We start from the raw sequence: 72,089 nt of genomic DNA, 5'->3' as shown, positions 1-72,089 counted from the left end.
GAGCGACCACAACCCACCTATATGTCATCGTAAAGCAAAACATTCTAGATAACAAAACAACACCATATCTGAACATAATAATATATGTAACATACAACATCCTGCAACACAGCAAGTTGTGAGTTACATAACATGTTGTAACTGTTACGTGCCAGCCTTTTACCCGCATAACAAACTCACTTTAACATAATAAAATCAAACCATACTACAACCTAACCGGGTGTCAAGTCTCAATTTTCCCAAATAAATATATGCGTAACTAGTTTTCACATTCCTGTTATATTCTTGGTAGGATGGTAACCAAATGATTAAACATTTTCGGCTAGAAGTACCAGATGTCAGCAGGGGCGTAACAAATGCCCCCGCAGCCCCCGCAGTGCGGGGGGGCCTCACTCTCTACAGTTAATGAAGGGGCCCCCAGCCCCCTCAGCTCTTCTGAGAGCTGTGAGAGAGGTCTGTGCTGAAGCAAGCCTCTCTCCCTCTGCATCTGAAGCAGGTGCAGCCTGCTCGGAGCCCTTCGCCCCCTCCCTCTGACTGAAGAGAAACAAAGTATCAATATACATTGTTTCTCTTCAGTCAGAGCCAGAGGCAGTTCCGGAAAGAGGATGGGGGCACCAGAGACAGCAGTCTCTCCACTGCTCCTCTGAGGCAGCACAGAGCCCGGCCCCCACTCTCTCCTCTCCATAAACAAAGCCCACCCCACAAGAAAAGAGAAGAGACAGGGACAAGGATGGGGGGCCCACCCCACAGGAGAAGAGAAGAGACGGGGACAAGGATGGGGTGGGGGCTTCACCCCACAAGAGAAGAGAAGAGACAGGGACAAGGATGGGGTGGGGGGCCCACCCCACAAGAGAAGAGAAGAGACAGGGACAGGCCCCCATCCGAGAAGAGACAGGGACAAGGATGGGGTGGGGGCCCCACCCCACAAGAGAAGAGAAGAGAAGAGACAGGGACAGGCCCCATCCGAGAAGAGACAGACAAGGATGGGGTGGGGGGCCCACCCCACAAGAGAAGAGAAGAGACAGGGACAAGGATGGGGTGGGGGCTTCACCCCACAAGAGAAGAGAAGAGAAGAGACAGGGACAGGCCCTCATCCGAGAAGAGACAGGGACAAGGATGGGGTGGGGGGCCCACCCACAAGAGAACAGAAGAGACAGGGACAAGGATGGGGTGGGGGGCCCACCCCAGAAGAGAAGAGAGGGTGGGGGCCCCACCCCACAAGAGAAGAGAAGAGACAGGGACAAGGATGGGGTGGGGGCTTCACCCCACAAGAGAAGAGAAGAGACAGGGACAAGGATGGGGTGGGGGGCCCCACCCACAAGAGAAGAGAAGAGACAGGGACAGGCCCCCATCCGAGAAGAGACAGGGACAAGGATGGGGTGGGGGGCCCACCCCACAAGAGAAGAGAAGAGAAGAGACAGGGACAGGCCCCCATCCGAGAAGAGACAGACAAGGATGGGGTGGGGGGCCCACCCCACAAGAGAAGAGAAGAGACAGGGACAAGGATGGGGTGAGGGCCCCACCCCACAAGAAAAGAGAAGAGAAGAGACAGGGACAGGCCCCCATCCGAGAAGAGACAGGGACAAGGATGGGGTGGGGGGCCCACCCACAAGAGAACAGAAGAGACAGGGACAAGGATGGGGTGGGGGCCCACCCCACAAGAGAAGAGAAGAGAGGGTGGGTGGCCCACCCCACAAGAGAAGAGAAGAGACAGGGACAAGGTTGGGGTGGGGGCTCCACCCCACAAGAGAAGAGAAGAGACAGGGACAAGAAGAGACAGGGACAAGGATGGGGTGGGGGGCCCACCCCACAAGAGAAGAGAAGAGACAGGGACAAGGATGTGGTGGGGGCCTCAGAGAGCAAGAGCAAGAGACAGCACAGAGCAGTGCTCGGGACCCTGACAAGGGTGGGAGTGGGGGCCCCCAGACAGAGTATTCTCCAGGGCAAAGCTCACATGAGAAGGGACGAGGCAGCAAAATGGTGCCCTCAGGTAAGCACGCTTGTTAGAACACACCATGGGCGTCCGCAGGGAGAGGGAAATGGGGGGCCGAGAAGGGTGCAAGGCAGAGGGGGAGTAGGGTGCAAGGCAGAGGGGGAGAAGGATGCATGGTAGAGAAGGGTGCAAGGCAGAGGGGAGAAGGGTGCAAGGCAGAGGGGAGAAGGGTGCAAGGCAGAGAGGAGAAGGGTGCAAGGCAGAGAGGAGAAGGGTGCAAGGCAGAGGGGAGAAGGGTGCAAGGCAGAGAGGAGAAGGGTGCAAGGCAAAGAGGAGAAGGGTGCAAGGCAGAGAAGAGAAGGGTGCAAGGTAAAGAGAAGAAGGGTGCAAAGCAAAGAGGAGAAGGGTGCAAGGAAGAGAGGAGAAGGGTGCAAGGTAGAGAAGGGTGCAAGGCGGAGGGGGAGAAGGGTGCAGGGTAGAGAGGAGAAGGGTGCAAGCCGGAGGGGAGAAGGGTGCAAGGCGGAGGGGAGAAGGGTGCAAGGCACATAGGAGAAGGGTGCAAGGCGGAGGGGAGAAGGGTGCAAGGCAGATAGGAGAAGGGTGCAAGGCAAAGAGGAGAAGGGTGCAAGGCAAAGAGGAGAAGGGTGCAAGGCAGAGAAGAGAAGGGTGCAAGGCAAAGAGGAGAAGGGTGCAAGGCAAAGAGGAGAAGGGTGCAAGGAAGAGAGGAGAAGGGTGCAAGGTAGAGAAGGGTGCAAGGCGGAGGGGGAGAAGGGTGCAAGGTAGAGAGGAGAAGGGTGCAAGGCGGAGGGGAGAAGGGTGCAAGGCAGATAGGAGAAGGGTGCAAGGCGGAGGGGAGAAGGGTGCAAGGCGGAGGGGAGAAGGGTGCAAGGTGAAGGGGAGAAGGGTGCAAGGCAGAGGGGAGAATGGTGCAAGGCAGAGGGGAGAAGGGTGCAAGGCAAAGAGGAGAAGGGTGCAAGGCAAAGAGGAGAAGGGTGCAAGGCAGAGAAGAGAAGGGTGCAAGGCAAAGAGGAGAAGGGTGCAAGGCAAAGAGGAGAAGGGTGCAAGGAAGAGAGGAGAAGGGTGCAAGGTAGAGAAGGGTGCAAGGCGGAGGGGGAGAAGGGTGCAAGGTAGAGAGGAGAAGGGTGCAAGGCGGAGGGGAGAAGTGTGCAAGGCAGATAGGAGAAGGGTGCAAGGCGGAGGGGAGAAGGGTGCAAGGCGGAGGGGAGAAGGGTGCAAGGTGAAGGGGAGAAGGGTGCAAGGCAGAGGGGAGAAGGGTGCAAGGCAGAGGGGAGAAGGGTGCAAGGGAGAGAGGAGAAGGGTGCAAGGTAGAGAAGGGTGCAAGGCAGAGGGGGAGAAGGGTGCATGGCAGATGGGATAAGGGTGAAAGGCAGAGGGGAGAAGGGTGAAAGGCAGAGGGGAGAAGGGTGCAAGGCAGAGGGGAGAAGTGTGCAAGGCAGAGAAGAGAAGGGTGCAAGGCAAAGAGGAGAAGGGTGCAAGGCAAAGAGGAGAAGGGTGCAAGGAAGAGAGGAGAAGGGTGGAAGGTAGAGAAGGGTGCAAGGCGGAGGGGGAGAAGGGTGCAAGGTAGAGGAGAGAAGGGTGCAAGGCAGAGTGGAGAAGGGTGCAAGGCGGAGGGGAGAAGGGTGCAAGGCGGAGGGGAGAAGGGTGCAAGGTGGAGGGGAGAAGGGTGCAAGGCAGAGGGGAGGGGTGCAAGGCGGAGGGGAGAAGGGTGCAAGGCACATAGGAGAAGGGTGCAAGGCGGAGGGGAGAAGGGTGCAAGGCAGATAGGAGAAGGGTGCAAGGCAAAGAGGAGAAGGGTGCAAGGCAAAGAGGAGAAGGGTGCAAGGCAAAGAGGAGAAGGGTGCAAGGCAGAGAAGAGAAGGGTGCAAGGCAAAGAGGAGAAGGGTGCAAGGCAAAGAGGAGAAGGGTGCAAGGAAGAGAGAGAGGAGAAGGGTGCAAGGTAGAGAAGGGTGCAAGGCGGAGGGGGAGAAGGGTGCAAGGTAGAGAGGAGAAGGGTGCAAGGCGGAGGGGAGAAGGGTGCAAGGCAGATAGGAGAAGGGTGCAAGGCAAAGGGGAGAAGGGTACAAGGCAAAGGGGAGATTTGTGCAAGGCAGAGGGGAAAAGGGTGCAAGGCAGAGGGGAGAAGGATGCAGGGTAGAGAAGGGTGCAAGGCGGAGGGGGAGAAGGGTGCAAGGCGGAGGGGGAGAAGGGTGCAAGGCAGAGAGGAGAAGGATGCAAGGTAAGTGTTACTTATAACGGCTGTATTGGTGACAGTGGCATAACAATCGCCCAGCATCCCCTGCAGTATGGCGGGTCGCTGGCCTGAGAGTTCTAGACTGGCACGGAGAATGGGAAGGGGGCCCCCTCCATGTAGTTTGCAGGGGGGCCCCCTCATGTTTTGTTACGCCACTGGATGTCAGTACACGCTCCACAGAAGGCAGTATCCGAGAGGCTACAAGTCCCTGGAGACAAATAGACAGACACACACGTACACTCCCCAACACCCAGTGCCCTAAGCTCCACATACAAGCTACCCCAGTCCCCTGCGAGGTACCTGACTCTGTCCCACTCTTTCCTCCTCAGCTGATCATCTTTCTCCAACACGTGCAGAACCTTGTTCGCTTCTTCTTCATTCAGGAAGCTCAGGTCTAGCCCGCTCGTGTCTTTTGTCATGTTGGCCTTGCACGATTTGAAAAGGCAGCAACACGGGCTCGGTGTAATTACACTGGCATGGTACAGATATTACAGAGTGTCAGCGTCAAATAATTGCACCCAATCTGATTTGTGGCTCAGATTTTCCCAAACAATTTCAGAACTCATAATCTCAAAATCAAAAAACTCAATATCTGCTCTAACAGATCAGAATATTAAGACTCCATCCACTACCAGCTAGGCCCTCTTACCAAGCCAAAATGTCACCAAGTATGCTGAATATAGCACATGACAAACGCGCGTGTCCAGCAGAGACTAAACACTATCATCTGTACATCTGTGGCCCTATGTTATGTTATGTTAATAAAATGTATACCCAGCAAAGGGGCGTCCCGGCGCAAGACAGCCAAAAAGCCAGCTACCAGATGGAGTAGAGGGTAGCAGCGGCAGGTACAGAGTAGAGATTATTAGACAAATATGAGGTCCTAGGTGGAAAAAGATGCGTCTTCAGAGTCCTTCTGAACAGAAGTAGGTCATCGATAGCGCGGATATGGACTGGTAAAGAGTTCCAGAGCTTCACCGCCAAGTAGCGGAAGGAACGCCCTCCAGCTCTGCAGCGTTTAAAGTGTCGGACCGTGACCAGACCTTGACCTTTGGACCTCAAGGACCGAGAAGGGACATAAGGGGTCAGTAGATTCTCCAGGAGTTTGGAAGTGGACTGATTAAGGATTTTAAAAGATAGGCACAAAGTCTTGAATTGTATCCTTTGGGCCATGGGGAGCCAGTGAAGCTTCCGTATGGTTTCCTTCGCTGAGCAGAACCTAGGTAGGCCAACCAAGGCTCTGGCTGCAGCATTCTGTATGCGCTGCAGCCGGGTGATTTCCGCCTGATTTGCCCCCAATAGTAGGGAGCTGGCGTAATCCAGCAGGGACCCAATGGAAGCCTGAATTATGAGTTGCCTGGTAGGTGCATCGAAGAACTTCAGAATAGGTCTGATGGCACGTAAAATGCCAAAACACATGGCTGCCACTTTTTTGGTGTGGCTAGAGAAGCTGAAGGTGGAATCTAGCCATACCCTTAAATTTTTTACCTCTGTCACCGGTATGGGTGTCTTACCCAGAACCGTAGGCCACCACTGATCGCCCCACAGCTCGTCATTCTTACCGACGATCAGGACCTCCGTTTTACTGGCATTCAGCTGGAGGCAGTTAGCTGTCAGCCACTGCGGCAAACCCCTCCCTGAACCTGGAGGCCTCAAAGACTGAGTCCCTGGAGAGTGCAACCGCCAGCTGCGTATCGTCGGCATATGATACCATAGCCATGCCCCACTGCTTAGCGATAGCAGCTAGCGGCTGCACGTACAGATTGAATACGTGCAGCACTCTGAGGCACTCCCTGCTCAATAGGATGGACTTGGGATTGGAATGGAGGGGTGGCTACCCAGAATGATCGACCAGAGAGGAATGATCTAAACCATTCAAGGGCCAGGCCGGTGATCCCTGCCTCTTCCAAGCGATGAAGCAGGACCGTGTGCGAGACCGTGTCAAATGCGGCACTGAGATCAAGGAGAACCAGTGCCGCCGTTTGACCGGAGTCGAGCACGGAACGCAGATGTTCTGTAATCGCAAGGAGGGCGGTCTCTGTACTATGGCCTGCCCGAAACCCATTCTGGGAGACATCCAGGATGTTGTTAGTCTGGAGGTGTTCGGTAAGTATGTTGTTAGCATGAGCTTCGGCCACTTTAGCCGCCCAAGGAAGAAGGGAGATTGGGCGGTAGTTCTCGGGCTTACTTGGATCCAGCGAGGGTTTCTTAAGAATCGGGGTGATGGAGGCTTGCTTCCATCTAATGGGCACTATACCTGAGGCGAATGAGGCATTGATAAGCTGCCGAAGAGGAGGCAAGCACAGCACGGCGGAGTCTCTAAACTGTGCAGGCCTAAGCGGATCAGCGGGGGTGCCGGATTTGACTTTAGCCGCTAGTTTGTCAAATTCGACTTCTGACATCTCGGGAAGAATGGTAAGATCGGGGTTGGTACTGGGGCTGGGCATCGGCCGTGCATTTGAAGGACCAGTGTTCGGGAATGAGCAGTAGATGTAGCGGACCTTTTCTAAGAAGAAGGTAGCAAGGTCCTCGCAGTGTGACTCTGACGAGACCTCAGACACTGGGACTCTTTTGGCAGTTAGATCTTTAAGAATTTTAAAAACTAGCTTGGTCGGATTGGAGCTGCGTTTGATCTCACTGGAGTAATATGCCGCACGGGCCCTGCAAATGGCTCTGTGGTAAGTTTTTACAGTAGCTAGATATAATGTTTTCTTCTCAGGGTCATAGTTTTTTCCCCAGTCTCTTTCCGCCTTTTTACAGGATTTTTTCTGAAACAACAAGGCATCATCATACCAAGGACAAGGTCTACGGTGCGTCATTTGCTCTGGGTGACTGGAATCAAGGCATCAAGGGCCCTAGTGATATAGTCACAAAAGAGGTCATAGCCAGACTCTACTTCGCGGAATGGGCCAAGAGGGTGTTCCCTAAGGAAACAGTGGAAATCCACTAGTTTCAGCTTTCTCCAGGGGCGTTTAAGGATGGTTCTGTCAATATTTGTAAATGGAGGGTTGGAGACTGGAAGGGATAACTCCACAAGAGAATGATCAGACCATGCCACTGGAGTAGGCAGCTGGACATTTGCCATTGTTAAGTTGGTAAATATAGGATCCAGAATATGCCCGCCCACATGAGTAGGATTAGTGACCAGCTGATGGAGCTGGAATGCCGCAAGGTCGGTGAGCAGGCCGCTGATGATGGGAGTCTGGGCTAGATTAAAATGCAGATTGAGGTCGCCAACAATATTGAAATTGGCCGCTCCCAAAGTGAGAGAACTGATGGTCTCTGGAAGGGCTTTCCTAAATGAAGCATCATTCCCTAGGGGCCTGTAAATCAGGAGGCCTGAGAGGGTGAAATGATGATTGATCGAGATGCGAAAGTGCGCACTTTCACAGCCTTCTATCACTATATTCTTCCACGAACACGGATAGCAGGATTTAGCAGCTGCCGCAATCCCATCACCCCTGGTGTTTTGATTACTCGTGTAGATGGAGTATTCTGGTGGGATAGCTAAGTTAAGCTCAGCTGTCGTCTCATCGTGAAGCCAGGTTTCTGTCATGAAAAAGATGTCAGGTGTTTCCTCTGAAATCAGGTCATGAACCTCGGCATGATGTTTAACGAGTGATCTGACGTTAAGTTGTAGGATCTTAAGATGTTGTACAACTGGAGGCTCAGGTAGAGTATTGATAGGGGAGGATTGGCCAAGTGAGAAATCCCCGCAAGGGCATTTGAACGGGCCGCATAGCGGATGGAGGGGGGGGCAGTTACATTGATGGACTTGCTGGCGTACATTCAGCAGGGCATCTTTAGTATGGATGAGTCCATACAGGTTAGTGGGAGCAGCGTTCCTGGCGAGGGGCGATGGACTGGCGCAGACGGGAGCAGACGGGCTTACCATTGGCACACCTTCGGCGTGCCATCGGCACCCCCGCTGCTCCCGTCCGCTGCGCCTCGTGGCAAGCTCCATTTTAAGTAGCCCCATCTGCTCGGCCAGCTGGAGCGCCAACCAAGTTTCTGGTGAAACCGGAAGTGTGTTTTCTGCCCGGAGCTGCCCCTGATCGCAATCTGTCAGATCTGTCTCTCTTCACCCAACGAGCAAGCCCGCAGTGGAACGAAGAGGAGATCTTGGAAGGCGGCGTGGGGTAAGTGTCTTAAAGAGATATTTAGATAGGTAATGAAGGAAAAAGTGCAAGTAAATCTGCACAAAATGCTTCCAGGTAGCGTTACGATAAAATAGAAGTGCAAGCAAATCTGCACGGAGTGGGTCTAAAATAGATTCAATTAATGTAAAACTAACCAAATGCTTGAAAATTATTCAGTCCTGAATACCTGACACTCGGAGCATCCACCGCGCCCCTGCCGAACTCCAGTTTAAGTAGCACCATCTGCTCGGCCAGCTAGAGCACCTACCAAGTTTCCGGTGAAACCAGAAGTGTGTTTTCCGCCCGGAGCTGCCCCTGATCGCAATCCGTCAGATCTGTCTCTCTCCACGCAACGAGCAAGCCCGCGGTGGAACGAAGAGGAGATCTTGGAAGGCGGCTTGGGGTAAGTGTCTTAAAGAGATATTTAGATAGGTATTGAAGCAAAAAGTGCAAGTAAATCTGCACAGAATGCTTCCAGGTAGGGTTACGATAAAATAGAAGTGCAATCAAATCTGCACGGAGTGCGTCTAAAGTAGATTCAATTAATGTAAAACTAACCAAATGCCTAAAAATTATTCAGTTCTGAGTACCTGACACCACACACCTAGAGGCTGTTCAAGTGTCTAGATCTAGAGAGAGCACTGAGATGGAACAGCTACATGCTCCGATGAAACGCACGGAATGACTGAATACACCTGAAATATTGAAAAGGAATACATTACAGCGACAGACTGTTAACAGCACAATAAGGAGGCTGGAGAGCAGAGGCATAAGTAATTAAATGGGAAGAGAGTTGGAGATAAAGTAGGTAAAGTTGTTATTTAGATTTCGTAAACACCCCAGAGGAAATTAAATGGCAAAGTAGGTGCAAGACGTGGACCCAAATGGTATTTGCATTTTTGAGTGTGAACTTGTGAACTTGCGAAATTGGGCAGACTCGCTGGGTCAAGCAGGAACCTGCGCAAGGGGAGCCCATGAAAGTACTACCTTCTTTTTCCAATGATTACCGCCTCTCTTTTGCCCAGGGAATCATTAATTTTAACTGGCTCAAGGAATGATTTTGCCGCTTCCTTATACTTAAGATCTACTTGCAATTATTTTGATTGTGAACCCTTGTAAAATATGAATTTGATTCGAAGATACAAATAATAAGTTTATTTGAAATTTAATTCCTGTGTTGCTTCTTATTATTCTTCTACCTTTTGAATTTAATTTGGTGAACAGAATTGTCATTTCTAAATTGTTTGATTTCCTCTGGGCTAGTGTGGTAGCTTTTCTGAGGTTTTAAACTGTACCAATAATTACAACAGTAACTGATTTTTTCAGTTTAGGAGTCTTAGTAATATAGACCCTATCACGCGGAAAGTTTTGATTTTCAAAATAAAACCCTTGCCGGTACCTTCTCTTAAATACATTGGAAGTGGAGCGGCAGCACCACTTAGAAGCCTTTGTAGAGTGTTAGTAGCAAGCGATTAGCGGCCCGTTAACAGGCATTCTCTAGTAAAGATAAACGCGTGTATACCGCGATAAGAATCCCTGGGAGCGAACTGGGTGGAGTAGCCCACATTATTATTATCTAGTACGCAGCGGAGTACGCGCAGCGAGCAGTGGAGCCTGAACCTGGGAACCCCAGAGCTTAATTAGCAGCTAACAAACAAGCGATAAGCAACAGCGCGTCACACACTGATAGTAGCATTTCACTGGGACTGACATTAAACACATTTCTAAGAATGTTTATTTGTATATTCCAGATTTTCCCTGATGAAGGTGCTTTTTGTACCGAAATGCATTGGAATTCTAAAAAATGCAAGATATGAAAACGCTTTTTTGGAACATGTGATTAAAACATGCCAAGATGGAATGAATAAGCCAAAAAATTGAAATTTGATGAAATGATACACGAAGCTTACGGTGAAATTATTCAAACTAAACCTTCATGCTGAATATCATTCAGCCACAATACCAGTGCCTAGGGTGAGAGACCTATGGCTTAACAGGTCTGCTACACTACGAATCATTAATTTTAAACCAGTTTATTATACTGCCCTATTATAGTGCAATTCTGAGGCACCAGTTCGCCCCGGCTCGATAATCCCTGCTCGGCCAGCCAGGTGAGTGGGTGCATCTATCTACTGATAAAAGCAATAAGTCGTCACGCAGAGATGAGTGAAGAAAACCCTCTGTGCTGCGGGGAGAAAGGCAACGGGATTCCTGCACGCTGGATTCGGATTTTACACTGGGCAACCAGTGGCACACGTTCCTAATGTTATCGCGGCAGGGAGACTGTATACGATTGTAGATAAAACAATCTAATAATGGCGCACCACGTTATCAAACTGAACATGTTTCCATGTGGCATGTTCTTGGTGCCCTTTGACAATAATGCTTTCCAGGACTAACTAAGCCCCATCAAAGGCAGTTGCCGCCAACATGACGGGTGGGTGGGAGGAAATGGGGTTGTCACGGGGATAGGGGGGGAGGCGTTTAATTAAAGACAATAGACAAATATTAAATAAAACTTACCATGCCGACTCCCGAATCCGACTCTTCAATCTTCAAAATTCCGACCTGCAGGCCACGTCATCTAAGAAAGGCAGCCTCCCTCCCTCCCCTCCGCCAATCAGAACGTTGTGAGGCGCAGCAGAGCGTGCCCCACCTGGGCCATTTTTTTCAGCCTCCATAGAGAAGAAGGGAGCGTGGGCGGTCCTGCTCGAGGACAGGGGGAGTGGCTTGCTCACTGTTGTTCATACTGACTGTTTGGGCGGCCTCAGGATGCCCAAACAGTCAGTATGAACAACAGTAAGCAAGCCACTCCCCCCTGCCCTCGAGCAGGACTGCCCACACCAACCAGTCACTTGCACTTCTGCTTTCTTGCCATGTGAGAAGACAGAAACATAAAATGGTAGTTATTACCATTTATGTTTCTGCCTTCTCGCAGGTCCAGAAAGCAGTGGGACGACGCCCACACGCTCCAATAGGGAGCCACCACTGGATTGACGTTTTTTATTATTTGCTTGTTTTCTTGATTTTGCTTTATCAAATCCCAGTGTGATTTAAAGCTCATTTTTACAGAAACACTCTATTGTAAAATGGTCATGAAGCGATGTAAGCTCAGCAATTTCGATTTCTTCCATTTCCATGATGGTTAGGTGATGCGCCACAGAGAACTTACATTTCAGGGGCTTAATTTTAAGTTGTGCTAGCACAGGGCAATGGGGGGCAGCCACATCACTGCAACTTCTGACAGGGTTTGGTCCAGCATTTTTTAATTCCTTAGATCCTGCATCCACACTTGAGTCACAGTACCTACTGTTCCCTCGCAGACACTCACCAATGGAAACAGAAAAAAAGTACTTGTGGCAAAGTGATTCTGTTCTCTATTGCTTCATGAACTAAAATGGCTTTTTGTCAGGTATATGCACTTGGATAGCAGTTGACCTTGTGCCCATAACTGAAGAAACTAGCACAGGCAAAGCCCATATGTCTCGCCTATGCAGGAGCCATTGGCTTCGCCAATTCGTTTAAGTCATTTTGCACACCACTGTGGCTGCTGTTCAGCATGGCTAAACATTAGTTGCACAGAGGAGAGTGGTGTGGTATTTTGTACAGTGGAGTGGTGCAAAGTGGAGTTGAGTGTTGTGGAGTGGCATCGAGTGGAAGGTGATGTACTGGTATGGAGTGGAGTGTTGGGGAGTGTTTAAAGTAGAAAGTCATAAAGTGAAGTATCATAGAGTGGAGTGTTGTGGAGTACAGTGGAATGTCGTAGAGTGGAGTGCCATGGAGTAGAGTGGAGTGCTGTGGAGTAGAGTCAAATGTCAGAGGAAGAGGTGTGGCGCCGCGGCCAGGGCGACTGACTCCGGAATCTGGGGATCACGGTTCGATCCCCAGCACCGGCAGCAGATTAGCCCAGCACCATGTGACTCTGGGCAATAGCTTGCTTAATCTTCCCAATGGCCCCCAGTGCCTAGACATAGAGACCCTTACGGGTGATTGTTCGCGCTTTACAAATGTGAATTATAGAGAGAAGAATTGTAGACTGGAGTAGAATGGAGCATAGTGGAGTAGATTGGAATTTTGTGGAGTAGAGTGGAGTGTTATAGAGTGGGTAGAGTTGAGTAGAGTGGAGTGTTGTAGAGTAGAATTGAGTCTCATTGATTGGAATAGAGTGGTGTGTCATGGAGTGTTGTGGACTAGAGTGGAGTGTAGTGGCATAGATTGGAGTGGCGTAGACTGGAGTAGAGAGACATGCAGTGGATTAGTGTAGGGTGAAGTGGAGTGGCATAGAGTAGAGTGCCCTTTTTAAACAGTCCCTACAAATTTAGTAGGACTGTGCATTTAGATGAATAAAACTTTATAATACATAGACTGAATCTTCTTATATAATCAGTAAATGTTAGCTCACAGCACCACATTTAAACTCCTAGCCTTACAGAGTTATAGATGCTGTCTGTAACCTTGAACATGACCACTTGAATTATCAAGGAAATTGTAAAAACAGATCTAACCCTTTCGCTTGTCACTTTTGCATGTCCAATGTGTCACAAAGAAAAGATACAAAAATGCATTTTCAAATGTTTATTTGAATTTCTAATCTTTGTAATTAAAACATGAACTGCAATTACTAGACAGATAAGACACATCATCGTTATAACCATTATTATAATGGTGAATAACACAAAAAAATCACCCACATTAATTGTTCCTAATGTTGCAAAGGTTACTCCGATTAAACACTGACACCTCTACGCTAAAGGGAGCATATTGAGGGTACCGTTCTGCTAGACCTGTTGGATTGATCTAACCCGATACCTGGTACAGTGTGTCAGGAAGTAGGTCTCAGTGCTTTAACAAATGCACCCCATTTGAGTGTGCAGGTTATCTTCCTTCTCAGGATGAAGGTTGGGGACTGCAGAGCTGCACCACAGTCACAGGTCACTGCAGCTTCCATGATGACTCTGGGATGAAGTGAAACCCCTCTCACCAACTTTAGAACAGATGCTGTTTAAATAATAAAATACTGGCGCTTATCACACTGTGCCAGAGGTGCTGAGCAATATTGTTAGTTAGCCTGAAGCAGAAGAGTCCTCTCCTACTAAAAGAGAAAAAAAAAAGGATTGTGTTCGAAATGTGTGACCCTGGAACTAAATGCAGACAACAGGGCGACAATGCCTACCAGAAACAAATATTTGCAGGAAACATTCTCAAGTTAGTGATATCATCTGCAAACTACCAGTGGAAAAAGATGCTAAGTTAAAAATAAAAGCTCAAAGGAGCCTAAGTATAAGCCTTACAACACGCGCCTCTTGGTCAGATGAGACCACTTATATAAAAACAAGCAATAGCAATTGATATGTCTGATAAGCCTTGCATTTCATATAAAACTTTAATAACATATGCAGATGCTGATAGCCATAAATATTCAAAAAGACAAATAAAAAAAAACACTGAAAACTTCAAATCAATTAAAAAAATATGTTTCTTAAAAAACCAAAAACCGTACTAAAGAGTAGAAGGAATCCAAATTGAAATGCATTAACTCCAACATGTCCACCATATTCAGATCAAGTGTTGATGGGGTCCAGGATGGAACCCGCATCCACAGAAAGCACATCATAAGAGGCCTCAAGAGCAGGATCTAACGGGCAGGGAGAATCATCTCTAGCGCATTCAGAAGAAGCCAAAGGCAATAGTGGCAGAAGTGCAGCCTCCGAAGAGGAACTAGATGCCAGACCTGAATCCGAAAAGGCATCTGGCATTGATGGAGGTAGTCACCGTGGCCACACGTAGTGTATGTGTTAGTGAAGGTAGCTGACAGCATAAATACAACTTCAACAGCAATTGTTAAGCAAAAACTTAAAACAATTAGAAACAATTCCCATCAGACCACCCTTTTTGGTGGATTTCACGTCATGTGGGAATTGCTGAACACTCCGTCCGACCTTGTAGTGCCGGAGATAGAATGGATACCAGTAATGTAGTCATAATAAACATCCTAGTGTAATACTGGTGAGAACGTGCAGTGCTAAAGTGATAATGACGGATAAAAATGACTACACAGACTCTGAAGGAGGTTTGAACAGAAGTCCATGTGTCACAGTTAAAAATTGTGCCAAGTAGTAAGACTACCTACTGGCATAGTGCAGAAAGGTCGACATGTTTCAGCCAAAGGGGTAATTACCCCGGCTTTCTTCAGGACCTATAAACATTTAATGGCTACTGCACTTATATTAAAGTGTAAGATATGAAAAAATGTACTACAAAACAATATAATAATTAATTATCCACAATGAACTTCAATACTTAAGTGTCCACTGGAGGAGGAGCAATATGTCTTCTTCCTATCAAAAAACATGGAAGCATTAAGTCAGGCCACGCCAACCTATACACAGACATCCACATATGTAAACAGAGACCGAATAGCCACATCTGCATGAATGATTTTCATTCTGCAATTTTAAACAAGCATACTAGCTTCATCACCCTAAGGCATTTCCTTACAGTGATACTCACCCAGCTTTGTGTGGGTGAAGACCTCACCTCACCCGGCGACCGCTCGGGAGTATGATGCCCCGCTCTGCAGTGTAGAAAAAGGGGTACAGTGAGCACACTTCTTCACGGCACCTAGTCTAATGACTCTACACTTATAACCCAACAGAAGTGTGAGAGCAGTCCATCCGTCTAACAGGAGAACCGACACCCAAGAAACACCATCAAGCACATAAAGGCCATGCAACTTGCAGCATTTGTCCTATCCCAGGGCAAGATACAAGCACTCGTGTGCGTATCTGGATAGCTAATCCTTCAGTGACATAGAAAGACTGTGTACTTCTTAAAGACCACAGTGCTTTTACATATGTGGTAGATACTATAGAATACCACTGAGTAGCCAATTATGCCACCCATAGTCTCATTATTCGTTCATTACTGAGTGGGGGGTACTGTCAAATACCAATGAGTGGCCAACTCTGCCACCCAAAAGTCCCATTGTTACTTCCCCTCTGGGGAGCAAAATCGACAGAGAAACACTAGAGACAAAGTATGGTAGGAGCATACTAACTCTTTCCCAACCTTTAAACCTGCCAGAGAGTGTATGAGCCCGTTCTCTACTCCACGTCATATTCCCTTGTAGTGCAAGTGCTAGCGCTCCCTCCTTGATGCAAAATGATCAGTAGATCACAGAGAGATAGACACTGGACCCCAGCTGAACAACGGTAAAGAACGGTGCACAACGTGACGGCGAACGGCTCACCTCTCCGTCGGTACCTCGCATGTTGCAGCGAGCGGAAGTGGAGGTGACGGTGATGCCGCCCTATCTCCTTAAATAGCAACCGGTAATTGAATAATCCGCATTGCACGTTGTTTATGAGGAGATTCAACGGACGAAAGTGCAGGGCAAAACACTACTTCGGCGCGCATGCGCGATGGAGTCACTCCTTCGTCGCGCATGCGCATAAGAACGCAGACGCACGATATTAGCGTCAATGCAAAACGTTTATTTAAATCGGGGAGGTACACTGGTATACTGCATCCTTACAAACCAGTGTATAACAATCTCGCTCCCAGTGGATGCAAGTGTGAGAATATTGGATTATATATAAATCGTGTATTATAGATATGTATTAACACGTGTAATAGAAAGCACATTCACTGGAAAGGTGATGCGTCCTAAATGGTCTCTAGATATATGATGTACAAAGATCTACATCAAGCAGGGTCCAACGCGGAAAAAAGATCATGGCTATTTCCAGCATTAATGGTAAGACAGAATGAATACCATCATAATTCGCACACACAATATGGGGCACTCAATTAAGACCCTTTACTGATATTTTCTATTGTTCTTTATGGGCATGGTTATCTTTGAGCGTCAGGAGATGTAGACAGAGGGACAACAAACACACCTGAGTTGGGGGAGCTAAGAGTGCAAACAGAACTGCGTTTGCATCTATATCTAATTGACCCGCAACTGAACAGTTGCTCTAAACATTACAATACAAAACATGTGTGTGGAGGGTCGAGGGGAATCTTTTACGACCTGTCTGTTCATACCCCTACTGTCAATATATAATACACAAAAGAACAGACCAGGTCTGGGGACAATGTGTGGCTATACCAGTCACCGTGGCCACACGTAGTGTATGTGTTAGTGAAGGTAGCTGACAGCATAAATACAACTTCAACAGCAATTGTTAAGCAAAAACTTAAAACAATTAGAAACAATTCCCATCAGACCACCCTTTTTGGTGGATTTCACGTCATGTGGGAATTGCTGAACACTCCGTCCGACCTTGTAGTGCCGGAGATAGAATGGATAACAGTAATGTAGTCATAATAAACATCCTAGTGTAATACTGGTGAGAACGTGCAGTGCTAAAGTGATAATGACGGATAAAAATGACTACACAGACTCTGAAGGAGGTTTGAACAGAAGTCCATGTGTCACAGTTAAAAATTGTGCCAAGTAGTAAGACTACCTACTGGCATAGTGCAGAACGGTCGACATGTTTCAGCCAAAGGGGTAATTACCCCGGCTTTCTTCAGGACCTATAAACATTTAATGGCTACTGCACTTATATTAAAGTGTAAGATATGAAAAAATGTACTACAAAACAATATAATAATTAATTATCCACAATGAACTTCAATACTTAAGTGTCCACTGGAGGAGGAGCAATATGTCTTCTTCCTATCAAAAAACATGGAAGCATTAAGTCAGGCCACGCCAACCTATACACAGACATCCACATATGTAAACAGAGACCGAATAGCCACATCTGCATGAATGATTTTCATTCTGCAATTTTAAACAAGCATACTAGCTTCATCACCCTAAGGCATTTCCTTACAGTGATACTCACCCAGCTTTGTGTGGGTGAAGACCTCACCTCACCCGGCCAGTCCATCCGTCTAACAGGAGAACCGACACCCAAGAAACACCATCAAGCACATAAAGGCCATTCCTGTTAGACGGATGGACTGCTCTCACACTTCTGTTGGGTTATAAGTGTAGAGTCATTAGACTAGGTGCCGTGAAGAAGTGTGCTCACTGTACCCCTTTTTCTACACTGCAGAGCGGGGCCTCATACTCCCGAGCGGTCGCCGGGTGAGGTGAGGTCTTCACCCACACAAAGCTGGGTGAGTATCACTGTAAGGAAATGCCTTAGGGTGATGAAGCTAGTATGCTTGTTTAAAATTGCAGAATGAAAATCATTCATGCAGATGTGGCTATTCGGTCTCTGTTTACATATGTGGATGTCTGTGTATAGGTTGGCGTGGCCTGACTTAATGCTTCCATGTTTTTTGATAGGAAGAAGACATATTGCTCCTCCTCCAGTGGACACTTAAGTATTGAAGTTCATTGTGGATAATTAATTATTATATTGTTTTGTAGTACATTTTTTCATATCTTACACTTTAATATAAGTGCAGTAGCCATTAAATGTTTATAGGTCCTGAAGAAAGCCGGGGTAATTACCCCTTTGGCTGAAACATGTCGACCGTTCTGCACTATGCCAGTAGGTAGTCTTACTACTTGGCACAATTTTTAACTGTGACACATGGACTTCTGTTCAAACCTCCTTCAGAGTTTGTGTAGTCATTTTTATCCGTCATTATCACTTTAGCACTGCACGTTCTCACCAGTATTACACTAGGATGTTTATTATGACTACATTACTGTTATCCATTCTATCTCCGGCACTACAAGGTCGGACGGAGTGTTCAGCAATTCCCACATGACGTGAAATCCACCAAAAAGGGTGGTCTGATGGGAATTGTTTCTATTTGTTTTAAGTTTTTGCTTAACAATTGCTGTTGAAGTTGTATTTATGCTGTCAGCTACCTTCACTAACACATACACTACGTGTGGCCACGGTGACTGGTATAGCCACACATTGTCCCCAGACCTGGTCTGTTCTTTTGTGTATTATATATTGACAGTAGGGGTATGAACAGACAGGTCGTAAAAGATTCCCCTCGACCCTCCACACACATGTTTTGTATTGTAATTGATGGAGGTAGCTCATATTAGGAATCTAGCAGCAAAGGAAGTATCATCACAGGACAACATAGCCGAGCTGGTGTGACCGCAAAGGATTTACAAGTTGATCCATATCCATAGAATGCGACAATTGCGTAGCAAGGCATATTTTGAATGCACACTCAAAAAAGAACCACAGGCAGTGAAACACAAGCGACACTTAATGAAACCACACAGGCCAGAATGACAGAGATGGGTTCTCGTTTAGTTCCAATAACAGACTCTCCAAAGTACTGTATTATGTGTTCACAACAAAAGTATGTGTGGCAGTTCCAACACCATGAGACCTCTTTATGGGACATCCATTGCAGAGCAAAAAATAGAACCAAAATAGTTAAGCAAATGTATGTGGCTGGGCACCTTGTTGAAACCACATAGGTCTTCCCTAAGTAATCAAACGTATTTGTAATCTTGTGGTGCTCAAAGTGAGAGAGTGGCCACCAGCCTTCTCACAATGGCTGGGAAACACAGTCTAAACAATGGACCTATAGTCCCAAGCAAAACACTCCAATAATATTCAAATACTACAAATTAAATCCATTCAATTCTTCTTCATTTCAGCCAGATTTATTCTTTTGATCCTCGTTCTTCAGTAGTCCACTTTAGCCAACACGTGTTTCGTCAGATCGATGCGTTAACATCACCGACTTCATCAGGGCTACAAATTAACAAATACATCATTAGTAGGCCCGGGCGGTAAATTCCGTTCCACTCATGGAGAATGCGGAATTGCCAAAAATTCCGCGATCCGCTGCTTTGAAGTATTTTTCGTTTGTTCACGCTTTCAAAATGTGTGGTCTCGAGATATTTCTCCCGAGCACGCAAACAGCATTCGCGAACAGGAAAAAAGAATCGCGAACGGGCGAAACAATCAATTATGCTTGTTCGCAAAAACTCTGCTTGCGGAGATTTTTTACTGTTTCGCAGAGTTTTGCATAGCACAACTACGCAAATTCCACACACCCCTAATCATTAGAACATCATATTGTACAGTGATACCCATCACCCAAAATACCTTGGTGCTCAGGTTCTGGAGAAATAGTGCCAATCGTTAAAAACTTTTTCTCTAATATCTTTGTTCATTTCACAGAAGAGAGTGAGGAAATAGAAGTTTTTAGGTAGCTAATGTGTCCCCCACTCGCACCCCATCCAAACACAAGTGTCCCATGTATGTCATGTAATTCCTTTTCCGTGCCTGCTAGAAAGACGCATATGCATTTGCGTCCAACGTTAACATGTCAGTTATACAGTTCACCAAGAAAATCTTGTTAATTAGGCTTCTAGGCCTATGGTGCCAACGTCTTTACATGGTACACTTTTGAATCTCGCACACGTTTTCTCCATGTTTTCTGGCCCAGCCGAGCCAGACCCTTAATCGAGGCTCCGAGTTCTTTTCTGCCTCTGAAAGCTGCAGTTTAGGTATGCATCCCTGACCTCTGCCTTACTTCCTGCTCGGCGAAGCGGTGCCCGGCTCGGCCTGGCCTGCCTGCCAAAATAGTATTTTGCCTACAAGTTATCTGCTCAGCCTCCTCGAAAACACATTCCAGTCTAGTGAAATGGGTAAACATATTCTCGGCTGCAGAGCAAAGGGCCCTGCCTTCCTGTCTCCATACAAGTAATTTACTGCTCCTGTTACCATGGTAGGCCCATGGCCCCCGCACTCTACATGAAGATCCATATGCACGCACTAGTATTCAATGATGAACGGCCTCTGCCCGAGAGACCTTTTACTTCAGACACTACATCCTACAAACATAAGATACCAGATATGCTATGAGTACAGGTCGTTCTGACATCCCAGACATTAGTCTCCTCTACTAGTGCTAAAGTCAAAGCCCCCAGCTCTCCTCAGTTACACGTCATGCTCAGTTGCGCGCGCATATGTAACAAAAGTTTCTGCTGATTCTGAAAACTTTCTCTAAGCATCCACCCACATGTGACGTTTCCTGTGACGTTTCTCTGACATGTTCAGTGCACGCCCATGTGTACGCCTTTTACACACCTCCTGTTACGCACATGTGTTCTTATCTCTCTTTTTCACCTGTTACGCCTACTGTATTCATTTCAATTATACTGTTTCACCATATATATTGTGTGATGTTAATAAAATGTTGAATGTCCCTTCCTGAACCTTAGTGGTGATGGAACCCGATGTCCCATGCCTCGAGGCATTTCATTAAAGCCCGTATAACTCAGATACCACGGACTCTGCCTCTCATTTGATTGAGCTATCCTTATTAATGTATTCAAAAATTGTACGGTAAAATTATTTACCATATAATCTGGCGCCCGAACAGGGACCCCCCCCTTCCCCACTCGCCGGCGATGTAACACAGGCCCCTGACCCCTTCTACAGCTGCGACGGATCCAGTGCACACCTGCGGGTCTTCCTGCTATCTCCCTCGGGCCCACGGAGGAGACGGAGACTGCGGTCCGGCATCCAGACGAGGCGGTGAGGAATGCGGAGGATCCCGACCAGAGCCCCTAGTCGAGAGAGCAAGGTCCGAGGTATCCGGAGGCCCACCTGTTCCGAGGCGCATGCGTAGGAGAAACCGTAGTTCAGTCCAGTCCAGTCCAGTCTCCGAGGCCTTCAGTTTCTGCTTCCCGGTGAGTACCGTTGTTGGGAACGCATCTAGACGGGTTCATTAATTTGTGCCCGGTCAAGACGGGTCTGGGTACACAGATCCGGTCCAGTCCAGACGTGTTTACTTAGGTGAATACGGTAATGACGTGTCTCTTTATGGGACCGGTATTGTCTGTACTGTTTAGCAGTGCACCTACTAATTCAGTATTCTAGTATTGTATCTCGAGATTTCAGTATTCATGTTTTTCTATGTACCAGGTAAATATCAGTCTGAAATGTTTTAATGTGTTTTAATGTTGTGGTATGAATGATTGTTTGCTATTCATTACTGTGTTTATTGTGTTCACGTTTAAATCAGTCCGAAAATGCCACTGTTCTCAAAATTACGTCAGATAGGAACTAGGAAATGGATACTCGAAGAAGCAGTTCCCGTCCCACCTAGGGACACTCCAGGACATTTTATGTACCATAAACATGGCTTAGATGCCATATTGTACCTAGATTTGTGGGTGGATTATACTAAAGATCTGGAAGAGAAGTATAGATGGCCTGTCTCAGGGACATGGGATGCTGATTGCATCATGAGAGTAGAAGAAGCATTATGGAAAAAGAAAGCCAGACAATCCCAGAAAGATGCCATAGAATTATGGCGTAAAGAAGCGCATAGAAGAACAGAGAAAGAACTCAGGAAAGCAGAGAGAAGTAGAGAAGAATCCGAAAAAGCTAGAGAAAGAGAGTTACTAGAAGAAGGAGAACGAGTCAGAATAGAACAACAAGACAGACAAAGAAATGCCCTTATTACAGGCATGTATCCTGTTCTTGCCGAGGGCCTGCCCAAGGCGACCCCGGAAGTACCCTGTAACTTGCCACCACCATTGGTTCCGACTAAACTCCGTCATAAACAGACCGCAGCAGACATTTTCCTTTCCTCCTATTTAGATGATGTTGCTCCAGCATATACTAATGTACACATACCACCTGCTAATAATGTACAGCAGCCTATTCAGTCTGCTCAAGACAGGACCCCTCCACGTCTCCAAGACTCGACTACTGCACCTATTGTCACTTCCCCTACTGCTACTGCTACTGTTCCTCCTGCTATTGGTCCTACCAATCCTTTTGCGACAGATGCAACCCAGAGTCCGCCTCCATTACATATACCTCCTTTACCCGCTATGAAACCAGTAGTTACAACACAGCCAGTTCATGTTTTCGCTTCCGCTTCAGGAGGCGCAACAGGAGGTCAGCCTGTCTCTGGACTTGTCACCCCACCTCAAGTAAAACGACTGACGCTTAGAGTAATAGCATTACAACGTACACCAAAAGCGGCGTCATTCGCAACCCTTAGACAGTACCTTACATATTGCAGATTTGATCCTGTACCAGGCGAAGATGAGATGATGCTATTCTCAATACGTTTACGACGAGTCACAAACTATCCGTCTCTTCTACCAGATATGAAACAACATTTGGATAACATATATAATTTCATTAGAACAGGGGAGAGACCTGAATGCATTCACGAGGCCATGGCACACAATAAGGTTGAGACACAAAGAATGATCTTACAGTTTTTGATAAATTGTTTGATAAGGGAACGAGATCGACCAGGTACAAGCCAGGAAGAGATGGACATCCTGATTCAATGGAGTAACAATATAGCTGATGGTAAACATAATAAACAAAGTTGTGTAGAATCCATGTACAGAAAGATCCGTAAAGAAATTGTAGTATTTCACAAAAAAGAAAAAGCAGCTAGAGAAACGGAGAAAGAGGATGAAATCACAGAGGATGAAGATATAGATGATACAGAAAAAGGCCCAGATAGAATAGCGTATGTAGGTAGAGCGAGACCTTTTGATAGACCCATACGTCTAGAAAGCAAGAAACGTTTTCTCTCTCCTATACCAGAACAATGTTCTCTTGAAAATTTATTTCAAAGCACTGATAAAGTACTGAAACAACGAATAGGTTACAGTGAGCTTAGTACCATGCGTGAACAAGAACTAGCCCGATCAGCAGTACAGTGGGCTGGAAATAACAGCGCATATAAAGATGATTCAGTAGCGCAAACATTTTTGACTCTTTCCCCAGACGAACAGCGACTAGCTGGTATGTACATGATCCAGCACCTCATTTCACTATATGAGAGTCAGCATTCTGATCCAGGTCCCCTATATAATATATTGGAAGAATTACTCCTAAAAAGATGGAGAGGCCTAGGTACCGATTTAATTAACATTATTCTAGAACAACGCCATAAATACAGAACTTTCCTGACTCCACATTTCGTTCCTGTTCCACCCCCAGTAAGACAACCTTTTTACATAGACAGACAGAATCCCTTACGAGAAGTTCATCCCGTCCAGACAGCAGGCGGTGAGCTTCAACGAGTATTCGTATACACACCCTTGACTAAAATGGAACTATTGGAAATGAAGAAATTAGTGCCCTGTCATGATAAAGATCCAGCAGGGTTTCACCGTGAATTAAAAGACATGCTACTCATGGGGGATTATACGTATTCCGATATTCTTAAAATGTTAAAAGTACTGTTGCCAGCCGGTATTTATGAAAAACTCAAAGAAAAAGAATGGGAGGTGGGAGATACAAAGATTAGTTGGACTGAATTAGAAGACGAAGAAAATAGACGAGTCCCAGGTACGGGTCTTGGTGACAAAGCTAAAGCATTACCAGGATTATTAGTACAGGTCTTGCCGAGGTTATTGGCAATAAAAAAGGAAGACTGGGATGCAATCTCAGCCTGCAAACAGAAACAAGACGAAGACACTAGTGATTTTTATTATAGATTCGAGAAATGTTTCATTATTAATAGCGGCCTGAAAACAAGTAGTGAATCATATCCACATCTTTTTGTGACCAAATTAGTCGAGAATTCCTTACCACAAGTCAAAAATAGAGTATTGAAAGTCGAGAGTACATGGCAAGCAAATACCCCTTCCCAAATGTTACAAATGTTACAGTACCACCAGAACCGAATTAGAGAGGAACACGATCACGAACAGAGACGTATGAAAGACACGAAAATGAAAGTACTAGTTGCTCAGTCTGTTCCAGCTGACGGTCAGAAAAAGGGTACAGCACCGCCAGGTCATTCTGCAGCTCCCGTTAAAGGGAATTGCAATTATTGTAAACAGCCAGGTCACTATATAAACGAATGTACCGTTCTGAAATATAATATTGCTACAGGCAGGACGAAAGAAAGACTGCGTCCTCCCAGACAAGAACTTGTTCCGCAGAATATTCCACAGAATACGCAACCTCCACAGCATGCACAGCAAACAGTAGCTGTACCCCAACCCCAACCTATTGCTGCCACGCAACATGTCACCCAGCAAATGTACCAGTATGCACAGTCAGATTATCCCGATTACCAACAGTACTCATGAAACAGCCTAGAGAGGGAGGTTGGCTTGCCTCTTATCGAGGTTCCTGTAGATCAAGAGGGTCCCTATGTACATAGTCAGGTATTAGGGAAAGACAGAACATTTTTGATTGACACAGGGGCGAGCAGAACTACCATCAGTCATCACGAGGTTCCAGGGGCACCCCTCTCAGGCTCACAGAATGTTTCCCTGGGTTTTTCAGGAAAGCCTATTGTTAACGAAGTGTCAAAGCCAGTTTCCCTAGAAGTTGGTCCATTGTCCCGTACTACAGACTTGTTACTTACGAAAGCATGTCCTGAAAATCTGCTTGGTATTAAAACGTTAAAAGCACTAGGAGCAGTGATATGTTGTTCTCCGGAAGGAGTGAGATTGTTCTTACGTGATTTCAAAGGTCATTATGTGTTGAGAGATTTTGATCCAAGATTGCAAAATGTACCACAGCATTTATGGGCACAAGGTCCGACTGATGTAGGTTGTATGCTCATTACACCTTATCGTGTTACACTCAAGCAAGGAGTTGTACTACCCAGAATCCGACAATACAAATTGCCCCCCGAGGCTGTAGCAGCCTTACTGAAAATTATTGACAAACTGATTGCCCAAGGGGTAGTTATAGAAACTGATTCCAATGTATGTAATTCTCCAATCATTCCGATTCTGAAACGAACTGACCCAAATGCACCACCAGTCTACCGACTGGTGATTGACCTTCGCAAATTAAATAAATGCATCATTTCCCAGTACCCAGTAGTGCCAGACATTTCTTCCTTATTGACTGCCATTGATTCCGAAGCAGCGTTCTTTACTGTAATCGACCTCAAGAACGCCTTCTTTAGTGTCCCCATTCATCCGGAAAGCCAGTATCTCTTCGGATTTTCTTTAAACGGCCAATACTTCAAATTTGCACGTGCACCTCAAGGGTTCACGGAAAGTCCTAGTATTTACAGTCAAGCCCTGAAACGACAACTAGACAGTATTCACATGCCTACTGACACTGCTCTGCTGCAATACGTTGATGACTTGTTAATAACAGCACGGACCGAACGTGACTGCGAGCGCGCGTCACTGACTGTCTTGTATTTCTTGGCCGAAAGGGGGCATAAAGTGTCCCCTTCGAAGCTACAATTCTGTGCCCAGCAAGTGGTATACCTTGGGCACTTGCTGTCTAAGTGGGGGAGACAGTTGACATCAGACCGTATCCAGTTAATTGCACATCTGCCACAACCCAAGACACAAAAGGAAGTACGGGCCTTCATTGGCCTCACTTCTTACTGTAGACAATGGATCCCTCAGTACACATACCTAGCTAAACCACTCATACAGTTGACAACACAGGAGGCAGCGACTTCGACTGTCCTCCCTTGGACTCAGGAACACACACAAGCTTTTGAAGACTTAAAGAAAGCCTTATGTCAAGCACCTGTTTTAGCGACACCATGTTACAGCAAACCTTTTACACTTTTTGTTACTGAACGCGATGGCACAGCATTATCTGTGCTTACACAAGATCAGGCAGGACACCATAAGCCTTGTGCTTATTTTTCTAGTACATTGGATCCAGTGGCCCAGGCTCTGCCTGCGTGCCTCAAATCAGTTGCAGCAACAGCCCTAGCAATCAGACAAAGCGACTCAATAGTGTTAGGACATCCCCTGACAGTACAAGTTCCACACTCTGTGGAAGTTCTTCTGAACCGAACCCAGACACAACACTTGACCATAGCAAGACTGACAGGATATGAATTGACATTGTTTCAGCCACACATAGAAATCAGACGTTGCAATACATTAAACCCTGCCACATTGTTACCCTCGAGCACAACTGACCCGATACCACATGACTGCGTGGAAGTCATCAATACAGTAACGAAACCTAGACAAGACTTGACAGACATTGCATTACCCGACCCAGACCTGACACTTTATGTGGATGGTTCATGTATGAGAACAAGCACAGGAGAGTTAGTGGCCGCCTATGCAGTGACCACTGAGACTGAAGTCATAGAAACACATCGTATTGACACATTGTCTGCCCAAGCGGCAGAGCTCATTGCTCTGACCCAAGCCTGCATCCGAGCCAAGAACCTGAAAGTAAATATATATACAGATTCACAGTATGCATTTGGAGTTGTTCACGACTTCGGTATCCTCTGGCAAGAAAGAGGTTTTTTAACTTCTCATGGCGCCAAGATACAGCATGGTCCCCTCATTCAAGCTCTGTTAGAAGCAATACACTTACCTGCATCCATTGCCATCATGAAGTGCAAGGCACATACGAAAGTCACTGTCACTATTTCCCAGGGTAACGACCTGGCAGATCGAACAGCTAAACTCACAGCTCAGACTCAAACAGACATACCGACTGATCCGACAAAGACGGAAGTAACATCACAGACACATTGTATGACAGTGAAGGATCCCACTCTAGATGTACTCAACATACAGACACATGCTACTCCAGACGAAATCAAGAAATGGACTGAACAAGGAGGGATCTAGACAGATCAGGGATGGATGACGAAGGGAAGAGCCACATGGTTCCTCCCCGACTCTATGGTTCAAGTTATCATTAATACAGCACATAGTCCAGCACACTTAGGAGAAAAAGCCATGTTAGACAGCATTCAAAACCTCTGGTTCAACAAGCATTTACGTGCAGCAGCAAAACAGAAAGTGCGTACTTGCATGATCTGTTGTCAGTTCAATCCAGGCAAAGGCATTCCCGTGGAACAAGGGGGATTCCATCCTCCTGACCATCCTTTTGAAGTCCTCCAGATGGATTATATCCAGATGGACCGATGTAGAGGATTTAAATATGTCCTCGTAGTTGTATGTGCCCTTTCCAGATGGACAGAAGCATATCCAGTCCCAGATTACACTGCCGCGACCACTGCCAAACAGTTGGTTCGAGAATTTTTCCCACGATACGGCTTGCCCCGTGTCGTGTACTCAGATAATGGACAGCCATTCTCGTCCGAACTTATGAAACAGGTATCACTCCTGTTAGGTTACCAGTGGAAATTTCACTGTGTACGACACCCCGAAGCAGCGGGTTTAGTTGAACGTCACAACCAGACTCTGAAAACACGATTAGCAAAAATCTGTGCAGAAAAAGGTGTAGATTGGATAGTAGCCCTGCCAGTTGCCCTCTTTTACATGCGTATGGTATCTCATTCTAGAACCGGACTATCTCCTTATGAGGTAGTCTTCGGCCGACCTCCCAATATGTGGGGAACGCCTATGCCTCGAAAAATAACCGATGTCGACAGTAATATGCTGACAGATTACCTAGCTTCCTTGATGTCTGCACTACTATCTTGTCGTTCACAGGTCGCGGCTGCCTTCCCGGACAACACCCAAGTAAAACCACATGAAATCGTTCCGGGGAATTATGTCTACGTCCGCAACTTCGACCGCACAAGCCCTCTGGAGCCAAGATGGAAGCAGCCAAAGTTGGTGTTGATGACGACGAGGACTGCAGTGAAACTGGAAGGTCGCAAGGGGTGGCTCCACTCTAGCCACGTGAAGCGGTTTTATGGATTGTGTCCAGAGACTGAAATAAAGGACTGCCCCGTTTCAGACACTGACTCTAAACTCCCCCTGCTAGAAAAAACTCCCCAACAGGAGTATCGAGCAAAGTTGAGGTCTAGTAAGTCAGACAGTGTTTAATTGTTTAAGTCCCCCTCGGGTGAAGCGGTTAGACAGGTTTCTGACATGAATAAGATAGACCCAAGTAGTCAGAGAGATAGGCGAATCGAAAAGAGAGAACAATATTGCAAACACTTGCATAGCAGGTGCATCATAACATTAATTTTCATGTTTTTTCTGAGTGTCTTGATTAAATGCATAAGCTTGATGCTACATGTTTTCTTTCCTCTTGACTCACATGTTCACAATTTTTCTAATGACACCGTAGAGCACACTTTCAGTGACCTGCCCCCTCATGAATTATCTTATCGATTGGCAATGCGCAACAACACTTTCATTCGTATGTTACACCATTCTCACCAGACCAGCAATGCCACTAATTGCTGGGTATGTGGCCGACTCCCACCTTATCAGAAATACAAGGGAGCTCTGCCTCTCTTTCCCTACCCGTTTACCCATAATGGTTCATGTGGAGCATGGTTTGCTCTAATGTCTTCTTTAGACAGTAAGTCCAAAGTTTCCCAAGGCAATTGGATATGGGGGAACCTGAATACAAAATAAACAAACAAAGGAAGAGTGTCCATCAGTGTGGCGTTTAAGAAGTGAAAAATAGCACGTAATTTAGAGGCCAGATGTAAATGGTCAGAGGACTAGACCAATTTTCGAGAAAAAACGCTTGTTTTTTTCAGGAAACCCTCACTCACCCTAGTGGTGACATGCTTCATCATCGGGTCCACTGGGAGAGATCGAATACCTCCCCAGTGTGCTGCGACGCCAGGAGACTGCGGAGCAGGTTTTTTTGTGAGAGTGAAGAGTGAAAAAAGGTGATTAAAAATGTCTGTGGTTGTACCAAAAAATCATTTATTAACTGGTCAACCCGACATAATAAAATTAAATTGACTATGTGCAGGGAAAAACTAACCAAATAAAATATACTGGCGTTTCCCTGTTAGGGGAAGGTCGACATGTTTCTGCCCTTTATGTGTTTGAATTTACAGGGCTTTCATCAGGACCAATATGCGAGTGTTGCCTCAGCAAGTCTGGGCGCGCTAAGGCCCACCCTGTCAAAGGCTGTGAAAGTTAAAAATAGCACTATGTGTTAAAAATGGTGCATAAAAAGTACAAACCAAAAGGCTTGGGGAATTGCCTCTGTTGCGAGGAGCCTAGAAGTCTGTGAACAGATAATTGACAGACAGGCAAAGACATATAAAACAAATAAACAAGATAATCAATCATTATTGATCATATTTCATGGCCATTAATCCAATATTGTGGCGTGATACGTGCTGGCAAACCTATCAATGGCCGTGGCCGGGATGGATGGTAATGTTGAGTAATAGTTGTGCCCAAAGCCAGGGTGATGGGCCTCAACTAGCGCCAGAACGTGAAGTCTAGCGCAGAGCGTTGCACATAAGTAAGGCAACAGACGTATAAATGGAGACTTGCAGTGCTAAGTCCATCCGTGTGGGAAGCCAAAAGGCTGCCCGTGATTACAGAAATACCTATAGTATGGCAGCGGAGAAATAATCCCCGAAGTGAATTGCGAGAGGCAGAGCTACATAGTAAATACTAGTAGCCTTGCTGGCCGTGAATTTGAGTACTAATTAAGCACGCAAAATATCGGAGCATGAATTACGTGCTATTTTTCACTTCTTAAACGCCACACTGATGGACACTCTTCCTTTGTTTGTTTATTTACTGATTGGGGACTAAGAGTGCCCTTGAACCCTTTCTATCCTTTTGTTGACCTGGAACCTGAATACAGTCATGAATCAAGCATGTTTCCCAGACGCAGACGGTCTTCCCCAAAGGACAGGGACCGATCTAGAAAATGAAGTGTATGAATTAGGTAACTTTTCCCTCAATCTCATGATTTTGAACGTCCAGTCCGAGACTAATTCGAACTTGCCCTTTATAACAGTTTTGCCAGTGAAAGGCGAATTATGTGTTAAAAAGAATGGTTCAGTACATCTAGGACACAGTGATTGTAATACTGTAGTCGAATTCAGTGATAAAGGAAAGTCTACTTTCAAAGCTTCCCGCCATTCCTATTTTATTTGTGGTCAGACGGCTTATGTACGTCTGCCCTTGGATTGGGATGGAACGTGCTATATTGCGTTCCTATTACCACCTGTTTTTCTAGCCCCACCTGATTATCATAGAAATTCAAATCTTGTGCATATACGACATAGAAGGGAGATCAAGTCCCCGATTGTCGATCAGACTGAGACAACATGGGAACAATATACAGATTTCAATAAAGGATTCTTTTTCTTTGTAGGTCCTGTCCAAAACAGTAAATTAATACGCAAATTAACTAGAACTCTTGAAGCAGTAGTGAATGAGACTACTTCTGCCTTAGGTAACCTGACCGAAGAGCAGTCTGCTATGAGACTTGTTGTTCTTCAAAATCGCCTTGTCCTTGACGTCATCCTGGCCGATAGGGGCGGGGCTTGTAGAGTGATCGGATCCAGTTGTTGTATTTTCATTCCTAATAACGCACCATCAGTGTATAAAGCGATTACAAGGCTTCATGAGATAGCTCATCAGATGCACCAGAATCCAGGCACCTGGACATGGTCCGGTTGGCTCTGGAGTGTGATATCCGCCTGGGGATGGAAAGTATTGTCATTCCTAGGAATAATACTGCTCATAGTATTCAGTTGTTGTCTCTGTCTGCAATGTGGGCCAGCGATTTGCGGCTTGTGCGCCACAGCTTGTATTCCCCGTCCAATGTCCCGTTCCCGTTCCCGAATAAAGACAGAAGAGCAGATGATGTTATATGAACAGATAGATGGTCTCATGAAAATTGACATATCCTAAAGGGTGTAGTAGGGGCCAAGGAGGGAATGAGGAAATAGAAATTTTTAGGTAGCTAATGTGTCCCCCACACGCACCCCATCCAAACACAAGTGTCCCATGTATGTCATGTAATTCCTTTTCCGTGCCTGCTAGAAAGACGCATATGCATTTGCGTCCAACGTTAACATGTCAGTTATACAGTTCACCAAGAAAATCTTGTTAATTAGGCTTCTAGGCCTATGGTGCCAACGTCTTTACATGGCACACTTTTGAATCTCGCACACGTTTTCTCCATGTTTTCTGGCCCAGCCGAGCCAGACCCTTAATCGAGGCTCCGAGTTCTTTTCTGCCTCTGAAAGCTGCAGTTTAGGTATGCATCCCTGACCTCTGCCTTACTTCCTGCTCGGCGAAGCGGTGCCCGGCTCGGCCTGGCCTGCCTGCCAAAATAGTATTTTGCCTACAAGTTATCTGCTCAGCCTTCTCGAAAACACATTCCAGTCTAGTGAAATGGGTAAACATATTCTCGGCTGCAGAGCAAAGGGCCCTGCCTTCCTGTCTCCATACAAGTAATTTACTGCTCCTGTTACCATGGTAGGCCCATGGCCCCCGCACTCTACATGAAGATCCATATGCACGCACTAGTATTCAATGATGAACGGCCTCTGCCCGAGAGACCTTTTACTTCAGACACTACATCCTACAAACATAAGATACCAGATATGCTATGAGTACAGGTCGTTCTGACATCCCAGACATTAGTCTCCTCTACTAGTGCTAAAGTCAAAGCCCCCAGCTCTCCTCAGTTACACGTCATGCTCAGTTGCGCGCGCATATGTAACAAAAGTTTCTGCTGATTCTGCAAACTTTCTCTAAGCATCCACCCACATGTGACGTTTCCTGTGACGTTTCTCTGACATGTTCAGTGCACGCCCATGTGTACGCCTTTTACACGCCTCCTGTTACGCACATGTGTTCTTATCTCTCTTTTTCACCTGTTACGCCTACTGTATTCATTTCAATTATACTGTTTCACTATATATATTGTGTGATGTTAATAAAATGTTGAATGTCCCTTCCTGAACCTTAGTGGTGATGGAACCCGATGTCCCATGCCTCGAGGCATTTCATTAAAGCCCGTATAACTCAGATACCACAGACTCTGCCTCTCATTTGATTGAGCTATCCTTATTAATGTATTCAAAAATTGTACGGTAAAATTATTTACCACAGAGAGAAAACGTATTACCAATATTATATATTTTATCTCAGAACACAGTAAAAGCTATGACAAAGAAAATGTCATACAATCATGCTGAGAAATAGGTGTCCTAGAATGAAAGTCACCTAGAGGAAAAAAAGAAGAAGAAGACCAGATAGCACATTTCATTATCACCTATGTGCATAACTCATTTAAATAAATCTAAAGTTCTTAGTTTTATGTTCAGGCTCACCTCATCAGATATTAGCATCAATATTGTATCAAGTGGTCATGAATGATATCATGAACCTAAAAATGAAAAACATCAAAATGAAATAATAGATCCCAGTAAAAATCTTTTCAGTGAACATCATGTGGTGTTATATACATCATTGCCATCTGAGAGAACATATGTTTAGGATACGGTGTGATGGAAACATCGTACCTCTATATATCCAGTAAGCATCTCTACTTGGACAACTGTTCTTAAATTGCTCTGTCAACTTGTAACTAACAAAACCCCAATTATGCTCTCCCTTTATTTAAAATGCCTCAGCAAAGATTCCTACTCCAATATACAACAATATATATTTAATATGCTCGTGTTTGATGTGCATAAACAAGCTCGCAAAAATCATGGTAAAAAGTTTTTAATTAAAAGTACACGTTAACCACGTATTGTCCCCGTTCTAGTAAACTTAAGTCCGAATGCACGCGCCAAAGTTTTCAATAAGTTCTGTGTCGTTTATACTGCCATCGCTTAAGAACCCTTGTTACTCTGTGTGATATCTGTATCCTTAATCGTAATCCACAAACCGCTGTTCACTCAGAAGCATGGAGATCATTCCGATCTTAAATATACAATTTAAATTAGAAATACCAAAGCCTTTGCTCTGCTTCTATCTGAAATTCTACTTAGTATCATGTAAGCCTAGCAGTATATTCGTGCGCATCAACCCACTCCCAAAAATCTCGGTGAAAAGTATATGTACACGCTGACTCTATAAAGTTCATATTCTTGTGTATTTACATGCGCGTGCACACGTCAATATATTTAATGTCACCCTTGAAGCCAATATCCATCTAAATTTTTAATGCACAGTTATAAAAATGCCTATGCTATCTTCGTAACTCAATGCGTGAGAGTGCTCCTTCTTATTTTCCATCCCGGCATGGTTAGTAAGCTCCAATTTGAGTCCACCTTATGTAGTGGCATACGTTCAATTGTATCTTTGAGCCATGTACCCATATGTTCAATGTAGTCATTGTTTACATTCCAATATATTTAACATACATGTTATCAAAGTCCAATTCTTAATACAAAAGGGGTATTGCACCGTTTCATTCCAAACCGTATTGGCACCCTACATAAGATGGCAGCTAAAAGCCTCATTGTGTGTAAAGATGGGTTTACCTAAGATAGCAGCATGTCCGTCTCAATAAAGAACACTGTTCCCGAATTCTAATAAGTCAGAATCATGGTAACATAAAGGCTTTTTTACTCCTTGCAAATAGATGTCAGCTACATCTACAAATAGTTTCATCATGACGCCAATAATATTGTTACTCATTAACAAAAGCTATCGCTTAAGAAATCATGTTAATTCCTGGCATATTAGATTCAGCATAATAATGCTACGAAAGTGTCACTTCAACTTAGCATCTGCTATCACGAGGCATAGTTGTATAGGCAATTGCCACCCATGTCCACATGTTTCTATATTTATGGTGGCATTTCTATAGTTAAATGGGTACTGTCTCCCCGGAAGTCAATTTGTCATGATCAGCATATCTAATAAGAGGGGAACTTGTTAGGAACATATGAGGAGAGACCCGTGGTTTATGTATATAAAAATGTAGTAGAACATATCGTAATTGTCCAGGAGTGAATTTCTGGTATGGCCTCTAAGGAAATAACCCCTGTGTGAGATTTAAAAAAAAATATTATATTCTCGCCTTGTCCGTCTCTGGTCAGGTTCTAAGTCGATCTAGATGTGTGAGCCTGAGCATAAATTACTCATATAAAAAACCACATTAATTATTTCCTGGCTCCACTGTAGTATAGCATGTTCATCTAATAGGTATGATATTTTATGACACGCTTCACAATTATAATTTCTCTGCCATTTAGTCTCATGCGCATATTCAAAATAGTACATAACCTGCTTATATACATTCTCCATATTGGCCCCTTGTAATTAACATATTTTTGTAAAAAGAAAGGATCCTGTGTCATGGTTATACACCCGGCATCTCTAGTCTAAACACACAAAAAATACCTCTTTTCATGATCAATTTTAAGACCTCTGTGTACAGCTTTCAAGGTCATTATCCAGCGTGATTCGCATTGCCGGAAAAAATTAGTTCTCGGTTACCACGTCTGTGGTTGATCGATATTGTCTGTAACCAATGGAGTTTGAATTGTAAGTGTCTATCTTGAGCTGCACATTCATTCATGTTTTGAGCAATCGGATATCCCATATCATTTTTGACCATCCTGAAGTGTTCAGTGATTCTCTCGTTCATTGTCCTGATTGTGCTCCCTACATAGATTTGGCCACATCCACATAATAGCACATACACAAAATATTAAGTGGAGCAATCTATATGTGCCTTGATCTGAAATTTGCGTGACTTATTAGAACTAAACCTAGTCACTTCGTCTAAGGCTAGTTTACACATAGTGCATCGGCCACATTTGTAAGATCCTTTGCCCCTTGTTTGTAACCAAGAACCACATACATTTGGTGCAGGGTAACTAGGACTCACCATGTTGCGTATTGAGTTGCCCTTCCTATAGGTGATACTGGGTCTTGCTCTCAAACAAGTCCCTTACGCACCTTTGGTAAATTGTAAAGACGCAGGAACCTTGGGCGATCTACTGTCAGGTATCTATACTCTTCTTCATTCATCATTCCCTGGTCATACCACTCCCTCAAGTGTTCATTAATGTTTTTAGTGATCACTGATGAGGAGTTACCACTTAGTTTCACATATCTGATGAGGTGAGCCTGTTCATAAATCTGAGAACTTTAGATTTATTTAGATGAGTTATGAACGTGGTTGATAATGAGATGTGTTATCTGGTATCCTTATTTTCCTTCAGGTGACTTTCCTTCTAGGACACCTATTTCTCAGCATGACTGTATGACATGTTCTTTGTCGTAGCTTTTATTGTGTTCTGAGATGAAATCTATAATATTGTTAATAGGCTTTCCCTCTCTTCTGTGAAATGAACAAAGATATTAGAGATAGAGGTTTTAACGATGGGCACTATTTCTCCAGAACCTGATCACCAGGGTGTCTTGGGTGCTGGGTGTCACTGTACAATATGATGTTCTAATGATGTATATACTTAATTTGTCGCCCTGATGAAGTCAGTGATGTTCACACATCGATCTGACGAAACATGTGTTGGCTAAAGGGGACTACTGATGAACGAGGATCAAAAGAATAAATCTGGTTAAATTAAGAAGAATTGATTGGATTTAATTTGTTGTATTTGAATATTATTGGAGTGTTGAGCTCGGGACTTTTAGAAACAAAATAGTAACCTGAAGGATTAGCATAATCAAAATGCCGCCAAAAATATTGGAAATCTACTAATCTAAAAAAGAGGAGATAACTCCAAGCATAGTTTGAAATGTAGGAACAAGTCCAAACACTTTAAAAAAGAGTGTGCAACCCCAGAGGTGTTAGAAGCATTGAAAATATGGTGTATAAGCTCACCAAAATAATGTGGCAATTGCGTACGTAAAACAATTGTGAGGAACATGCTTAAAAGAGTTCAACGTTTCTCAGGCAGAGGTTACAGTAACATCTTTTTGAAATAATATTGCTTTCAGTTGGCTTAATTTGTCAGAGCTTATTTATGAAAGAGGGACCTTTGGCCACAAATTCACTTCCCGGTGGAATGTGTGGAAGGATATAAGACATGCATACAAGTCTCAACCTTGGAAACAGTGACTACATAAGGGACACCTGGTTTCATCCTGCAACAACTTTGAACATTTAAAATGAAGTAGCTTCCATTAGGATGCAACAAAAAATCAGGTTTGATCAACTCTAAGGGAATACCCTTTAAATAGCATGCAAAGTTAGCCAGGGACGCATTACAGACTCCATGGGGCATTATCTCTTTCCAGACGAATGAGTGATGCAAAGAAGTTACTCACTCATGTAAACTATCGGAAACCTCATTTTCTTCATGTAGGCATCTATACTGAAAAGGAAGAAACCAAGCTTCATGTACAAAAGTGTACCTATCTCCTCATAACTGTCTAATGAAAAGTGTTGAAGACAAGACATGAGATGAAACGGTAGTGATGGGAAGAGAAACGAAACAGTGGATGAGCCAGACGGGTGAGGGGGTTCCGGCAACAGTAATAGGCAATCTCTCTAATCATTCTGTTAAGCATGGTATAGGTTGCTTCTTTTCAAGCCATAATTTGTTGCATGTGTGTCAAATTATAAGGCAAAAATATTTTAGTCTCATTCTAATATTTCCATGGCATTTGATTTGATTATAAAACCGGCAATGTCCATCTCAATTGCAAAATCGATCTAACCTGACTTTGGCCGGGTTGAAGCATAGAGATGTAATTTTGTATAATATTGAATGCAGATGAAACATTATTATTCAATAAATATATGTATACAATGTGGTCACCCCATTATCAACAACTACCAAAGCTTTTCTAAATTGTCCTCATGAATTTGTCATAAGCATTCAGCAGCTTCTTGTAGAGAAATGTTCCACATTTCATTAAAAGTCACATAAATAAAATGTTAGAATGAGGAGATCTGGGACCCAGCAAGATATCTTATGACTCCTTATTATTCGAAAGACGGGATGAGTGACCATTAACCATTAACCCCAGACAATGTTGAATGTTCTAACCATTGCTGGCAAAACTTTCCTACGCTATAGGTGGTAACAATTCCTGAATGTTGTGAATGAATAAACTGGGGTACTGGCCTGCTTGCTGTAAACCCCTTGGAAGAGTTCAAAAAATGTTCATTTTAGCCATCCAATCAATAAATCAAACAGGATTTATAAAGGGTAGCTTATCATCAGCGAGGGTATGAAGGTGCAATGGTTATCAATTAGCCATAATAACCACCCACCTGAATCAGAAAGTGATGATCTGTTTGTTCCTTTCTGCACCAGTTCATTAAGCTGTTCTTCTGTCAAATTAACTCACTGTTGCCAGATTACGCAACAGAGGGAATGCTTGTCATATTTAAGATTTTAACATTTCCAAGTCAAGACTTGTAGTCTGTTGTACTGTTTTGTTTAAAAAAATCATTTAGCAAGGCATCAGACAAGCGCTAAATAAAGCATCAGTGCCGTGGACCTGTCGTTTTGTGTAACCCGTACAGTTTTTAGCTCAATATTTTCCTTCCAATTTTCATAACCCTTTAAGGCAAGTTATGAAGTATATGTATAAGAATAAATCAATTTAGTTTTTCTCTGGTTGGGAAGGTGTAAGTTTATAAAGATATGAAATTGGGTCTGTAGCTTCACGACTAGAAAAATATGGGAACTTCTTTGACCCCTTACAGCTAGTTCCCCCCCCCTCCCCCAAGTGCTGAGCCATTTTTCGGCTATTTGGGGAAGTTTGTGCTTAGGGTTTCATAAGGCACCCCTGGCAAATTTGTGCCTTTTTTTCCAACATCCTGGAAATTCTAAATGTTCCCAGGGTTGGTGCATTCCCCTGGATGGGACCGGGTCATTTTCCAAAACACAGCTGAATTTTGTCTAGTTTTTTTGCATGCGAATGGTATTAATGAGGGGTTTGCAGGGAGAAAATCACAATCTTCCCAGCTTTCAGGAACAGGCAGACTTTTGTCAGAAAACCAACATTTTCAGCATAGTTCTGGCATTTTAGTGGGACATAGCCTATTTTTCCTATTGTTTGTGCTTTCAACCTCCTTCAAGTCAGTGGTAGAAATGGATGTGGGAGCAATACTGGATCCTGAAAAGATATACATTTCAGAAAAGTAGACATCATTTTGAAGTCAGCAAGAGGTCATTTGTGAATATCCTCCATGGAGTTCCTATAGAAAGTAGCAGTTAAATTAAAGAACATATTGAAATTGAGTTTTAAAAAACTGCCATTTGTGCCTGCATTTTCACTTATAACTCCTTCTAGGTATATCAGATTTTAAAAAGCAATATACCGTTATATCCGCTGGACCCTTTTTGTTGTAGGGATACATAGGACATGTAGGTTCACCAAGAACCCGAAATGCCCAGAGCCAATAACGGAGCTGCACCTTGCAATGTTTTTTCATGGTGTACCGGGTGTACAGCAATTCATTTGGTAAAATATAAAGAGTGAAAAATAGGTATCAAGGAAAACTATGTATTTCCGAAATGGGGACAACATATGAAGTTTAGAAGCAGTGGTTATTTGCACATCTCTGAATTTGTGGGTACCCATATTAGCATGTGAATTAGAGGGCAGTTTTCAAAATGACTTCTTTTTCACACACTATCTTACATTTGGAAGGCAGAAACGCATAGAAAGTCAATTAGTATTGACACTTGTTCTACTATTCTGTATTCCCCTAAGTCTCCCAATGAAAATGGTACCTCACTTGTGTGGGAAGGCCTTGTGCCCGCAACAGAAAACGTCCCAAAATGCAACGCTGACACATCAATTTTCTCCAGTGAAAACTGACCCTTTTTTTGCAATGTGCCTACCTGTGGGTTTTGGACCCAAACTTAGCTGGCACATAGGGAAAACTAGAAAACCTGTACATTTTTTAAACTTAGACACCCAGGTGAATCCAGGATAAGTGGACTTGTGTGGCTCTAACCAGGGTCTGTTACTCAGAATTCCTTGCAATCCTCAAAATTTGTTTAAAAAAAACCCACATTTTACTCACATTTCTGTAATGGAAAGCTCTGGAATCTAAGGGGAGCCACAAACTTCCTTCTGCTCAGTATTCCCCAAGATATCTGTTAAAAATGGTACCTCACTTGTGTGGGTAGGCATAGAGTCAGCGACAGAAAACGACCCAAATGTAAATGGACAGATTAATTTTTTTCCAGTCAAAACGGGCCTTTTTTTTCAATGTGCCTAGCTGTGGATTTGGGACCCTAGCTTAGCCGGCACCTTGGGAAACTTAGAAAACCTGTACATTTTCTTTAAACTAGACACTTAGGGTTATCTAGATTGGGGTAACTTGTGTGGCTCTCACCAGGTTCTGTTACCCAGAATCCCTTACAAACCTCAAACTTTGTAAAACCAAACACATTTTCTTCACATTTCTGTGATGGAAAGTTCTGGAAACTGTGGGGAGCCACAAATTTCCACCCACCCAGCATCCCCCCAAGTCTCCCAATAAAAATGGTACCTCACTTGTGTAGATAGGCCTAGTGCCCGCAGAAGGAAATGTCCCAAAACGCAATGTGGACACATCATATTTTTCCATTGAAAACTGACCCTTATTTTGCAATGTGCCTAGCTGTGGATTTCAGACCCTAGCTCAATCGGTACCTTGGGAATCCTAGAAAACATGTACATTTTTTTTAAACTAGATATACAGGGAAATCCAGGATGGAGTGATTTGTGTGCCTCTCACCAGGTTCTGTTTCCCAGAATTCATTGCTAAAACATCAAACTTTGAAAGATGTTTCTCACATTTCTGTGATGGAATGTTCTAGAACCTGTAGGGATCCACAAACTTCAACCCACCCAACATTCTCCAAAGTTTCCCGATAAAAATGGTACCTCACTTGTGTGGGTAGGCCTGGTGCCCTCTACTGGGAAGGGCCCAAAACATGCTGTGTAGACTTAAAAATTATCGGTCAAAAAAGACCTGGTTTTGCAAGGGAGTCACCTGCTTTTTTGATTCCAGGTTCAGCGGGTATCAAGGGAGATCTACCAAACCTAGACATTTCTAAAAACTAGACACCCATGGAAGTGCATGGAGGTGTGGCTTTCATGGATCCTCCAACATTTTCCTACCTAGAAGCCCTAGCAAACCTCAGATTTAGCTAAACAAAATCACACATTTCTGTGTGGGAAAGTTGTGGGTCACCGGTCCGACACCAATTTTCTACCACCCAACATTCCACCAGGTCTTTCACTAAAAACGCTACCTCAATTTTGTGGATAGGCCAAGTACCTGCAACAGGGAAGGGTATTGTAGAGACATTCAAATTATCTACCACAAAACGACTTGGTTTTACAAGGGGGCACCTGCGTTTTTGGTCCCTGGCTCGGCGGCCATCTAGAGAAACCCACCAAACCCAGATATTTCTGAAAACTAGACACCGGGGGAGTCCAGGGAGGTATGGCTTGAGTGGACCCCCCAAATCTTTCCTACCCAAAACCCCCTGCAATCCTCAAATTCTGCCAAAAAAATAACATTTTCATTACATTTATGTGTGGGATCACTGCACCGGCACACATTTCCCAACACCTATTGCTCCCCCAAGTCTCCTAAGTAAAATGATACCTCACTTGTGGCAATCAGGCTGGTCCTTGTATTGTATACATAGGTTCCCTAACAAGCACTTCAAAATCCAGTCAAGCCTTTAACATATTGCCTAACAGGGTACTCAGTGACAAAGTAGCACATTCTCTGTCCACCAGTATGTGCAGGGTGGGGCTATAATGCACTTGCCAATCAGCGAACAGAACACCTACCACACCCTGAGAGCAGATAAAGGTTTCGAGAAGTCCATGATTAACTGAAGTAGAGGAACTAAAATTCTGCGGGTGCTTGCAAAGGGAAGTAGTGGCCTACAGACAGTAGGTATCCATTTACAGTAATTGAAAGGTTTGCCTAATGGCAGATCCACCTCATTCAATTTCCTGATAGTTTGCTTTAGTATGATACAATATAAAGCGCGTGGGGAAAACACAAGGCTAGCTCAGAAAGGCACTGGGGACAGTAAACTCGACTCTCCTGCCTCTTTCCCTGCTTCGACCACACTTTACAACAATGACATGGTTGCTCCATTTTGGGTGTTGCAAGAATTTCATCAGCAAAGTGTCGCTCTTGCAGCCTTGCCAAGACCCTCAGAAAACATGAAGTGGAGGCTGCTACTTCTGTAGCAGTGAGACTTTCAATTAGAGACAACTGAAACTCAAGGAAAGACATGAGTCTTCCAGTGGTTTTGTGACAGTAAACAACATATGAATTGTATGTTGCCATCCGGATCTGGCGGGTAAACAGTTTGTTAGACCAAGTGCAAGTTTTACTTCTCGCATTGTGTGTCTGAAAAACCTGATCATTCTTGTCCAATCTGCCCATGTACTTGTTGTAGTCAAGTATACAGGTGGGCTTGTGGACTTCTGCCGTCAGACCCCAAACCGTGATGGGGGAAGTGCTCTCATCATGAACTGTAGTGAGTACGTACATATCACGCCTATTTGAGAACTTGACTGTGAGCAGAGACTCGGAATCAAACAAAGTGCTCTGCATTTCTGGAGCTTCTTGCAAGCAAGCTCCTATGGTAAACCTTTGCAGCGACAATTAATTGTACAGCAAGCTAAAGTACCAGCTTTGTAGAGGCCACTGAACAGCTCTACTCCCTTATAAAAATTGTCCACATAAAGGTTATAACCTTTGTGAAGGAGTGGCTGGACAAGCTCCCATTTAATTTTTCCTGTAACCCCTAGAGAGGAAGGACAATCTACAAGGTTTAGAGTTGAGTCCTTCCCCGTATACACTCTCAAGCTGTACAGATAGCCAGTCGAGCTCTCACAGAACATGTACATCTAGATTTCATAGTGAGCTTGTTTGCTTGCAATATACTGCCTGAACAGCAGCCACTCTTTATACAGGATCAAGGACTCATCCATGGCTATATACGTTCCAGGAGTATAAGCCTCTGGAAACCTGCCAGACAAATGTTCACCGGCAGGCCGAATTTTGAACAACTTGGATGGCCCTGGGGCAATGCAGCAGAGTTGTAATGGAAATGCAGCATGAACTGCAATAGCAAAAAACGATCTCTGCTCATGTATGATGCGGAGATGGGGGTTACCTAACCCATGTGAGTAGACCAGAAGGACAGCAAGGTTGGTTTATGCTCTACCCCCATTTTTAGCAAAAGGCCCAAAAATAACTTCAATTCCCCTTATGAAGTGGGAGTCCACTTGTGTGTCCTAGAATGAGGCCACGGAGTGCCTCTTTGCTCCCTCAGAAATTGTTCAGGACGCACATTTGTTTGCTACACAATTTCATCAAGGAAGTCCACATCCAAAAAGAGATGGATGTAGTCAATTGGCAAAAAATTTGCAGTATCGATTTTACATCCAGCGTCACCAATAAAATGCGGAATTTGGCACTGAACTATATTGGGAGGCTGCCAAGAAAGCACTCCGTCTGTGCTTGCCGATGCACGTGCCTGCTCTCTGGGTTGGTTTAACCTGATACAGTGGTCCTATTGCAGAAAGTGTGCTTGCGAAGAGACATCACAACTCTCATTGTCTCCCTCATAATCTCTGGAAGATGAGTCGTTGGATTGAACTGCGCCAACAAAAGAATGACTCCCAGTTTTGGCTCCATTGTCCTCGCCCTCAGATGTTTTCTCAGTATCTGCTGTCGCAGTCTGATTCTGCCTCAGAGAAGGTCTCCATAACCAGATTTAGGGCCTGGGCAGCCAATTAATCTAACAATACGCCATCTCTGTTAATGCCTAAAACCTTCCTTTTAAAACTCTTTCCTACGTAGAAGGCAGATATGTTGCTGATTTGAAAGTGTAAGCGATGTGTGTATAAGTGATGTGCACAACAATCAGTAAAAATGCCTTTCCAAAATCTGCAGGCTCTCCAAAGTCACTACAAAACAGGAAAAATGACACAGTATTATTTCACCTTGCCACATGCCCATCATCAAAGTCTCATTTTTTAATACCTATTTTTTATTGGCATTTTGTTATTGTATACATACAGCATTACCACATGCGGGAATCAGCATATTTCATATGCCAAACTTTTACTTTGTAAATCATGTTCACATTCATCTGTCCCCAAACATCTTTACTAGGCCTCAAACATTCGAAAAAGTAGATGTTCTCTGAGGTTTCCTCAGGAATATATATTAAGACATACTTTACCATTCAAAGAAATCAATGAAATTGAATAAGATATGACTAAAAAGAGTTAGGGGATCCTTTGTTCTTCTCAATGTTCAGTGATGAGAGCGCAGAGAGTGAAGGGAGAACACTGCCCATGTGGTCTGATATCCACGCGAAACGGAAAGGGTGTCGTCTTTCATCTACTAAATTGTGTATGCTAACAAAGGGAGGGGGAATAATTTAGGTGGATGGGGATCCACTCTCAGTCTTCAAACCGTCAGGCTTATACCATTTATTAATGCTTATTGCCTTATGTCCTAGCCCTGTTGGTTATATGTGCATAGTCTATGTGGGGATCATCAATGTAGGCTTGTGTATCCAGGTGGGAGAGAAAGTAATAATCCTCCTTTTAAAGTCCCAGTCTCATGTGTTCTCTCTGCTTTTGTCTATCTTTTGGTCAGTCAGCTTGGTCTGTTGGTGTCCTGGATTGCCCCTCTTCAATTGTATCTGTACTTGCATCTGGTTCATCTCTAGAGTCATACCCTGGGTGCTCCTATGCTGTCAACACTTCAGTCCACAGATCGGATATAGGACGGATTCTCAACCCTCTGGCCTCCTCCCAAATCAGTGCTCTTTCTTTGTCCCTTTCCCATTGGGTTACACCTATCCTCCATACCCTGACCCATGGTCCCTCTGCTGATTTCTAGTCTATTGCTATTCACTGCTTGGCCAGACCCAATGCCAGGTCCAGGAACCTAGTGCCTACTTTCTTTGAAGCCGGTCTCGGATATAATCCCAAAATACAAGTCTCTAAAGAGTGGGGGGGAGACCCAAGTGTGGAGTCTGAAGCTGAGAGCACCTCCACCCAATAGGGTTGTAGTTACGGACACTCCCACACCATGTGAGCAAAAGTGGCATCCAGATGTCTGCATCTGGGACAGTGGCGGGGGTCAGGAAATCCCAGCGTACTGTATCAAACACTATTACAAGGTCCACAGACATTAGCATCGCTCTGGTTTGTATCTGCCTTCCTTGCCAATTAGTTCAAACAGTGCCCCGGCCTGTATCCACATTGAAGTCCCCCTTGTGTTGGCTGCATAAGAGGTGGCGTAGAGTTGGCCATGCTATTTTTGCCTCAGCTTACCTATCTCAGACCCAATTAGATGAGTCTCCTGGAGCATTGAATCCCTCTCAGTCTAAGGTATCTGTGGATGTTATGTCCCTTGGATGCTAATCCCATCCCCCTAATGTTCCACGACATGAGTGTCACTGAGAATGTGGGATTAGCCATGTGTGCATTCTATTCCACCCCTTTTCCCATGGTCCCCCCATCCCTCCAGTCCCATGTTCGGTCTTTTACTAAAGAGAACAGAAAACATCCCAGACGACGACGCTCCAAGCCAAAATCGATGCCGCTGCTTGCACCGTGGTTCGAGAGCACCTCTAGTAAAGCTACACGACGCACCGCCCTCATACAGCACTGCAGCCTTGGCCTACCGATGCCGGTGCCATCGACTCCAGCGCGTCACCTGACGACAGCACTTCAGCAACGCCAACGCCACTGCCTGCCTCGTGACCTGCCAGCATCGCGACAAGCACCGCATCACTTCACATCGCAACCCTGGTCTCACCAACAACCCCATCTGATGCCGCCATCGAGCTGCTGCTCGCACAGCGGCCTGAGGGCATCGCACGCCGCACATGCTGCATTTTGCACAGCAGCACCTGACACCTGCCGATGCCAGCGCTCCTGGCTTTAACTCCCAGATCCCAGGGCAGTACAGCAACAGATGATCATCCAAACTGTGAAATACAACTGCACATTTATGGATATCTCTCTGGCCAGCCTATGAGGGCCTCACCAGAAGGGGTTCGCCAGGAGGTGTGCATCAGAAAGACACTCTGCACCAACCCAACTCTTAATTAATAGATTAAGATTATCACAGCTTGTATACTGTTTTTCATGTAATAGAGTGCAGGCAAGGGCCCTTAGCAGCTGGCATACAATTCTAAATGAAACTAACCCTCTCTGCTCCCCTCTTCATTGGTCTCCCCACAGTTACATAACAGCATTCAGCAAAACGATATCAAATTATAACATCTGAGTCTAATCTTGCCGACTTCTGTTCAGAGGAGAAATCCATAACAAGGGGCTTCTGTTTCTTTGACTCTATCTCCACCACAGCATGTAGTGCAACCACTCTCTCTATTTCAGTCTTCGAAGGAGATGGCCCACTCCTGCTTCCGTTCTGTGTTGCTCCATTGGGTGCCTACACTTCCCTCTCGTGGGAGGTAGAGATCTTGAGCCCATTGCTAGAGGGTTGTCCCAGCATTGTGTGCTTCTAGCCATGTCCAGGCAAAGTCCGGGTCTTCGAAGAAATACGTGGCGTCATCCACTGCTATCCTGATTCTAGCGGGGAACATTAGGGGGTAATGTATTCCATTTTCCCGTAACGCTTTGACCTCCAAAAAGGAAGCTCTTTTGGTGTGTACCATTGCTGTACAGTCTGGAAATATGGACACCTTATGTTAAACTTGACATCTTTTGGCATGTTCCCCTGTCTTTTTGCTTTCTGAAGTCCTGGTTTTGACTCTGTTTTTGCTGGTTTTGTGTCTCTGCGCACTTTCTCACTGCTGTTCAGTGTTAAAGTGCAAATGCTCTTGTTGTAAATTGTGTTATGGATGGGTGTTTCCATGATTGGCACATTGGATTTACTGGCATGTCACTAGTAAAGTACACGGAGAGTGCCAGGGCCTGTAAATCCAATGCTACTGTGGGCGCGCATCATGGGTTGTGCCACCCACAGAAGTAGCCGGTAAAAAGTAACTCAGACCTGCCACCACAGGGTCTGCACACAATTTGTAACTGCCATGTGGACCTGGCAAGTGCACCCACTTGCCAGGCCCTAAACCTTCCCTTTTCTTGCATATCAGTTGCCCCTAAGGTAGGCCAAAGGTACCTCTGTGGGCAGGGAGCAGTTATCGTGAAAGGTATGACATGCCCTGGTGTGTGTGGCATGCCCTAATAGTTAATTACTGCCAATTTCGTTTTTCACTATTGCAAGGCTACCGTTCCCCATAGGACAGAATGGGGAGTTTGTTTATAACATCTTATAAACATAACTGGCCCTGTGAACTAGGTAGGAAAATAAAGTTTAGTATGCCTGAACTCAGAAACTAAAGATGATTCTTTTAGTGAAGGTGATTTTTACATACTGGGTTTGAAAATACCACTGTTGGAAAGTAGGTATTTTCTTGCTCAGCCATCCAGCAGGCCTCTGCTGGGTTTGTGGGTTGACTGGTGGGTTTTGGATGACAGATGCTGGGGAGCAGCAGAGGCTCCATATAGTCTAGGTTTGTCAGGGAAAGGGCTGAATAGACCTGGGCTGCATTTAGAGTAGGGGGAGGAGATTTCCTTGCACCTGAATGGGCCTGGTCTGCCTCTAACAATGCTGTCTCTACCCCCTGCCAGGAAGCCACACCAGAGGGGACAGAACTGGTTTTGGCTGGACACAGACACTCTCTGCCTGAGAGAAAAGTGGAGCCCAACCTCCTGAACTTTAGAACTATTTTTGACCAAGAAGACTGCCAAGAATGAGAGCTGGAGAAGCTGTGAGGATGAACTACCAGTTTGCTGAATGCTTGCAGTGACTGCTTCTGTCTTGGGCAGTGACAGGACTCGATTGAACTTTCTGCAATCTACTTTTGTGAGTTTATCCAAGGGCTTGAGGTAGAGCTTGCCCCCTGTTCAAGAAGTCTCAGGAACAGCAAAGACTTCAAGTTCTTCTGCCCTCAGCACTTGGGACTGCGTGTTTTGTGCTGCAATAGAAGAAAAACCAACCCAACGCCTTCTACGATGCTGCTGCCCACTCCGCGTCCTGAAGGCACCGCAGAGGGCACCATCACAACGGCGCACTGCAACCCTGGTCTCACCGACGATGCCTGCTGACACTGCCACCAAGCCGGTGCTCGCACCGCGAACTGTGGGCAACCCACTCCACATTGCCTTGCGACACCACCTTGGTATCCCAGATGACGCTACCCCACACCAAAATCGACGCAGCTGCTTGCATTGTGTTTTGAGAGCACTGCTCGTAAAGCTACATGACGCACTGCCCTTATCCCGCACCACAGCCTTTGCCTACCAACGCCGGTGCCATCAACTCCAGCCCTCAGCACTGGGGACTGTGTGTTTTGTGCTGCAATAGAAGAAAAAGCAAACCAATGACGTCTACGAAGCTGCTCCCGACTCCGTGTCCTGAAGACACCGCAGAGGGCACCACCACAACGCCTCACCGCGACCCGGGTCTCAGCGACCACGTATGCTGACACTGCCACCAAGCCGCTGCTCGCACTGCGAACTGTGGGCAACCCACTCCACATTGCCTTGCAACGCCGCCTTGGTATCCCAGACCACGCCACTCCACGCCAAAATCTATGCTGCTGCTTGCACCGTGGTTCGAGAGCACCGCTCGTAAAGCTACACAACGCACTGCCCTCATACAGCACTGCAGCCTTGGCATACTGATGCCGGTACCATCGACTGCAGCGCGTCACCTGACGACAGCACTTCAGGAACACCGCCGCCGCTGCCTGCACCGTGACCTGCCAGCACCGTGACAAGCACCACATCACTTTGGACCGCAACCCTGGTCTCAACAATAAGGCCATCTGATGCCGCCATCGAGCTGCTGCTCACACAGCGGCCTGAGGGCATCGCACGCGGCACCTGCTGCACTTTGCACAGCAGCACCCAACACCTGCCGATGCCAGCGCTCCTGGCGTTGACCGTGAGGAGTTTGATCTGCAACACGTGTGACTTCGAGGGCCTGATGACTCCTGCACCGCCCTCCAGAACAGACGCCTACTTACGCTGTGATTTCGGAAGCTCAACAAGAGGTCGCTGACACCTTGCATTTCTAAAGGTACTGTTTTGTGGGTCTTCCCGACACCGCAGCTGGCCTGCGATGCGGCAGTCAGCCAGAACTGTTTGGATTTGTTTGTTAATGATGCCGTGATAGCCCCAGAGGGAGCTATTGACTTCAAGGAACTGTTGTTCAAGGTTATTTTGATAACTGAAGATTTTTAAGTACTGTACTATGGATTTTTACCATTTTTGGTCTTGTCTTGAGTATATACCAATATTGGATTGTTTTCTAAACTGGTGTGGTGTCCTTTTGTAGTGCTTACACTGTATCATTGTTGGTTATGTGCAAATGCTTTACACGCTGCCTTTAGAATAAGCCTGACTGCTGGTGCCAAGCTACCAAGGGGGTGAGCAGGGGTTATTTTAGGAGTGTAACTCCCTTATCCTGACTAAGAAGAAGGGTCCCTATTTGGACAAAGGTATCTACCGTTGCCAACTAGAGAGCCTCATTTCTAACACCTTATTTTTAAGCACAACAAAGGGCCCCTCCAAGCGCACCTTTTGCAGTATAGTGTCACGGTCTCGGTAGTGTAGCAGTCTAGCCACCACTGGTCGGGGGGCCTACCTTGGGACAGCGGTCTTGTTAGGACTCAGTAGGCTCCCTCCATTGCAAAAAAGGGAGTCAATTACAGTGGGGCTACTTCGGTCCACAGCCAATTTTCCAAGAAATCCACCCTTTCCAATGTCTTCTGGCAGACCAACCACTCTGATATTATTGCACCGGTTACGCCCTTCCAGGTCTCCTGCACGTTTTTCAAGGAGCTGAACTCTGTCTCTTAATTCAGACATTTGACTAGAGAGTGTTTTGCATTCCAGTTTCAGTTCAGTGATAGAAGTTTCTACTTTATTTCTTGATGCGGTCAGCTATATTGTGATGTTCAGTTATTAACAGGCCCAGTACTATTGACACTGCACCTATATCCTGCTGCAGAGTAGTCTTGGTGTCAGTTATGGCCATGAAGATCCAATCTAATTGGAGCCATATGGGGTCTGCAGGGGGGCAGACCCCATATGAGGGCCTATTCTTGGCTTTTCCTGTGGGGCTCCCCCAGTCTGGTTCTGTGTTTCCCCATTTACCGCACTGTAGGTCAGGGCAGGTTTCCTGAAAATCTTGTGTCTTCTCACCAGGCGCACACTAGCAGTTCTCTGTTCCTTCGACTGTTTTGGCTAAACCAATCTCTCCCCCGGCAGCTAAGTTCATCTGGCTTAGCATGGCCCTTTTCACTGGCATGAATAGTTCTGGGATGTTACCCAAGTTTGACAATGCCTTCAGAAACAGTTGGGGGTATCAGAAATTTGCCTGCCTCCACCCGCTTTTGGTGGTTACTTCTTCCCAGTCTGTCAGAGAGGTGGCATTTTAAAAAGGGGTCCTGGGGTCTTCTCTATGCGCTAAGTAATATCCCCCACCAAACCATACAGACACTCATACTGATACTCAAAAAACCAACTAATAACCCATATACACACTCATGTAGCTACTCACCAACACATGCAGCCACTTATACACAAAGTGAGACACTGATACAGATATTTAAATATTTAAACATTACTCGCTAATACATGTATTCACTAAGATACACTTAATAAGTCAGTTACACAATCAATTTTACAAAAAAAACTCCATTTAGACACTTATTTACCCATTTATTCTTCCATCAACCTTCAGATATACATATATCAAAAATATTTATTTTTCAGAAAGACACACATTCACTGGATGATGTTATCATTGAATTTTGGAATCATGGAATTTTGACGAATTTGCACATTTTTAACTGTGTTTTAATACTGCATTGTACAGGATCTTCCTGAGGCACTGGCAGAACTCTGGAGAGCAGTGGTAGTGGTGGGGGGTTACCGGCGCTGCACAACAGAGGTCCGCCATCTTGAGAACCCTCAGAGGTCAGCGCTCTAGTTGCGGGACGCAGGAAGCTAGAAAACCGGGCTAGCGCACGCGCAGCCCTGGAATCTCCTGAGGCGTCAGCCGGGAGAGAGTGCTGGTAGCTTGAGGCTGCTGGTAGTTCGAGGCTGCTATTTTAAATTGCTGATTTGCACACTTTTGGAATTTTTACGAATTTGCACATTTTTAACTGTGTTGTAATACTGCATTGTACAGGATCTTCCTGAGGCACTGGGAGAACTCTGGAGGGCAGTGGTAGTGGTGGGGGGTTACCGGCGCTGCACAACAGAGGTCCGCCATCTTGAGGACCCTCGGAGGTCAGCGCTCTAGTTGCGGGACGCAGGAAGCTAGAAAACCGGGCTGGCCCGCATGTGCAGCGGATGACCGCAGCGGGCGCACGGCAGGCGCGCCGAAGGCGCGCCAAAGGCAAAATCGTCTGCGCCCGTCCATGCCGGGCCCGTGCTTAGCGCTATGACCCCTGGCTAGAGCATGTCAGGTAAGCACCCCTTGATTAGGTATGATAGGGGATCGCTACTGGGACTTAAGGGTGCTGGCGGTGGGACAGATTGTCCATGTATAGACATATGTAGCGAGCCATCTAGTAATGTCGGGACCTGTCGGGCATGCAAGGTAGCATTACCCAGAGTACGAATGACCCCCATCCAGTTAAAGAAGAGGAGGAAAGGGGGAGCCAGAAAGGAGACTGAACAAAAGTTCAAATGTGTTTCCATTAATGCCAGGTCCCTGGTGAAACACAGCATGGAATGTGCAGAGCTTTTAATAGAGAGAGGCATTCAAATTTCATTCATCACTGAAACTTGGATGGATGCCACCTCAGGGCCAGACGTAGTGAAGGCCACTCCGCCAGGATATCTTTGTCATAGACAGGATAGAAAGGGTAAAAGGGGAGGCGATTTCGCCGTGATCTACCAAAGTGCAATTAAGGCCAGTTTAAAGCCCATATTGATGGAAGCATGCAAAGCGCTATTCTTTAATTTTATGTTTCTTAACTATCACGCTTTTAAAGGAACATTAATATACAGGCCGCAGGGGCGAAAAACATGTTTTTGGCCAAATTAGGGTGTTTACAGGAAGTAGGTATGTGTGATGAGACCTGCACAATACTAGGGGACTTCAATTTTCATTTGGAGGATGGTAACGATTCTGAAACATTGGCCCTACTAGATCTGATGGAAGGAGCCAACCTTAGGCAATTGGTGGTGGGACCTACTCACTGCGCCGGCCATAGGTTGGATGGTTTATTTTCTAACCATCCTTTAGTGATGTTCGAGGGAACATGGCCAGTTCCTTGGTCCGACCACGCAATTGTTGAGTTTTGTATTGTGGTTAGGAAGATTACTAGCACAGAGTCCGGCCCCAAAAAAATAAAGATAAGCAGAGCCTGGAATAAGCTGGAAAACCAGCCTGAATAAGCTGGAAGGGAAAGAACTGGAGAAACTCCTAATGACATCCAAAAAGGAACTTCCTCTTGATGCGGAGGAGGCGGCTTATACGAATTGGCTGGAGCAAGCAAGTGTGACCCTGATGCCAGTTATAAGAGGCAGCAGGTAGTGGGTGGTTTCATCTGCTCCCTGGTTCTCGGAGGACCTCAGACTGGCAAAACAAGGGTGTAAAAAGCTAAAGCGGGAATGGCGGAAAGGCAACAGGGAAACGGATAAGCAGAACCTAAAAAACAGTCTTCTTGAATATAAAAAGCTGATTGTACAAGCAAAGCAAGAGCATTTTACTAATTGTATTAATCAGACCAGTAATTGCCCAAAAGAACTCTTTAGAGCACTTTCTAGTCTTGCTTCTCCCAAAGTGGAGGGGCCACCGCCTAGTCAAGAACTGTGTGAGGACTTAGCCACATTTTTCATGACCAAAGTTGAGACTGTCTTTAATTCATTTTCTGGCTTAAAGATGAGGTGTCCTTTAATACATAATCAGAACTCTGTATGGGACGATCACAGGGAAGACACTCTAGAGGAGTTTTCTACCGTAAGCTTGGAAGAGACTAAAAAGATGCTCTGTGGTTTAAAATCATGGTCACCAGATGACCCGTGTCCGGCAACGGTAACCAAGCTGGCACCTTTGCCTATCGCAACAGCTTTGACATCGATTTTTCACAACATGTTCGCATCCGGACATTTTCCTGCATGTTAGAAACAAGCATCAATCCTTCCATTGCTAAAAAAAACAAATTTAGATGCAATGGATCCCAATAGTTACCGGCCCAGCTCCAGGCTCCCACTTCCAGCCAAACTAATTGAAAGGATGATTAACCAGCAACTCAGTGTGTTTTTGGAGACAACTCACGCACTGGACCCGTCTCAACATGGGTTCCGAGTGGGGCATAGCACCGAGTCTGCCCTAATAAAGGCAACTGAGGAAATTAGAGAAATAATGGACTCAGGGGGCAGAGCTGCACTGGTCCTTTTAGACCTGCCCGCAGCCTTCGATACGGTGCATCATGATATTTTGATGCACCGGTTGAAGGACTGTGGGGTCCAGGGAAAAGCAGGGCACCTCTGGAATGCGTTCCTGAGGAACAGAGAACAGAGGGTGGCAATGGTAGAGTACGTATCAAAACCTTTCGTGCTCACATGTGGAGTCCCCCAGGGCTCCTCCCTAAGCCCCACTTTGTTCAATGTATACGTCACATCCCTGGCTCCGATCATTAAGTCCTTCAGCTTTAACCTGACCTCCTACGCAGACGACACCCAAATTGTGGTGTCAGTGCTGCCAGGGAGAGAAGTGGGAGTGACCTTATGGTTTCAGGAATGTATGTTGGCTGTGGGTGGGTGGATGGGCAAAAATTGCCTGAAACTAAACACAGCCAAAACCGAAGTCATTGTATTTGGTGTAAGCAACGATTTGTGGAGCCCGCAATGGTGGCCAGAAGAGATGGGTGCACCCCGCCTTCCGTTGGAAAAGGCAAAGAACTTAGGGGTCCTTATAGATGACCAACTGACATTTAGGTCCCAGGTCAGTGCCTTTACATCCTCTATCTTTTTTCTTCTGAAACTGCTAAGGAAGATACTTCTATATCTTCTCAAAAGCAGTAAAAGGACAATTGTTACGGCCTTACCTCGGCTAGACTATTGTAATAGCTTTCTGCTTAATGCCCACCAGGGGCTTCTTAACAAGCTGCAGGTGCTGCAAAATGCAGCAGCCAGACTTCTGACGGGCATTTCAAAGTATGCCTCTGTGTCGTGTGAACTCTTGAAATTACACTGGTTGCCAGTGCGGAAGAGGATTGCTTTTAAGGCCCTGGGTCTGGTCTTTAAGACCCTTCAAGGCACCGGATCGGCTTGTTTGAAAGATCTTTTTCAATGGCATAACACCCTCCGACAGTTAAGATCGTCGAATCAGCGATTAGTCGTGGTTCTGCGTGTCAGGAAAGCACGCTGGGGAGGTAGGAGCTTTGTGCTGGGGGCTACAAAGGCCTGGAATGCCGTGCCCTTTGCCTTGAGAAACACACTTGATCTCAAGGCCTTTAGGAAAGGCATTAAGACCTGGTTGTTTACCCAGTAATCCCGTTTGATGCACCCCCCTCTGGAGTATTTCAGTTAGCGCCAGAACACCTTCGGGTAACAGTGCGCTCTATAAATGCCAAAATAAATAAAAATAAATAAATAAATAAATGTCATCAGTGATGTCATTTGAGATGTCATGAGTGATGTCATGAGTGATGTCACTGACCATGCCATGAGTGATGTAATATGTGGCGTCATCAGCAGTGGATTGCAGGCGCGTGAGTTATAGTTAGCTGAACTAACTATAACGGGGGAATTTCAATGGTTTTGTATGAGTGAAATGTCCGGCTAACTATAACATGTGTGAAACCTATGGTTTTTTCAGTGAATATATATATATATATATATATATATATATATATATATATATATATATATATATATATATATATATATATATATATATATATATATATATAAACAAGGTCCTGCGATGTGGCTCCCCACACGTCCCTCAGGTACAGATCTCCACAACACCAAGACGTTATATCAAAAGTGGCTTTATTTTTCCCTCGCCATCGGCATGACGCGTTTCGGCCGTCAAAAAACGGCCTTGATCACCTATATGCCTATGTATATATATATATATATATAGGCACACAAGACCAAAGAAGAAGCTGCTCACGAATGGGTGTAAACACACGATGTCGCTGGCAGCATGGCTCACAGTACGCCATCCGCCTTGCAATTGAGCCATACGCATTTTGAGCAATAGATGCTCTTGTTCACTTGCATAAACACTCGCAAGGTCTGCAGACTGTTAGGAACATCCCATTTATTAGAGTAACATGCTCCACCCTGTTGGACTCAAGGTATTATGGTCATGGTATTCTTTTAAGCACAAAACCAGCCTGCACAGTTCCTTAAATACAAAGCCATGTGGATTCTGCAACCTCACAGAGTGTTGAAAAATGTTTATCCCTGTTGGGTTCAAAGCATTGCTACGAGTCGTGCCAGTATCAACCAGCGGCTCAGGCCACCTCCGTTAGCACCAGGGACCTGCAGGCTCTGCAGTGGAGCATCCTCGCGTCTGGACTGGTTGCTATTTGATGCACACAAGAGGTTGTCCCAAGAGGAAGCTGCTCACGAAGGGGTGTAAACACACAATGCCGCTGGCAGCACGGCTCACAGTACGCCATCCACCATGCAATCAAGCCATATGCGTATTGAGCAATAGATGCTCTTGTTCACAGGCACAAACACTCACAAGGTTTGCGGACTGTTATGAACATCCCATTTATTAAAGTAAAAGGCTCTGCCCTGTTGGGCTCAAGATATTATGGTCATGGTAGTCTTTAGGTTTAAATCTTTTCATTGGGAAACAATGCAGTAAGATACATAGTTCACAAGAATAACACAGGTCAGCGCTAGTCTTTAAAGCACAAAACCAGCCTGCACAGTTCCTTAAATACAAAGCCATGTGGATTCCGCTACCTCACTGAGCATTGAAAAATGTTTATCCTTGTTGGGTTGAAAGCGTTTATTGGCACTGCTACGAGTCATGCCAGTATCAACCAGCGGCTCAGGCCCCCTCCGTTCCAACCAGTGCTCGTCCTTCTAAGCACCAGGGACCTAACAGATTTAAGATCCTTATGTATAATGGCAGTCCCTCCCCACACCTTGGCTGGTCTATCCATTCTAATACACTTATAACCATCTGGTATGGCCAAAGAGATGGAAGGGGTACAGTGGGGCTTGAGCCAGGTTTATGTTAGAAACCCCACTTTTGGCTGTGTTGAAGAGAGTAGATCCCAGATTTCTGTAGAATGCTTGGGTAATGAGCGGACATTACAGAGTATATTTTTCCATTCCCTCTCATTCTTAGTTGTAGGGTGTGTCCCATCTAACAGGGGGGCATGCATTGTATGATAGGGAACCTTATGTAGCAGGGAATGGTCAGATGTAGCCCAGATTTGCTTTAAATTGGCAGCATTACTCTGATATTGACAAAATCTGCACGAAAAGGGGCCTTCCAATACTGGTGGGAGGTAGAGCTGGCTGCACGGGGTGTTCCTTTTCCTAAGATCCAGTAAACCCTGTCGGGTGTATCTCTCAATTTTAACTGCGATCCTAGAATCTGTGGTGACACGACCAGGGGTTCTGGCCTCTGGCGTCGTCCTGGCGCGGACGGGCGCAGACGGGCTTGCCTTTGACGCGCCGCTGGTGCACCTGCTGAACGCGTCTGCTGTTCGTCACCAGAGGTATCCCTTAAATGAGGGTGGTTGGGGCACTAAAGCGCCAACCACCTTCCGCCGGAGGTGGGAAGATTAGCAGCAAGGAGGTATTTTTAAAGAAAGATTGAAATAGTCTCCCTCCACAACAAACAAGCAACGCTCGAGGTGGACCGGGGAGTAAGCACACACACAGTCAGGTTTAAAAAGATTCTAATTTTAGCAGCGTGGAAAAAGGTTAAATAAAAATCCAACATACTAGTATCACTCACAGATGATAACGCAATAACATAGGAGTTGCTGGCAAGCCATCCCGTGTGTGACTAGCAGGAGAAGGTGATATGGCAGAGGGATAAGAGGGGAGTATAGTAGTGGTATTATAGTAGAGGTTTTCCCAGCTTTAGGGCCAACTTGGACCAAGCAAGGGAGGTGGACGCAACTGTGGAGTTCATCTATGCGGAGAAGTCAATGTGGGTACCCAAATGGAGAGGGTATAGGGGGGCATATACCCCTGTTCTATTAATAACTGTTGGAAGGGAGTGTTCTCCATGTCTGGGGATTCAAACCTACCCCTGGAAAATGGCAGGATAAGCTTATCCCATTGGATCCAAGCCCACTGGCTAATCCATGCCAAATGAATCAGCTGTATCCAGAGGGCCTTGAAGAAGTGGCTTTCTGGTATGATCGAAATATTGAGGATCAGATATAGAAGATTGGGTTGTATTACCTTTTTCATCGGCAAGATGCATCCCGCTAAGGGTAAGGGCAGAGAGGTCAAGCGTGTAATGCTCTCAGTAATATTGGAGAACACTGTACCATAGATTGCTCTAAGAATTTCTTCCTTGTTTCTCAATACCACTCACAGATAGCGGAGCTCGCTGTCACACCACCTTAATGGGTAATCAGGAACAAATTGTTGGGTGGATAGCGTGAGCAGGAACAAGTTGGATTTACTCCAATTCATTTGGATAACCAACAAGCCTCCAAATTGTATGAATTCATGAAGTACCCAATTCAGGCTCTGTTGTGGCTCCCTCAAGTAAAGAGTGATGTCGTCCGCTTATAGCGGGACAAGGGTATGTCTAGAGCAATAGCAAATGGCATATTCTCTGTAGTGTTGATGGAGCATTGCCATCAAGGGCCAGGGAGGAAAAGCAAAGGTGACAATGGGGATCCTTGTAATGTGCCTTGGGGAAAGCTATATGGTTCTGAGACTGCGCTATTAACCGTGACTCTGGCCAGGGGACTTGAATATAGGAGTGCAATCCATGTTAAAAAGGAGTGTGGGAGCCACATACAGCTGAGGACAGTCAAGAGAGAGTCCCATTTCAAGGAATTGAAAGCCTTGGTGGCATCAAGAAATATTGCTACCGCACTCAGTTCTGGATTGATGTCCTGCAGGTGGAAAAACAGTGCATGTAGATTACGAGAGGTAGATCCCCTCTGGATGAATCCGGATTGATCAAGCCTCACTGGAAATGACACTAGAAGGGACAGGCAGCTAGACAAAACTTTAGCTAGTATTTTCATATCACAGTTTATGAGAGATAGTGGTTTGTATGTTTCACAACAGACAGGGAGCTTCCATGGCTTGAGCCACGTAATTAGCATGGCATCTCTCATGGATGACAGAAGTATGCCCTTAGTTTTAACGTCTTGGTATACTGATTTTAAGATCAGAATCAGGGTGCCGATTTAAATTGTATAAAAGTCTGCCGGAAGGCCATCTGGCCATAGAGCTTTGCAAGATTGTAGATGCATTATGGCCACCCTAAGTTCATCTTCCTGAATGTCTGCTGCCATGAAGTTTATTTGGGTGTCATTCAGCCATCCCAATGCTACCTCATCTAGGTAAGCATCTGTCTCAACATGGTGGCTTTGACAGTATGAGTATCGGTAGCCGTAAAAGCATGAAAAAGTGTTGAGGATATCTGGAGTGTCTCAGTGTGTTGCCCCGTCAGCATTTCGTATCTCCAATATTTCATTGGCAGATTAAGGGCTTTCAAATCATTGTGAATGAATGAATGAATGAATGAAAAAAGCTTTATTCGATTTTAAAAATACATAAAATCATAAAAGCAGCAGATTCAATTTGGTACATACAATAATTCATATAATGCGTTAAAAAACATTAAAAGAACAATTAAATGTAGAGAATAATTAAGCTTTTCTGTTTTTTTAGTACACTTTTTAAAAAGCCTGTCATTACAGCCACAGTGTATACATCGTTGAGTGACAAAAGAAACAGTAGGGCCGGTCTGCATTGTCTCCAAGTTCCATACTTTTTTAAGAGTGGTTTGATCCACCTCGACCTTCCTTGAACATAAAATTTACAGAAAAAGGTAGCATGCAGGGTTGATTGAACTGACGTGTTGTCACACGGACAGCTGCATAGCTTCCTATCCCAGTTATTCTTATTTAGGAATGTTATTAGGCGAAAAAAGATATTAAACCTAAACCTTGTCAGTAAATAAAAATCAAAACCATTTACACACCAATTTAAATAAAGTTGTATAGAGTATGTCACTAGCATAAGTTGATGATGAGACACAGATTTCTTGACCAGTTCTACACCAGCTCTTAAGGTTTCCAGATGGTTCCAGCAAAGCAGCTTAAAATCCTTCCTAGTAATGTTACACTGTGATTCAGGTGTGTAATAAAACTCAGGTCTCCCTAAATCGTTAGCGAACCTACAGATATAAGTCAACCAGGGGATTCTAGTTGCCCAGTCTAGACTCATACAATCAATAATAATATCCCTATTCAGGCCAAGGTCGGGTGAGGTCCATACTCGGTGCAACAGCAATAGCGGTTGCATGCTGATAAGGTCACTAATGTACCAAATGCCCAGCTCAGCGTGACAGTTAAAATTAGGTGTACTTTGGGGAACAGGCAAGTTCCTTTCCCAATACGTACTCACTATTGCTAATATTCTTTACAGCTTACGACTCACTAGCAACAGCTAGACTCAGTATCTACTGATATCTGTCCACACACATCTTATCCAAGAGGTAACAATATTATATTCCTTTCTCATTCTGGGGAAATAGAGCACCGCTTATTAGTAGAATATCTTTAGCACACTGGGTGCAATCTTGAGGTAACTTTCTTTGCTTTCTAAATACCACTACTCCCCTCTGCTGTGTCTTCAAGACTTCACTTTACTTAGATCCTATATTAATAAGGTTCTTTGTGCTATCTCTGAGCAGTCGGTGCAAATAATTTAGAAAATACTAAACTAATGCGAATGATGCATGTATAGGATGCCATAGAGTATTAATGTTTATGCAAACCGTACGTAATGATTATATATTTACAAATGTCTTCTTTATTTTCAGAAAAAGAATAAACTTTGCAATGCCCCTGTTCTTTTAACCTATGTAGAGATCATGTATATATGTTACTCTGTTATGTGTTGTCCTTGGCCCTGAGGAAGGTGACATCATCACCGAAACGTACGTCGGCCCAACATCCACAATTTGGCTATAGATTGGTCAATTCCATACAGACCAAAGTCTAACTGGCAGAACTATTACATCTAGGTTCCTATTGTAATCTACCAAGTACACCTTTGGGTTATTTTTTGTCTCATTGTGCTTAGTTTGTGTATCTATGTTGTTAGGTATGTTTTTTAATAATTGCAATGGTATGATTGATATGTAAGGATGTATGCATGAATGTCAGGATTATAATAGATTGTTAGGGGCACGTTCGCTTTTGTCTTATTGTCATAATTTGCACTTTACCTAATTCTAAAACCGGATTATTAATGTTGATGAATTCTTGTCCAGTATGTTATATGACAAAATGATATGTACAGATGTATAAATATTTTCAAACCAATATATCTGAAAAAAAAAATATGTATTGATAATACTTTGAAGTTTTAGCTTTCCTCTTTGGCATCCTTCTACTTGTGAATGTTGTTAGGATTTATTCCATGTAAAAGCAATATAGGTCCCTTTAGAGGTATTTCTTATATTTTGTACTTTGGGGAACAGCCAGAATGGGGCTCCAAGGAAGCTCCAATGGGCAATCACAGACTATTCTTCCCACTCAGTGTTTGCCAGAATCGAATCACAACATCTGTAGAAGTGGAGGGAGATCTCATCTGTTCTCCATTTGTGTCAGAACTCAAGTACAGTATATCCCAACCCCTACACAATATTCATGTAAACATGAGGGTTGGAGTCTTTTTTGGTGTGATACATGAATGTTTGTTTGGCCGGATCCATAATGTGGGCTCTCCTCAGTGGCCGCCACCAATGGGGTTCTTCCCAGCCAGTCCTAGGCCCAGCGTCTCAGGTGCCCCTGACAAAGAAGACAGGTCGCTCATGCACCGCCCGAACCAGGACCCTATGCTGACACGATTCTGAAACCAGCAGTCTCCCGGCTCAGCCCCAGGGAGTTAAATGCAGCAACACAGTATGGGCAGAATATTGGCCCTCACAACTGCTTACAGTTCCCCCGTAGGATGATAGCTCTGTCCCAGCAATGCAGCGTTAGAGGTCTCAGAAGCTGCAGAGGGAGGGAGGGAGCCTCCACATCAGTATCTCACCGGAACCCCCCTAGAGTTCCAGCTCCCCGCAGGTACTCACCTCAATATTCAGGCCTCCTCCAGTATGATGTGTCCTGCATGCTGCCAGCTCTCACTCCACCGCTGCGGCCCAGACCGGAATCTGAGGATTCTTCTCGATCAGGGTCGACTACGCAACCAAAGTTTGCAGGGGGTACATTTTCCTCTTCTCCTCATGCAGATGCAGGGGAGGTAGTATCGGAGTGGGATGAGCCCAAATGAGTGAGGATAATGACTGCTAGATACCCTGGACTTCAGGAGCCTCACAGGAGTGTGTCCATCTTGCACGCTGGCTCTTTGGCGCCCAGATAATTAGGAATACTTAGTACTTGTAAAGGGATTTCTTGTAGGGTAGGGAGAGATGTAAAAGAACTACCCAGAAACCAGTCACATGGAAACTTGTTGTTTCTCTTTGCAACTAGCAAGCGGTGGCAAAATCACAGATCAAGTACCTTGGACAGCAAGGACAGGCACCGGTGCATGTTTGGTTGGGACACACTCTTTTTTAGCTGCAATCTTCTCTCTGACTAGATCTCCAACTTTGGGAATCCAGCCAGAAACCACTAGTTGCTCCTTCACTTATTCAGTGGCAGATCGTTTAAAATTCAAATTGAAGTGCTTGTCTTGAAAGTCTTGTAATTCCTGTAAGACAATGAAATGTTCATTGCTATTAAAGGACACATCGGTTGCCACTGTGCCACAGTTATCAAGGTTTGAAACAAACATTTAGACCGCAAAGAGTATGTTGTAAGGAGTCCGATCACCCAATGCCATACCAGGCGGATTATTTAAGGCTCTCTGGACACCAGATGGGTGATGAATCAAACTATGACCTGAACCTAATACTCTAGCTGTTAAGGACTGCTTTGAGTCATGTTTTTTCCATTCCACTATCAAATTTCCCTCAGGAACAAAGGGGTTTGTATAATCCACAGCAACGTACAGGGTACACCTTAGCAGCGGAAGGCTGGGCCCTGGTCCGAGTGGAAGGCTGTTACTGCATACGTAGCAAATCTTTAATAACAGTTCGAGCATCAGCTGATTGCTTTGGCCACACCTATCAAAATCGAGGACAAAAATCAACAGCCACTAAGATATATTTATTGGTATCATCCCATGGGATTGGTCCATAATCATCTAAATAGAAACATTGTAATGGCTTATTTGAAACTAAAATGGGTGTCTGCAGGAGGCAAGCAATGGTGGAATATTTAATGTGTTGACAAATGTCACAACTAAGGACATACTGCTTAGTTTGTTTATAAAGACTCTGTCACCAGTAGCATTTATGTTTAAATCATCATCTGTGATGTGAAAGTCTTCAAAATAGGACAACACCTTCTCAGTCAATTTCCTGTAGAATTATTGTTATTCAGATAGCAAATGGACCTGGCTGTTCTTATACCCTTGTGGGAGTCTATAGAATCTTCTTTTGACTCCAAGTGCTGAGAATGCCATTAAATTGCGACTTTCAGGTGCTATATTTTGACAGAAAAACCATGGAAAAGTCCAATGTAGTTTTGTACTTTTTATGAACTGTTATTTATCAACAGACACAGAGGATTCCCTGAGCACAAAGTACACGTATCTGTGAGTATTACAGATAATATCTATTCAAAAATAATTGTCCATATCTGCGCATCTAAAGTATGAAAAATCCTTATTTTTATTTTCTTAGTCCATGGATGGTCATGAAGACTTGTGGATACAGCAGTGCAGTCTTGGTACAGTACACAACAGCCAAACGCCAACACGTGTTTCATCAAGGGACATTACCCAATGACTTCTTCAGGGCCTAAACTGTTCTTACTCCTAGTGTCATACAATCAGGCTCATATCAAGGACCTATTGGAAATAGGATCGGACACATGCTTTGCTCGGAGAACCCGAGATACTAATGATGGTTCCATAGAGCGAAGGCTGATATTGCCTGGTGTTACTTACCAAGAAATTATATTAAGGAAGACAGTGACTATTGGAATAGTTGAAAAACCAATTGAAGGGGAATTATATAACAAAGGTCCTTGATATGAACCTGATTGTATGACACTAAGAGTAAGAACAGTTTAGGCCCTGAAGAAGTCATTGGGTGATGTCCCTTGACGAAACACGTGTTGGCGTTTGGCTGTTGTGTACTGTACCAAGACTGTAGTGCTGTATCCACAAGTCTTCATGAACATCCATGGACTAAGAAAATAAAAATAAGGATTTTTCATACTTTGGATGCGCGGATATGGACAATTATTTTTGAATAGATATTATCTGTAATACTCACAGATACGTGTACTTTTTGCTCAGGGAATCCTCTGTGTCTGTTCTATTGTGACAGCAATTACTTTGCAATTGTTGTCTTTTGACAGCGGTGGGTGGTAGCTGTCTTTGGTTCCCTTGATGCCACTTAAAAATAATTCTTTTTATACTTTTGCTGCATGGGCTATGCGCTGGTAATACCTCACCACCTGCTGTTTTAGACTGTTCTGTTATTTATCAAGCCTGTGCTGTGGGAATTTTGTACAATAAAAGTGTGTGCACTTTAAATTTTAATTGTCTAAGACCACATTAATAAGAAGTATCTGATGTAAGCACAGGAAATAATTAAATATTCATAGGGAGACACAAGGTTCAATCTCACCTTCATATTCTAATTGTGATAGAATCTCCTTAACTGGGGCTTTGCTTCATGTTTAATAGGGTGTTGTGCTTGCACCTGCGGGCTGGACCTAATAGGTCTACCATTATAAGGGAATTCTGTATTCCAACCCACTAGATTGCAGTATAATTCTGGGGCCTGTGTAAGCTCCCATTCTGAAGCACATTCTGATTTAACTTCCTTCTGACGAAGAACTGAAAAGGAAGGCATCATTACATCCTCCCCCTGTGGAACTTTTCTAACAAACTCTGGTTGCAAATCTACTTCTGCCAAGAGAATTTCGTATTCATTAGTTAAATTATGCCATAAGATTACTTTAATAGTATGTGGTATAGCACCCTTAATTTGTATGTCCAAATCATAAAGTCTATTGGGAGGGCACCAGAAACTCTTGAAGAGTCAGGAAAACGATGGTGACCTCTGTTACTCTATCAAGAATATTTCTCACACACGTCTTTCTCCGAACAAGAGTTCTGAGTATTTGTGACATATTTAGCAGGAATTCTGGCACTTTCTTCTTTTTAAGTTAAGCCTTTTGTTGCTGTAGTTTCTCTTCCTTTTTTGTGATGACATCAGAGGAGCGCGGTGAGTCCATTTTTGATTTCACATACTCCTACTGTCTGAGACCACCTTGTCCCCCTCTCTCTAATGGCTTTTCTGCAGAATCAAGCTAGGAACAAGAAGGATGTGAATACTGATAACTATTTGGCTACTTAAAAGTAATACTGTTATGTAAATTGTAACATTTTTCAGAAAACTCTGGTTGCCGAGATCCAATCTGAGTTATAGCTTTAGCTTTATTTTTATCCCAGCATTTTTTAGAAGACTCAAGTGTCTGCTTGGTAGTTTCGGCATCAGATTTGCCTTTAAGTTGTGGATTATTAGACCATGTTCCCAAACTATGTTGCCCTATGGATGTATAGGTTTCATAAATTATTTTAGGGAGTTTGTGCTCCTGATCTGCATGGTGAATTAAAGTGAGCTATTAAGGTATTGTCAAACAAGCTGCCTCCACTTTATTTTACTCAAAATTATTCTGGACACTGTGGCAAAGTTGCTAATGTCCCCAAATCCAGGATAAGGGCCACTCTATGCAAATGGTGTAGATAGCTGCAATGACAGTAAACACCCCATGTATTACACTCCTCAACGGGGGAAGCATACCAAGTGGGAGACAGATAGTGAGAATTCTAAATGTTTCATGGGGTCCCCTATGGGGAAACACCGCCTCAAGCGGATTTTTTTTGTGCAATTCAAAACAGAATTTCATTGCATTTTTAGGGACTTAACCCTGAATGGCATTAATGGGAACTGGACTAATTGCAGGCATAGCTAGCTGAGCCCACCCATCTGGAGGATCCCTTGCTGGGGCAGTAGTTAATGTACGCAAAATATACTGCATCAGACGTCGATACAGCCTAACCAAGTGGTTTAAGAGTGCAAGTGTATCATGCTAGCTTAATGAATTTGTATGTGAATAAGGTGGATGGCCTGTGAAGGCTGGGCAGGTTTCCATTTCATAATTGAGTGGGCCAGGTCAAACCTTTTGAAGTGTATGTTGTTAGAATAGAAATGATTTTGTTTGTGCATTGCTTTATGTAAGTTAGCATTCGCTGCACCATTATGTATTTGGGAACCATTTTTTAACCATGATTGAAACTAATGCTTTGCCATTTCTGAGGAACGGCTTTCTCCAGGTTATGTTTTTTCAAAGCTGAGTTTTGCTACACTAATGAATGCACTGTTCTTATTAGTGCATGCCTTTCTCATTAGATAGAGGCCTTCTCCCACTTGTCTAGTGGCGTGTACGGGCAGAACGACCTTGACTGCTAGATAGTGTGTGCCTGCCGCAAAATCGAAACTTATTTTTTGTATTTCACTGTTTAGCTACATATACCTGGAAAATTCCATTGTGGGTGTGCCTTCATTGGTTCTGAAATGTACATAATGTATCTCTATGCTTGCTGAAGTCAGTCCCTCTGCAGCACTCCTAACCGACTGGGCAGGTGGGGCTCCACTCTGATTGCACTTGAATAAATAGATATTGGTTTGTATTCTCTACTGTCTGACCGACTCTTCATTTGGTATGGAAGGCTGAGAGGTGGTCGTGATTGACCCGGGTGACCCTATCAGGCTTCTTCCTTCCATGTGGGAGGGCACATTGAAACCAATTTTGATTTGCTGATAAGGTAATGGTATTTCTAAATATTCATAAGTTCTATATGCATCATGAATTGCAGCCTCCCTGTATGTGTGAAATGTTAGTGAATTTGCATCGACTGCCGGACAATCAACCAAAGAATAAAAATTTCACATTTATACACTTTGTGTACCTCAACCACAAAGGAAACTTCTCCACTGCATTTTACAAGCCCAAATCTACTTAAGTGAGCAGTTACTGCTTGTCTGCAATTAGTAGGATTAATAACTGATCGCACCAAATTTAAAGAATGGAATTCAAAGACAGTAAAACATTATAGGGGAAAATCACACTTAAAGGACGTAGTCCATTGGACCACCCAGCAGCCTTTACAAGAGTGACTGACAGGGCATGTTCAACTATAGACTTTACTCTGGTAGGTTCAGGCTTGTTTAAAAGTATTTCCAACTTCAATATAAAAGGGACTTTGTCCAAACCTTTACCCTGGACTTTATCTCCTCCAGGGTTCCAGAAGCACAATCTCCTCTCAGTTGCACAGCCATTTAATCTAAGGTGCCTTAAATGGAAGGGAGAGACAATTGCGGCAATAATGGTGGTCAGTATCATCTGCTTTTTTCCAGACCAGAAAGACCCTGGAGTCAGGTTGACTCTGGCATAAGTCTGGGTGGCATTCGTTGACACACTAACCTCAAAAGTTTCTATCAAGCCCCCAACCAAAAAAAATAGCCACAACAGGGCAGAATGGTTCACCCCAGACTTAAAGATCAAGAACAAAACGCCTTAATAAAGAACTCAGAATGGCTTGCTTACGTGGAAATCAACCAAGCCAAGACTCATTCTCTAATATTGCTAGAATGAAACAAGCTTAAAAAAGCAGTCATGGTGGCTAAAGATAGGCATAAAGAGGGAATCTGGATAACACTTCTACATGTAAGTCAGAAAATACATTTGAAAACCGTTTAGGCTGAAATAAAGAACTTGTCTAATGGCAGCAACCTGCATTACAACTAGCCAACAGAAGCCGTTTGGACAAATCATATAACCACTGATTGTTACTAAGTGGCTAAGGCCAGTTCCCCACAAAGATATGCAGAGGCTCACAGGGCCCAATTAACTCTGAAAGCATGCAAGGCTGACCAATTACAGAATTATCAAAAGCAGGTTGTGTATAACAACCTTGATTCCACAGAAGCTAATCAGCAAACCACACTACCACCGTCAACAACCAAGAGTTTCAGGCCAGTTGTCCATTAAGAGATGCAGAGTCTTGCAGGGTTCAAACAACTCTGAAAAACGCCCAAGGTTGACCTTTATCAGACTGGTCGAAAGCAGGTTGTGCATGCCATTAAAAAACTCAGGTCTGAGTGGGCACCAGGCCCGAATTCTTTTGGCACCCTGCCTGTTCACCATCTATACAGCAGACCAAGATGACCATCTACGTCAATTACAGACAGGGAGATCCCCCTCAGGCTGGGCATTGAGCTAATAAGAAGCTTTGAATACACTGCTGGGTCTGTAGTGTTTGATTGCTCAACTACTGGCCTACACCACAAATGTGCGTTTGGACCTTAATTATAACAAAACAAAGATCCTATATTTTCCAAGTATGCACAACAGACAATATGGATTTATCTGAAGGGCAAACTGTTATGTTCTGGAACAGGTCACCACGTATAAATAGCTCAGAGTGCATTTAGACCGCCACCTGAATTGCCCAAAGCAAGCACCATCTAGGCAGGCAAACAAATTGTTGGTCGCATTCAAAATCTTGCAACAAATGTCAATAGACTGTTCTACAAACCATCTTTTGCAGGCCGTACAAGCAAGCGTCATCACCTCCATAGTGTTCAGTTCAGAACTAATAAAAAATAATAATAATAATATTTTTAACACACCTACTCACGAGATCCTAACGAGGATAGCTACTAACATCAAGTCTGGTTCTCCCAGTGACCCTGCAAGGCCTAGGGTGCTGAGAGGGAGTATGGAAGTCCTTGAACCCTGCATTAGACATCTGATAGAGCTTTATTTTAGCTCAGGTATTGTACCTAAAAAATGGAAGGAGGCTGTGGTCCTTCCATTGAGGAAGAAGCCGAATGTCAATATGGACCAGCTAGACAACTTGTTTCCCATCTCGCTACTCCCCTACTTTGCGAAAATTCCAGAGAAGGTAGTGAACATCCAGCTAACGTCACATATCAGTAAACATTATCTTCTCCATCCCACTCAGTCAGGTTTTCGAGCACTGTACTCAACTGAATCGGCTGTGCTTCTCTCTACTGAGACCATTCGGAAGTACGTTGATGAGGGTCAGATGGCGGCCTTAATTCTATTAGATCTGAGTGCTGCCTTTGACACTGTTGCTCATCGTGCGTTGCTCCATTGTCTCAGGAAGGGAGGGGTTAGTGGGAAGGCATTGGCATGGATGGAATCCTTCTGCAGGATCGCAGCTTTCGGGTGGCACAGGGACCGTATCTATCTAACAGCATCAGGCTTAATCAGGGGATGCCACAGGGATCTACCCTCAGCCCGACCCTGTTTAATCTTTATGATGCTCCAGTGGCAGACATCACTGGAAAGTACGGGGTCAAAGTCATGTTCTATACTGATGGCACGCAGTTGGTGGTGTCCTTAACACAGACGGACGAGAAGGCAGCCACTAATTTCAATTCCAGCCTGCAAGAACTAGCCGTATGGATGGCTAATAACTGCCTCAAACTGAACGGGAGTAAGACAGAAGTGATGGTTATTGGTAAGGCACCTTCTGAGTGGACATCGGCGTGGTGCCACAGACCCTGGGCTCCACCCCTGTGCCTAGTGAACAGGTTAAAAATCTAGGGGTGTGGCTTGATCCCAAGCTCTTGTTTGAGCATCAGACAAGGCGAGTGGCGGGAACGACTTTTGGAATCTTGAGTCGATTACGCAAGACCTTGGACCTCTTGCCTACCGTAGCCAGGAAGATCATGGTTCATGCCTTAGTAACTTAGAGGCTGGACTATGGAAATGTGCTCTCTCTGGGGGCCAATGTCAGCTGTATACAGAGGCTTCAATATATTCAGAACGCAGCAGCCCGCCTGGTTTTGATGATGCCCAGGAGAGCCTCTTCCAGGAAGGCTTTAGTCACTCTTCACTGGCTCCCAATAAAGGAGCGAATCCTGTTCAAAGCTCTCTGTATGAGCCATCGGATTCTACAAAGGAAGGGGCCCGCATACCTACATTACCTTCTGAGTCTGTATGGCCCCTCCTGCCAATTAAGAACTAGCAGGATAGGACAGGTTATTGTTCCTGGAGTCAGAAGGGTAAGGATAGGCGGGCGCTCCTTTAGTTTTGTGGCAGCTCAGCAATGGAATAGACTCTTGTGGGGGCTTCGTATGGAGGCCTCGAAGTTGACCTTTCGTAAGAAGTGGAAATCTTTTCTTTTACCCACTGAGTAGATCTTTGGTGCTGGACCTTATTTGGGGGGTGGCCTGGTAATGTTTCTTTCTTGATTGTACTGTAGCTCAGGGACACACTAGTATAGCGTAACAAGTGCTTTATAAATGTCATTATTATTATTATTATCGTTTATTATTATTAATAAGATCATGTTGATCAGCCATGATCAAGCTATTAGTAGGGTCCCCGGTCCAGTCAGCATGCAAGGCTGCGAATTTTTGTACCCTGGCAGCCTAGGAGTTGGAAAAATCTAGGGAGACCCTGTGAGTGCCAGTCTGACTTGGTAAATGGTTTGCCATTTGTTTGTAATTCATTGCACTGAGGAGAATCATATAAGACATTTGCATGTATTTTCTGGCATTCAAAGCATGCTGATCATTATAGCACTTTATGCTTCGAGTGCAAAAATACCTCACCCCAACGAAATCACTATAGCATTATTATTATTCTCTGTCCTTTTCTTGAAACTCAATCAGAACGATTTGAAATAAAAAAATTATTTGCTGGGGGCATGGCCAAGTGGCAGGGAGAGATGGCCGTGTAAGCCGAGAGCTCCATCCTCGTGAACTCCCCCACGACTATCCGTGACATTTATCCGATACCCGATTCCTGATTCCTGCACCGGAAGGGGTGCGGACACAACCATGAGTGCTCCGGTGTCATTCTGGGGCCCAGGGGTGCACTAGCGACCTTGATTGAAGTAAGGCCTATGCACCACCTGAAGCCTGGACCTGGAGTGCTGATTTCGGCCGGCAGAGGGATGAGAACAGGTGGCCGGCTGACAACGCGACCCCGGGGGCTGAGGCGGCCCCACAGCGAAAGCTCACAGCTGCCCGAAATTGGCGGGCATACCCCCTGCCTCTCGGGAGGGGTGTACACGACTTGAGGAGCTCCCTGCTGAGACTGGTGGCCGAGTTGAGCACCCAGAGTTTGGTGCGGAGATCCACCGCCTTCCAACGCTGTGGTGTGGAGGTGAGAAGAACCCTGAAAGAGGCAGTGAGATCAGGGACTGATTCCTGATTGCCGCGAAGAATACCTGATACCTCCACCCCCCACAAGCAAAGGTGCGATCGTGTGTTTGGGGCAGAGCCCTCCCCCCCACCATTGCGTAGTGAGTACAGACCTGAAGGGCAGGCTCCTACGTAGTGGATTGCTGAGAAGGGTGGAACTGGTGCTCAGTTTGCTAAACATTTGGCAGGACACCTCAAATTGAGTGGCGGTCTCCCTTCCCGTGAAACCCCTGGGCTGCACTGCATGAGACGTTCTCCTGGCTAACTCGGGCGGGAAAAGAACACTGTAGCAGGGATTTTTGCTCCTATACAGAACTGTGCATAGAGACTTGGAACCTCAGTGAATTAGGGTGTGCCAAAACTCACCTTAGTATCCAAAATCCCCTACCAGACTAGCAATCAGTGTCTCATTGGTTCTTAGTAAACCCCAATGATTTAGACAACCCAGAACACAGACTTAGAACACATCAGGTAACGTGGAACACATGAACACTCTTTCGTTATACTAACATACCAATCCAGAATGAGGAGTTAATGAGGACACGTGCAGGTTTGAAATGTTCTTTCCTAATGCAGTGTTCTCAAGCGCAGTATCTTAGCTAATACAAGCAAACAAATTATAAGGAACAAAGTCAATAGCATAGATACAATTCCATAAAATACAAAGGGAGAAAGCAGGTTACAATGCTAATGGAAAAAGGTCTAAATAGAACCTCAGTTTACCCTCCCTTGCTAGTATATTATATTATATTATATGATAGAATGTCTCTTTGGGTTTAGAAGGGCGGGCCCATACCTCAGGCTTCAGCAGAAGTGGATCACATCACCTCCTGCACCAACTCTCTGTCATGCGAATATTCATCAAGTTTGTTACACATGCTCTGAGCAGTGCATTATTAATCCCGCCTAAAAGCCAAAGTTGGCCACAGCTGCATATATATTATGTCTAGCCAGTGCGCTGATCAAACTGAACAACAAGCGCTGTGTTGAAATGACCTTGAAGGCATCGGCACTCACTGTACAGACATAGCTCACAAAGCAAGGCTTATATTATAAGCAAACATATTATTCTCATGTAAAGCAAAGTATTCAACTAGGCGAAAAGCTTTAATAACAAAATGTGTTGTGTGCAGAGGCTGCAGAAAAGGAAAATGGCGTTTAAACTTCTAACAAGCTCATGCTAAAATAACACAGTGCAAAGGGAAACCCAAACCATGTGACACCATCCCTTTGATCCGAGCTCGGACAGGACAAAATTAAAGGGGCAAATTTAGGAATGCAGAGTTCAAGATCGATAGTTCGAACACAAGTCTCCAATTTGGTACCTCAAGAACAGAGATAAAAAGATACATAATCGTGAAGAGAGGAGAAGAAAAACATTTTTTTCAGCCTTTGGACATTGATAAAGTCAATAGGTTAGGGCTCGAAAATTCTGAAAGAAGAAAAAAATTCAATTATCCAATGAACAAGTGTCGGTCAAGGAAGCCAGACTGCAAACACATCTCATCCTAATAATGAATATGCAAAATATGCAGCAACAGCCTCCAGCAGGAAGTCAATGCTATTGTCCGAAAATAACTCAGCCATCCAATTTAACAAAGGAAAAGAACATACTTGTTCTTCAATTACCCGAGCCTCTTGCACCATCAGAGGACAACTCGGTGGGTTCTCAAGGAAGCTGCGAGCCAAGAAATCTTGCGCCGCTGCGAACACATTCCAATGACCCAGTACTCCATGCATCTCTACAAAGGCCATAATCCCTCCATCAGAACAAAGCAATTTGTGAGCAACTAAGGGGCTCATGAGCTGATTATAATCCGCATCGGGAGACACCGTATTGCAGAGACACAAATCCAGGACCCATTCAAAATCGCAGCTCAGGCAATGAAAAACAGGCTGGACGCATGTAAAGTAGGAAAATCGAAACGATAATCCATAAGCTGCACTCAATGTAGCAAGAGGCAGCGCACCATAGTACTCAAGCATCCGGACGTGAAGCAGCCCTAGCCGAGACTGCTCGCCTTGTAACACAGGATATGCATCCATTTTGAAATAAACAAAACAGCAATAGCACGCAAGCAGCAAGAGCCAGTAGTAAAGGAAATCCACCAAACAGGCTGGAGAAAATAGAATGGAATAAAGCTGGAATGACCCCGAAAATCTTCTGGAAGGAAGTCACTAAGCCACTGCTTACAACTTTAAAAAAGTGGGCCAGCCCCGAAGTGGAGGACGCAATAAAGATTGTGTGAATTAATTCACCAAAGTGCAAGGGCAAATCAGTGTTTAATAAGGCATGCACCTCTGTGCAGGTGTTAGCCACGTGAAGGGCAAATGTTTCACGAGCAGATGTGAGGGCAATCTCTCTTTGGGACAATAGAGCTCTTACGCGACTCATCATATTGAACTCTGCTTTCAAGGTCGGAATCTTAGGCCAGATGGAAACATCAAGTTTCCCATGCGGGGGTGGATACATTACATTTTTGCAACAAACCACACGCTCACTGACGGTAACGACATAAGCAATCCCTTTAATTAACCCACAGCAATCCTCATTGTTTAAAAGTAAATAACTCCCATTTGCCAGTAATGTGAATTTGGGAACGATTGCAGGGACGGGGGTACCTTTCAAAATACAGGCTTAATTTGGCTCGTTTTGATTACATGAGCCGTGTAATTGGATG

The sequence above is a fragment of the Lissotriton vulgaris genome, chromosome 6 (genome assembly GCF_964263255.1).
Source record: "Lissotriton vulgaris chromosome 6, aLisVul1.2, whole genome shotgun sequence".
Lineage (NCBI taxonomy): Eukaryota > Metazoa > Chordata > Amphibia > Caudata > Salamandridae > Lissotriton > Lissotriton vulgaris.
This window is presented reverse-complemented; position numbering follows the sequence as displayed.